The following is a 72,089-nucleotide window of genomic DNA, read 5'->3' on the forward strand; positions in this document are numbered from 1 at the left end:
ACCCGGCTTGGATACAAGCGATACCAAAAGGGCAATTCACCCGAATTAGAAGGAATTGTACAGATTTAAAAGACTACAATACACAGACAGATAAATTAATAGAAAGATTCAGAGAAAAGGGATACAAAGAGAAAGACCTGAGAATCACACAAAAGAAAATATCCGAATTGAAGAGAGAAGACCTCCTAAAGAATAAGAAGAAAAAGAAGAAAGAAAACCCAAACTTTGAACTAGCTTTTATTACGGGATTCAACACCCAATACAAAGAGGTTGAAAAATGCATAAAGAAAAATTGGCACATCCTATTAAGGGATGACACTTTAAAAACACTCCTCCCAAAGAATCCAAAATTTATTTATAAAAGAGCCCCGGGACTACGGAATATCCTATCAAAAAATGTTCCAGACCCACCAAAAAAACCACAAATGTTTTTCGCAAAAAATGGCTTCTATAGGTGCAGAAGATGTAAAGCATGCAGGACAAGCAGATTTAAGAAAAGGATTGAACACAAGTTCTTCTCCGCGGATAATCGGGAATTTGAGATTAAAAAATTCATCACCTGCGACACTAGATTTGTTACATACATGTGTACTTGCCCTTGCGGATTAAAATACATCGGACGCACGACCCGCACTTTAGCAATTAGGATAGGAGAACATGTCGATAACATAAAGAAAGGCTTCAAAAAGCACAGCCTGTCCAATCACTTCAGAATTTTCCACAACCAAGATCCCTCCCTCCTTTGGTTCTGTGGAATTGACAAAATATTCAGTCATTGGAGAGGCTCAGATATGCGAAAAATGATATCGCAGAACGAAACCGCATGGATCCATAGACTAAAAACATTAAAACCCATGGGGTTAAATGCAGACATAGACCTTAATTGCTTTTTAAATAATTTTTAGGAATTTAATTGATTATATCCCTTGCCTTTAGATAATATATCTCATATTTATATTTTATATATCCATTTTATATATATATTTTTTAATTACAAATTATGGATTTTTATATAGATAATATTATTTTAAAAAATTTATAATGTACACTGTACCTTTTTAATAAGCATATGTCCCTATAAATTAATATCTATGTCCATAAGAATGATAAAATAAAAAATAATTGTTCCTATATATGGCCACTAGATGGAGTTATAGTCCCGAATTACACTAAAAAGAATGTAGGAAAAATTAGATGACCACTAGATGGCGTCAATTAAAGATACAGTAAAACCTTGGTTTGAGAGTAACTTGGTTTAAGAGCGCTTTGCAAGACAAGCAAAATTTTCAAATAAATTTTGACTTGGTTTACAAGCGATGTCTTGATATACAAGTAGCCTCAAGTCACAGCTGAGTATAAAAGAGAAGAGAGGCGCCTCTAAGTGTAGCAATATGGTTAAATTTAATGAAGGTTCAACATTTAGCAACTCACATGGTTGATGATTGGAACAGGCACATCTAAGTATGCAGGCATCCAGGCTAAAGCTGTCCACATAGACCATTCTCCTCACCGCCATCTACGTCATCCCTTCCATGTTGCCCCTCGCTTTCAGATCCCTTTACTGCAGGGTGGTCTTCCCGGTCAGGATTACAGACTGGCAGCCGGGGGTGCAGAAGATAGTCCATGTGGACAGCTTTACCCCGGATGCCTGCATACTTAGATGTGCCTGTTTTATTCATCAACCATGTGAGTTGCTAAATGTTGTACCTTTATTAAATGGAACCATATTGCTACACTTAGAGGCGCCTTTCTTCTCTTTTATACTCTGTAGCTCCTACTGGATTTTGCTTCTAATCCCCTTGTGGAAGCGGCTATTTGTGGATGGACATTTTATGGTTATATAACCTATCACATTGCTATAATCTTTTTATATGGACTATAAACTGAAGGATTTATGAATAAATGGTTGTGGAACGAATCATCTGAGTTTCCATTATTTCTTATGGGGAAATTCGCTTTGATATAAGAGTGCTTTGGATTACAAGCATGCTTCCGGAACGAATTATGCTCGCAATCCAAGGTTTTACTGTATATATTTTTTTTATTTTATAATGTCTAATTTCAATTTTAATTTATAATGTTTTATTAATAAAGATTTAATACTAGATATAAATAGTTTTATAATTGTGGGAAATACATTATGTGTTTTTAAGAATTATTGGATGTGAATTGCTGTTTGTATAATGCGGGGAATAGGAATATACCCGGGCGATTTGCAGCAAATGTCAAATACACATAAAATAAAAGGGTCACGTAATAAATCGATACCATCCTGTTAAATATACAGATCGGCACTTAATGTCAATAAAAATAAATGAATGGCGCTACAAAAGCAAAATTAAACACCGGCCAATCATAATAGAGATAGCGATACTTAAGATGTGACTGACAGGGCCAGCATAGACTGCCTGAGGACGCTCGTTAAGCGAAATGCATTGTGGTCAATGCTAACCCGGAAGTAACACACAGAGGCATTCGGAACAGAGGCTGGGATACACATCCACCGCCGCAATACAAAGAAAGGGGGAAAGGAGATACAGGGTGCTGCAGATCCCCGGAGAATATCTTCCTAAGACCCAAAAAAACGATTTTGTACTGCCGAATTGCCCAGTGCCAGGAGGGCACAACAAATAGTAAGAGGCTAATTGTCACCTTATAGTGTATGTTTTTTGGAGAATAAAACAGTATTTCACTATTGGAGGCTATTTGTTCTTCTATATCTTTATGTGTATGGGGGGGACTACATGGTCCAACTCGAGTAATATAGGAGCCAGAGATCCAAGCAATCGAGGAGAGGTCTGATCCACCCAATAAAGGGATCACAGGCGTTGGGGGTCCTTGTGACCTGCTGCTAGCTGGTAAGAGGCCACGGTTGTCACATCCCAGCACCTGGAGCACTGTGAATGGATTAATAAGAATTCACCAAGCACAATTTTGATTGCATGCTATTGCCTGGACTTTTAAACACTACTTGGAGCACATTTATATATTTATACTTTTTTATATATTCTTATGTGATTTTTTTATATATCCTTATGTGATTTTTGTATGGAATTCTTTATATATTTATTTATTGGTTCACTGATCCACACCTTTGTGGATTAATTTACTTTGAGAAGCACAAGCACTTCTTAATTGACGGTTGTCACATCCCAGCACCTGGAGCACTGTGAAGGGATTAATAAGAATCCATCAAGCACAATTTTGATTGCATGCTATTGCCTGGACTTTTAAACACTACTTGGAGCACATTTATATATTTATATTTTTATATATTCTTATGTGATTTTTGTATGGAATTCTTTATATATCTATTTATTGGTTCACTGATCCACACCTTTGTGGATTAATTTACTTTGAGAAGCACAAACACTTCTGAATTGAAATTGCACTGGTATGCACTTTTCTTTGCTAATTGCACCAAAAGTAGATCATATATATATTTGTAGCAATTTTTAATCACATATATTACACTTTAAATCACCTATTAATTTTTATAACACGTGATATATTAAGATTACCAGCGCCTTTTTACCTATGATATATACCTATTTATTGTTTTATTACAATTAAAAGGGCAGCAGGTTCAACAATCTTTTATTTAAAGGGCCAGGCGCCTTCTCTTTTCTTTTTATTACTTGTAATAATACCTAAATGTTTAAATGTTTCACCTATATTGCCTTCCCAATTTGCATAAAAGCTCAATCACCCAAAAGTGATGTTATATTAATAGTTAAAGCATGTTAAGGCCAATCAACTGCTGCCATCTTATATGTTTTGTATACTAAATCAGCCCTTCCTGCTATAGTTATGGCAACTGTCCATCTTACAGTTTTGGGTGCCCCCCCCCCAAAAAAAAAGTGTAATATGTTGCAGCTTTCCAATCCTTAGATTTGGTGACTGTAGTTGTCTTCTTTTTTCCCAGTCTACCCCCCACCTTTTTTTTTTCCATTCAGGGTTTCTGCCAGTAACAGACTTCCTTTCTAGGGAACAACACTCACCCATCAGTATCTCTAATGCAACAGCATTGTTACCTTGCACAAGGAGAGAGAGCTCCAGTGACAGATCCTAATTACAGAAAGATTCTCACAGAGCCAAAGACTAAGATTTGTTTAAGGTTGGATAACTGCACAGATCAGGGGGACACATACATGCATACCTCATACGCACATGTGCATGTAAATGCTGATGCGCAAAAACATTGACATTTACCCAAGTTTGGCAGCGTAGCCATTCACTTCTATGGCGAGTTGTATATGCCCCCTGTGGCTTCCTGGGTGCAGAAATCCACTAGAGCATATTAACGCATTTTACCATCTGTGTGCATGAGCTTCTGGGTCTTTGAAAATGGGAATATGACTTTGGGCTGTTTTAAAGTGGAACTGAAGCGTGCAGTGCATTGTACACTCTCATTACACCGAGGGCATCAGTTAGAAGATGGGTACCAAGATAATATAACTCCTAATGCGCATGCGTGGGAGATCCATCATCACTGGCGTGGCCACCTATTAGGCAATGATGGATGAAATTGCAGTGGTAACCTGTGAGCAGTAATGGTGAGCTGCGACTTGTCAGATCTGGTGAGTCTGCCATAATGTGTAAGCACTCTGATTAAACTTGCACACTATTATGGCAAGTGCTCCTGTGGTTCCACCAGCCTCAAAGTTTCCTTTTGGTCAGAATCTGACCTTGCAGTTGTCAGGCAAATATGTATGCATATAAATGTAAATATAAATATGACCAAAAAAATACACATCCTCAGTGAATAAACTTACCTCCAAAATGTGTGATCATTCACCCTGGCACAAAAATTCTGGTGCCAACCTTGTCACAGTATTGCCCTGAGCCAATATCTGCTTTATGTGGTTAGGTGTCAGCCTACCCATGACTCTAGCTTGCAAGACCAGTGTGCATTTATTGTGTGAAGTGATGAGGATACTGGTGCTGAGTTATTTCAGAATCCCGCTTTAGGCTACATTCCCACCTGAGCGTAGCGTTTTCGCGCATTTTTTTACCGCGATTTTACTGCAATTTTACTGCGATTTTACCGCAATTTTTACCGCGATTTTTGTGCAGGCGTTTTTAGATTGAATAGAGACCAATGGAAAACGCCTGTAATCTGCCCAAAAAGAAGCTAATGTACTTTTTTGAGCGTTGGGCATTTTGCTCACAACGTCAAAATGCTCAGATGTGAACAGGGGCCATTGAAATGAATAAGATTTGTCTTGTTGGGCGTTTTGAGAGCTGATCCTAGAGCAGAAAAGCTCCCCAAAAACGCCCCAAAACGCCTACATGTGAACGGAGCCTTACCAATCAGGTACCTTAATATGTCACTTTGACTGAAAACCCTAAATTCCCAAACTCTGAAAGTATGTTAGCTGCCCATACATTCTTAGAAGTGTGCTGGAGACTAAAATAAAAGTAAAAAAAGAAAGGGTTGAGCATTTTTGACACCCATTGGCAGGTTATCAGAACATTTAGCTGTTTATCTAATCCAAAATGTGTAATATTTGATTTCCACATAGACCTTCAGTTAAGTGTAGCTTTGATCAAATATATTACACATTTTACACATATTAGACTACAGAAAAAGAAAAAAAAAGCAGATTTACTAAACAACTTTGATTTCCACATAGACCTTTAGTTAAGTGTAGCTTTGTTCAAAGTTGTTTAGTAAATCTGCTTTTTTTTTTTTTTTTTTTTGCTGTAGTTTAATTATATGTGACAGGTTATAATATGTTAAGTGAGCAAAGATTGTTGTTGCATAGTTATTTCAAATTGTTCTTTCTGCTTTGCCTCCCCAGCGTCTACTGTAATCAGCATGTTTACTTACAGTTTTCGTAGTGAAAATTAGATTTTAGCAGCGTGAGGAAGTGGTATGTATTTTATGACCATATCTCATTTGTTTGGCAACTATAGGGCACTCAAAATATAAACCCTTCTTAAGATGCATTTTACAGACTTTTAAAAATGTTATTTCTGGCACCCAGAGCTGTAAGTGGATATTTAGGTCTGATCCCCACTTGTAAGACAAAGCACAGACAGAATTCCCAAAGCCTTACATGATGAGTCTTTCAGCCACGTGACGGTAATTTTCAATTCTCATAGAGCTGAAAATAACTGTCCCTTTTTAAAAAAAAATATAAATCCTCATTTTAGTATTTTAGCTTTGTGAGTCTTGCCTGGGGTAGTCTATCTCATCCACAACCTCCCTTAATAGCTGCCGTTATATTAATAAGACATAAGAAATCAAAGACAATAAATGATGAGAAGACAGTAAGTAAAAAGATATTAAACTGTCTTACAGTACCGTACGTTATTATCTGTTTGGAATAGGACACATGGAGTAAACTTATAGTGTGCTATTGTGATACCTTGATACCACATTGTTTTATGCATTCGGGGACCTTTAGTTACCTTTACGTTTGCTCTCACTACTTTTTTAGGAAAAAGAAAAAAATGCAGCAAAACAATATAGAAAGAAAACTAGAAAACCAAGGAATCTCATCCAAACAATATATTTTGTTCTGGATAGAACATGATGCCACCACCGCCTCTCTATCTTATCCAATCAAAAAAAGCTTTGCATTCAGTGAGAAACAGCAAGCAATCTCTGAATAGCACCCGTGCCGTTCTGCCGACCTCCTGTGTTCTGAATGCAGCAGGGCAGCCTCTCAGAACCAGAATCAAAAGCTAGTGGAGATCTCTAGAGTAGTGGTGCTTACTACAGTAATTTCCAGCTTCTAGAGTGATCCCACAGATATGGTACAATATATACATAATTACACTGGTCCAAGCTGGGCTAATGAACCTGTATAAAATGCTGTACCTGGAACTCTTCTTTACATAGTGTCTAACATCCTACAAGAATAGACCTTATAAACCTAAAGAAAAATCATAAAGAAGGGTTCATGCAACAGAAGAGAGTATATATTTACCTCTCCAATGGACCAAGTCTCCTACTTTTTCTTGATTCCATTATTGCAGCCTCCACCAGTCTCTGGAGTATTCAACACTTATTGGAGTTTTGGATGCCTGTGACCCTAGCCATGTGCCATGGTCCCTTCTTTTGACCCCTATGTCACTGCTATGTTCTGTAGTGGCTACTGAAAGTGTTAAATGTTGAAGATACTTACAAAGGTAGGGACTCCAAAATGGACCTCCCTTTAGAATTTTGTATACACTGACTAGTTTGCATTATGGGTCCACATAGAAAAAATTGTATTCTCAACCTAAAGATCTAATGCATATAACACATTTTTTTTTTTTTGCTGCATATCGGCAACCGGCGTGAAAGTGATATACCCTAATGTAATTAGCAGTGCTAATGATGCTCTATGTTGGCCTAATAAGGTTAACATTTTCTTAGTACTTGTAATCTAATGTAGCATTGATAATTACTAATAAGTATTCTTTCATTGCTTTTGGCCTTGATTCTCCACCATTAAAATAGCCAATGAACAGATTAGTGTAAAATGTTCTAAAACATTCTGCTTATTGCTCAGAGATTTATTGTAATGTTTTGGTATAATTCATGTCCATTTCTCCTAATATAACTGGCTGAAATTATATGCTTGTAAATGACCAGATTTAAGTAAATTAAACCGGCCTAATGGATAATAAAATAAAAATGAAACCTTTTACCAAAGGCATGGCATGTTAAATAGATTCTATATGCATCTAGACAATCTCATTGTGAAAGCAAAATGACAGCTAAACTCATGAATGCATCTTAAAGTGACTCTGCCACCTAGCAAAAAAACAAAAACACAACCCCCCCCAAAAAAAATCAGCAACACCCTGTTATGCATTTTATACCTAACTTTCGAGAGGGTGGTGTGTCATATAACACTTCCCCGCCGGGGTTTCTTTTGCAAACCACATCTTCTCTACAGAACACAGTAGTGGGAGGAACCACAGAGCCCAGAGGGATCTGGTATCTTAACTACACCTATAAGTTGGTCATACAAGCCTCCACCTCTGTAAAGCTGATTAAGAGCCTACAGTGGTGATCGAAAGTTTGGGCACCCCAGGTAAAAATTTGTATTAATGTGCATAAAGAAGCCAAGGAAAGATGGAAAAATCTCCAAAAGGCATCAAATTACAGATTAGACATTCCTATAATATGTCAACAAAAGTTAGATTTTATTTACATCATTGACACTTACAAAATTACAGAAAACAAAAAAATGGCATCTGCAAAAGTTTGAGAAAGCTGATTGGAGTGTTCTGGCGGGGGAGTCAGAACACAATAGCTTAGCAGGGCAGATCACTACTATTCCATGCCTGAAATGACCCATTGAGATCCAAGGGTCTGTGTATATGGTGAGAGTCCGATTGCATTATTATTAATATTATTATACAGGATTTACAGTATCTCACAAAAGTGAGTACACCCCTCACATTTTTGGAAATATTTTATTATATCTTTTCATGTGACAAAGAGGGGAGGATCACCTGTGCCCACCAGCGCCACCTACATGTGCAGGTCAGTGCCACCTGCCAGTGCCCACCAGTGCCACCTATCAGTGCCACCTATCAGTGTCACCTACCGGTACCTATCATTGCCCATCAGTGCCACCTATTAGTGCCCATCTGTGTGCATGAGTGCCACCTGTCAGTGAAACCTATTAGTGCCCTTCAGTGCCATCTACCAGTGCCCTTCAGTGCCGCCCATCTGTGCCACCCATCAGTACCACCAATAAGTGCCACTTATCAGTGCCCACCAGTGCTGCCTTATCATTGCCGCCTTATCAGTGCCCATCAGTGCAGCCTATCAATGCCCATCAGTGCAGCCAATCAGTGCCCATCAGGGCAGCCTATCAGTGCCCTCAGGACCCATAAGTGCCGCCTCATCAACACACATCAATGATTGAGAAAAATTAGCTGTTTGCAAAATTTTATAACAAACTATAACCCCAGTAGTGATTAAATACCACCAAAAGAAAGCTCTATTTGTTTAAAAAAAATGATAACAATTTCCTTTGGGTACAGTGTTGCATGGCCGCGCAATTGTCATTCAAAGTGCGACAGCGCTGAAAGCTGAGAATTGGACTGGGCCAGAAGGGGTTTAAGTGCCCAGTAGGCAAGTGGTTAATGTAATAATTACTACACTATGGATTTAGCCTTTTGGTCTTTTCTTTAACATTTCCTGGAATGACCTGAGAACACAGATGAATGTTCGGTGGACCTGAGTGAAGGAGAGCAATATCTGGTGGCCGCACTTTTACTTGAATCATGCGTTATATCATAAAAAAAAGTGCAGCGCAATCATAATAAAATTCACATGATGAGCATAAAAATGACTAAATCAGAGTAACATTTTATATGCAGGTAAGTGCAAATCCACCAATATAAGAAAACAGAATTACAGTCTGTTAAGTTCAGAGACAGATATATGGAGGATTCCTCAGTGAATATATGAAACGAGGATCAGAGTGTTGATATCAGATAGGTGTGATGACTCCTTAAGTGCTCCTACATTCCCATCACCAAGGCTTTATCTGCCTCTTGCCTCCAGACTCAGACCCCACAGGGTCAAACAGCATAAAATCAGTAGGCTCCAATCCTCATAAACTAAAAGGGGGCTACTTCTAAACCTCTTGCTCATGTAGGGGGAAGGAAGCAAACATCTCCTGACTACACAGGGTCAGACAGCATAGAATCAGAGAGCTCCATTTGTCACATACTGAAAGGTGGCTACTTCTGGACCTCTTCCACATAACACACATGTAGGGGAAAGGAAGCAGACATCTAGTGCTCTCTGTAAAGTGAAGAATTTGTATTGTAAAAAATAGGTGCACTTACATAAAAACGCTGAATAACAGGCTAAAATACAAGCATGTAGCGAACTGGGTGTACGGTTGCATTTTCCTGGTGTACCAAGATGGCCGCAGGTCACATGGTTTCCCCCCCATACGCGTTACACCCTGTGTGGGCGGGACTTCATTAGCGGGGATAGGGAAACTAAAAACGGACCCGGCTTATATTGCTGTGACTCCGCCTGTACACTGAGCGGCGTCAACCGTAGGGACGCACTCCTCCTCCCGTATGGAAGGGACACTTATCAACCAGTGGTATAAGACTCGAACTGTGGCCATTAATATTGATGATTATTAACTCTGTAAGATAAACCCACAGCAGTTAATAGAACAGGGGAAGAGACCTCATGTTTATTGTTCATAATTGTATTACTCTACAGTATAAGCAAAATGTTGCAGCAAGAAAAGAAATGCAAGCTAAAAAAGCCTCATATAAATGAAGCCTAACACAAGTTTCCATCTGATATTGGAATCACAAGAAGAATGCTGTCACAAGCAAAGCAATTCCATAAACCTACAGTAATAAATATAACTGTGCAGAAGGAGAAAAATTAAATTATCACCAGTAACCACGGCCATCGTGATAAATTACCATCAGGTGGCAGCAATACACCCTATACAAATATCCAAAGGACAATCTAGATAACAAAGAGATACACAAAAGTAATAATAATTATAAGAGCAGCCTAAAATAAATAACCATCAACAAATATCATAGAAAATCTCTAAAAACACATAACTAATCATCTATCAGAGATAAAACAATTTAAATCAAAGTCCACAGTGAGTCCAAATGGAGTCAAGACCTTGGTCTCATATATCCAGAAGGACCAAGTTATATGACCCACTGATGTCTAAGGGTCTTATTATCTGGTAAGAGTCCTATTTTTGGTGTCCATTTATGAAACTGTGAATTTTTTTCACCGTTCACTTCTCGGCAGTTCTCCGGGGAAAATTATTACTCCTGGCACCCTTTTTATGAAGCGGTGAACTTCAGTTCTCACAGGGTGATCAGAGGAGAAGTTTTTCCTCTGAGAACGGCCGAGATCTGTGTACAAGTGAATGGGCCGCCTGTAATCTCGTGAGACAAAGCGAGATTACAGTACAAGAAACCGTTTAAAAAGCAGTTAAAAATGCTGAGTACATGTGCGTTCGACCCCCACTAATGTTAATAAAATAATTAGTCCCCCCTACATAAATTTACATACAGTATATACTGCATAGACACACACACACACATACATTTTATATACAGTATATATACACACATGAAATATATATATATACATGTATGTGTATATATATATATATATATATATATATATATATATATATACATACATAAATATGGCAGGGGGGACATGTTTACTGTGTTTGGGGGGGTCTGAACGAGGAAGAAGGAAGTCGATAATCTTCCTTTTTCCCCCTCAGTTCTCCCCCGATTTTGTCTTCTTTCCCCGATTCACCACCTCCAGGCTGGTGAATCTGGGAGTGTGAATTCTGACCCAGATCACCAGTGAAGTGCGGAGATCGCAGCTTCATAACCTGGCTATTTCTGTGTCTGTCAATGAGGGAGGGATGCTGGCTTCTAAAGGTAGCTGCAGGGGATCGGGTTTGCTGGGGGGGATGGATTGGATGTGGTGGGGGGGGGGGGGAATCAGTGCTGGGTGGAGAATTGAAAATAAACAGGATTGGAAAAGAGGGTGGGGGGAGTAGTTTTATGTGACAGGGAGCAGCGGGAGGTGGGAAGGCTGGGGACAGGGACGTGGCAGAATGGTCTGATGAGACTAGGATAAACTTATTTGGTTCAGATGGTGTCAAGCGTGTGTGGCGGCAACGAGGTGATCAGTACAAAGACAAGGTTGTCTTGCCTACAGTCAAGCATGGTGGTGGGAGTGTCATTGTCTGGGGCTGCTTGAGTGCTGCCGGCACTGGGGAGCTACAGTTCATTGAGGGAACCATGAATGCCAATATGTACTGTAACATACTGAAGCAGAACATGATTCCCTCCCTTCGAAGAGTGGGTCCCAGGGCAGTATTCCAACATGATAACGACCCCAAACACAACTCCAAGATGATCACTGCCTTGTTAAAGAAGCTGAGGGTAAACGTGATGGACTGGCCAAGAATGTCTCCAGACCTTAACCCTATTGAGAATCTGTGGGGCATCCTCTAATAGAAGGTTGAGGAGCGCACCAGCTCTGTGATGTCGTCATGGAGGAGTGTAAGAGGACTCCAGTGGCAACCTGTGAAGCTCTGGTGAACTCCATGCCCAAGAGGGTTAAGGCAGTGCTGGAAAATAATGGTGGCCGCACAAAATATTGACACTTTGGGCCCAATTTGGACATTGCCACTTAGAGGTGTACTCACTTTGTTGCCAGCGGTTTAGACATTAATGGCTGTGTGTTGAGTTATTTTGAGGGGACAGCAAATTTACACTGTTATACAAGCTGTCCACTGACTACTTTACATTGTAGCAAAGTGTCATTACTTCAGTGTTGTCACATGAAAAGATATAATAAAATATTTACAAAAATGTGAGGGATGTACTCACTTTTATGAGGTACTGTATGTACCCTAAATAATAAATAATTCTAGATTTTACTCAAGGTATCGATTTTACAGCATCAGGCTGTCACTGGTCACTGGTATAAATAACTACAGTATACAGGTGCATCTTAAAAATTAGAATATCATCAAAAAGTTAATTTATTTCAGTTATTCAATTAAAAAAGTGAAACTCGTATATTATATAGATTCATTACACATAGAGTTACATATTTCAAGCATTTCTTTCTTTTAATTATGATGATTATGGCTTACAGCAAGTGAAAACCCAAGATTCAGTATCTCAGAAAATTTGAATATTGTGAAAAATTTCAATATTGTAGACTCATGGTGTCACACTCTAATCAGCTAATTAACTCAAAACACCTGTAAAGGTTCCCTGAGCCTTTAACCACTTGCCTATGGACACTTAAACCCCTTTTCTGCCCAGGCCAATTCTGAGCTTTCAGCGCTGTCGCACTTTGAATGACAATTGTGCAGTCATGCAACACTGTACCCAAATAAAATTTTTATCATTTTTTTTTTTTCAAATAAATAGAACATTCTTTTGGTGGTATTTAATCACTACTGGGGTTTTTATTTTTTGCTGAACAAACAAAAATAGGCCGAAAATTTTGAAAATTTTTTTTAGTTTGTTATAAAATTTTGCAAACAGGTAGATTTTCTCCTTCACTGATGTGCACTGATAATGCGGCACTGATGGGCTCTGATAGGCACTGATAGGTTTCAGTGATGGGCACTGATAGGTTGCACTGATGGGCAGTGATAGGAAAGCTGATCGCCGGCTGCTGTTTACATCACATGATCAGCTGTAATTGGCCGACAGCTGATCACGTGGTAAGGGACCGGGACTGGCCTCTTACTCCGATCTGTGATCAGCCAAGTCTCATGGACTCACTAATCACAGAGCAAACTGCACGCGCTCTGCAGGGAGCACGCAGGCAGCTCATGCATGGGAGGACGTACATGGATGCCCTCCCGGCAATTAAGGTCCGCGCTTTCGGCTATAGCGCGGATGGAAAGAGGTTAAATGGGCTCTCAGTCTGGCTCAGTAGGTTACACAATCATGGGGAAGACTGCTGACTTGACAGTTGTCCAGAAGTCCTTTATATTCTCCACAAGGAGGGTAAGTCACAAATGGTCATTGCTAAAAAAGCTGGCTGTTCACAGAGTGCTGTATCCAATCATATTAATGGAAAGTTGAGTGGAATGAAAAAGTGTGGTAGAAAAAGGTGCACAAGCAACAGGGATAACCACAGCCTTTAGAGGATTGTGAAGCAAAGGCCATTTAAGCATTTGGGGGAGATTCCCAAGGAGTGGACTACAGCTGGTGTCAGTGCTTTAACAGCCACCACACACAAATGTATCCAGGACAGGGGCTACAACTGTCGCATTCCTTGTGTCCAGCCACTCCTGAACCAGAGACAACGTCAGAAGTGTCTTACCTGGGCTAAGGAGAAAAAGGACTGGACTGTTGCTCAGTGGTCCAAAGTTCTCTTTTATGATGAAAGTAAATTTTGCATTTCATTTGTAAATCAAGGTCCCAGAGTCTAGAGGAAGAGTGGAGAGGCACAGAATCCAAGTTGCATGAGGTCCAGTGTGTAGTTTACACAGTCAATGATAATTTGGGGAGCAATGTCATCTGCTGGTGCTGATCCACTGTGTTTTATCAAGTCCAAAATCAGTGCAGCCCTTTACCAAGAAATTCTTGGTAATGCTGATTTCATTTTCCAGTAGGACTTGGCATCTGCCCACACTGCCAAAATTACCAATACCTGTTTTAATGATCATGGTATCACTGTGCCTGATTGAGCAGCAAACTCACCTGACCTAAACCCCATAGAGAATCTGTGGGGTATTGTCAAGAGGAAGATGAGAGACACCAGAGCCAACAATGCAGACGAGCTAAAAACTGCTATCAAAGCAATCTGGGCTTCCATAACACCTCAGCAGTGCCACAGGCTGATCGACTCCATGCAATACCACATTGATGCAGTCATTCATGCAAAAGGACCCCCGACCAAGTATTGAGTGCATACTATACTGTACATGAACATACTTTTCAATAAGCCAACATTTCTGTATTAAAAAAAACTTTTTTTATTGGTCTTATGTAATAATCTAGTTTTCTGAGATACTGAATTTCGGGTTTTCACTAGCTGTAAGCCACAATCATCAAAATTTAAAGAAATGAATGCTTGAAATATATCACTCTGTGTGTAATCAATCTATATATTATATTTTCACTTTTTGAATTAATATACTGAAATAAATTAACTTTTTGATAATATTCAAATTTTTTAAGGAGATGCACTTGTATCTGCATGGTAGGGTCTGACCAAAAGTGCAAAACATACACTTTCTGAGCAAAAAACATTATAAACAGATATTAAATAAAATATTACATAAAAACGTAATTAATATTTGTTTAGAGAAGTTATGTCACTCCAGGCATCTTGTTTCAATACTGTTAAACTGAAAAGTAAAAGAATAAGGTTTTCCATGAACTGCAGCGGAGTAAATGGAATTATTTAGGACAATGGTAAACAAAAAGGAGTGTTATTCCTATTTGCTGACAGAAATCTTTTAAAAAAACAAGAAAGGTCCCTTTTTTTTCCTAACTACTGTGATGTTATTTGAGGCCCCCATAATATGATTTATAATGGGTTGGGCAGGATGCTTGGCGGTGTGAAGATTAAGTGAAATCTCTTTCTAAATAAGTAGACAGCAGTTCAAACTGGAGGATAACCTTAATCTGTTGTAATCAATAAAATCAAAAGACAGTTGGGTAATACTTCCTTACCAATTGGAAGAGGGTCAGAGGATCAGATAGAGAGGCTCAGATCCATTTACATTAAAAGTTTGACAACAGTTGACAAACAATCCTAAACCTCTTCTAAAAATGAGTCATTAAAGTGGTTGGGAAAAAAAATGGATTGAAAGGTATACCTAGGTTCTCTGCAGTCTTACGGAGCTTACAGCAGGGCTTTGCCATTAATATTCAATGGAATAAGTCTTGCAAAGCTTTATGCAGGGCTATGGGATGAGTATTCAAAAGAAATAGGAATATATGTAAAGGATGACCAGGTGGGCCATCATATTGGTCTTTCTTCAACTACTGATATACTTAAGGGAATGATGTGGAAAGAAAATGTTCATATTGCAAAAAAGTACTCCGAAACAATAAACCCGTAGCTTTCAGAATTTTTGAACCTGGTTTGTAGCTAATAGAAAAAAATATTCAGATGCATTTCTGGTAGAGGTTTGTAAAGCTCTAAAGCACTGCAAATATTTTAAATCCTAGGGAGACAGGTTCTGAACTGTTGCCCCTAATAAATGTATAATTCTTAGCAGCAATGTGGTATTGTTCTAGTTTTTATAAATGTTGCCATGCGGTTGAAACCATTCCTGGTCAGTTGGATTTACACAAAGAAAGCCTTTGTTGCAGCAAGGAATAAATGGATTATTCAACGCTGAGTTGACCATAAACATGAAAAATGGGATTGCCAGTTTCCTAGAAGTCTAAAAGGTAGTCCAAATGACATGACTAGGTAATCAAACTGCTACATTCTGGCACTAAAAGCATTCTTTCTTATGTTCCCATCAATCAACAAAATTTGTATCTATTTTCTGTGGCAATTTTATTTAACCACTTGCTGACCAAGCCTTTTCTGGCACTTTTTGTTTACAAGTTTGAATCAGTATTCTTTGCTATAAAATTACCTAAAACCCCCAAACATTATATAGCAGAGACCCTAGAGAATAAAATGGTGATTGTTGCAATAGTTTATGTCACACGGTATTTGCACAGTGGTTTTTCAAACGCAATTTTTTTTGGAAAAAGTACACTTTTTTGAATGAAAAAAAAACGAAATAACCCAATTTTTTTGTAAAATTTAAAACATGTTGTTACGCCTTCAAAATTGCACATGCTCATGAAATGGTGCCAAACTACGAAATGTAGCCACTTCCCGCCCGTAGGACATCATATGATGTCCTTTGGTTGAAGTGGTGGTATCTGAACCAGCTACAGGCAACATCCAGATATTTTTGTTTTCAATTCCTAAGGGATGTCTTTTATTGTAAGACGATCCATTGATTATTTTCAGTACAATCAGCCTGTTGGATTTTCGCATGTGTTCACTGCCAGGGGCAATAGCGACAGGCAGTGATCATTGTGTTCTGCCTTTAGGAAAGGCTCAATGCTGGGAGAGTTCAATAGTGCTGTGGGAGGGATTCCCCCAACCACACTGACTGTGCTATAGGGGGAATGGTGCGATTTGCTTTCCTTCCATGTGGGTGGAAAGAAAGGAAATCGTATTAAATCTATGGCTTGCTTTAGTCAGGCTGCACTGTTTTCCCCTCAGCCCATTTCTTACTTTCCTTGTGGCTTTCCCCTGCCTTCTTTCTTGCCCTGAGCTTCCTGCAGGTCTGGTAGGTTGGGCCTAAAGATGAATTCCAGCTATGGATCTTTTATACATAGTTACATTGGTCTATGTATATGTCGTACCTGGCCAATACCCCTGGAAGCTGGACATCACTGAGGTAGACACCACTTCTTCAGTAATCTCTACTTGTTTTCAGATTTCATTCTAAATAGCTGGCCTGCTGCAAGCTAAACACACGTGGTTGACCACACAGGTGCCATTCAGAGAATGCATGCATTTTCTAAATGAACGCAAAGCGTTCTTTGATTGGACAAGGTGGTGTCAGAATGATTTACATCATTCAAATATTTTGTTTCTTTGTAGGAGAATCTTTTGGGAAGACAACCCAAAATTACTTATTCTAAAATTACAATCTTGATGGATGGCTGATATTCCAGACCTCTTCTTGGAAAATTGGAAGGAATTGGTTATTTCTGCTAGGGATAAACTTATCCAACTAAGGTACTTGCACAGAATGTACTTATACCCTGAAATGCCTATTCCAAATGCACAAAAGAGACACCACTACGTGCCATAAATTTGAGAAGGAGCAGGGGGATATTCTATATATGGTTTGGACCAGTGACAAAGTCATGCCCTTTTGGTCTGATATTACCAAATTTATATCTACCACGTTTGATATTCCTAACATATGTAATCCTAGGTGGTGTCTGTTGGGTATGTTTGATGACATACAGTAGATCTCCCTGCTAGGACTAAGCAATTTCTCCGGTTACTACTTTATTATGCTAGAAGAATCTTAGCGATACAATGGATATGTGAGAAAGAATATACCAAGATATATTCCTCGCGCCCAGGAGTATTCTAATGCTAATGTTTTTGTATGTTGTGGAATGAGCAGCTGCTGTAGAGAAAATTGTGGATACACAATGGAAACACAATGACTTATTACATATTGGTCTGTGGAAACGACTGATTAACCAGAGCCTACCTTTATATAAATGAACATATGAGGTGGGAGGATGACAGAGGAAGTTCTCTAAACTCTGGGGACCTTGGTTAGAGACTCAAGACACTCGTGACTGCCTTCTTTCTTTATTTGATGCTTTTTTGCCATAATACAGTATACCAGTGGCGGCCGGTGTGTTGGGGGACCAGGGGCGCCGCCCCCCCCCCTATCCATGCGTCCGGCCCCCTAATCTGCATGCAGGGGCGCTGGACGCATGGAGTTCAATGGGGCTTTTTTTTTTTTGCATCACCTGATTAGAGCCAGAGGCTCTAATAGGCTGCAGCAAAGGGTGGACCCGGGGCACAGAGCAGTGCGCCCCGACTCCACCCATTGTGTGACAATAGCGAATGAAAATTCGCTATTGTGTGAAGAAAATGTAACTGAAAATTACAAAAGTGCGCTATTACTAAACAATAAAACAATAAACATTGTCCATATGTGAAAAAATCCAAAAAGCAATGAGGAGTCTATTCCATCTGAAGGGCCTTGTTCCCAGAGTGATGCATGAAAAACGGACCAACTTGATTGTTGATAGGTGAATTAACCTCTTACCAAAACAATAATCCAGTAAAACGTGACTTGGTGCAAAAACTGCAAGCTTAAAGTGACACCCAGTGATGTGAATGGACTCTTACCACAATGGACAGAGAATGAGGCATGTCCTGTGGTACCAAGGAATCCAATCAAACGGCCACACTTGATAAAATATTCAGAGGGATGGATGGATGGACGGAGCTTCCCGGTATCTTTTTTATGGGTCTGGAGGCTTCCACAGGTAGAATTGCCAGCAGGAGGGCCACAATAAAGAAGAGGAAGGGACTCCTCTGCTGTGACTTCCAGCAATGTCTCCTCTCTACCTCCTCTCACTATTGTCACACTGATCCTCCTCCTGGCCAATCAGGGAGCGGGTCTAATACCTGATTCCTGATTGGCCGCAAGGCAAACCCCATGCCATTGGCTGAGGAGGAGGCGGGAGCGGGAGGACTCGAGGAGACATGCCACCGGGACTGAGGAGAAGCTGCCGCCGGGACTGAGGAGAAGCCGCCCGCCGCCGCTGCTGCTCCAGGTAAATAAGGGGGCACGCATTCTGATCTCTGCATTGAAGGGGGCATGTACGCTGGTCACTGCATTGAAGGGGTCATGTACGCTGGTCACTGCATTGAAGGGGGCATGTACGCTGGTCACTGCATTGAGGGGGGAACGCACGCTGATCTCTGCATTAAAGGGGGCATGTATGCTGGTCACTGCATTGAAGGGGGCATGTACACTGGTCACTGCAATGAAGGGGGCACGCACGCTGATCTCAGCATTGAAGGGGGCATGTATGCTGGTCACTGCATTGAAGGGGGCATGTATGCTGGTCACTGCATTGAAGGGGCATGTACGCTGGTCACTGCATTGAAGGGGGCATGTACGCTGGTCACTGCATTGAAGGGGGGCATGTACGCTGGTCTCTGCATTGAAGCGGGAATGTACGCTTATCTCTGCATTGAAGGGGGTATGTATGCTGGTCACTGCATTGAAGGGGGCACGCACGCTGATCTCTGCATTGAAGGGGGCATGTATGCTGGTCACTGCATTGAAGGGGGTATGTACGCTGGTCACTGCATTGAAGAGGGCACGCACGCTGATCTCTGCATTGAAGGGGGCATGTATGCTGGTCACTGCATTGAAGGGGGCATGTACGCTGGTCACTGCATTGAAGGGGGTATGTACGCTGGTCTCTGCATTGAAGGGGGCATGTACGCTGGTCACTGCATTGAAGGGGGCATGTATGCTGGTCACTGCATTGAAGGGGGCATGTACGCTGGTCACTGAATTGAAGGGGGCATGTACGCTGGTTATTGCATTAAAGGGGGCACGCACGCTGGTCACTGCATTGAAAGGGGGCACGCTGGTCACTGTGCATTGAAAGGGGGCACGCTGGTCTCTCTGCTTTGAAAGGGGGCACGCTGATCTCTCTGCATTGAATGGGGGCACGCTGGCATCTCTTCATTGAAAGGGGGCACGCTGGTCTCTGTGCATTGAAAGGGGGCACGCTGGTCACTCTGCATTGAAAGGGGGCACGCTGGTCACTCTGCATTGAAAGGGGGCACGCTGGTCACTCTGCATTGAAAGGGGGCACGCTGGTCTCTCTGCATTGAAAGGGGGCACACTATACCTTAATTACTGAAGGCCCCTTTCACACTTTTGCGACCTCAAAGTCACGCAATTTTTACAGCGTTTTTTGCCGCAAAGCAATGCCTATTATTTTTTTTCTGTTTGCGCCCCCCCAAAAATTTTGAGCACCAGCCGCCACTGCAGTATACCCCTACGTTACGGCATAATAGTTTTGTACCCTACATGATGTTGGCGATATTGGATTGATATCATAATTAACGTGTACAGTAGCTGTACCTCTGTAGTTGATGTGAATTTATTTCGTCCTAAGCTGAAATATCTCAGTAATTCTCTAGATTTAAGAATGTAGTGGCACATGCACTTTGGTTCTTCATTGGTTTTTGTTTCATTTACATTCATAGTCATGCTTATATACACATTTACCTGTTTACTGTATATGTGATATTTGGTATCCTGATGACTTCCAGATTTTGCAGTTGATGCAGAATTTGTACACCCTGTAATTTCCATATTTGGCACATACTATTGTGAAAGTATGTTTCTTTTTTGTCTACAAATTTTTCAATAAAACAAGTTTAAAAAAATTACGTATTCTAAAATATTATCAATAAATATTTAACCCTAATATACTTTCAATCTTTGCGGCCAATACACAGAGAAATCATGCACAACATTTGCTTTCCTGTGCCCATGGACCCTCTTCACAACTTACATACTGATTATCTTATACTGAGATAGGCTATTTTACATTTTATAAATATAAGCATAAGCCACATGGCAGATGAAAGATCTTCTTATGTTATAGGAGAGCACAGTCTTAAGATTTATTCAATTTTATAACATAAAAATTAGAAGCACAAGATCTTAAAAAGAAAATGTTTGGTTTGTATTAAATGCAATTATAATTTTGTTTTATTTCTTTAATAACAATGATTCTACAGTTAAAGGCTGTTTCAAATGACTGCATAATTCACTGGATAATGAAAAACAGGTATGGGAGTTTGACTTACTATCTCAATTTGAATATGGTAATATTTTCGATGATATTTTGATACATTCTCAATGATATTTTAATCTCTTGTGAAAAATTTCTCAATTTGCATAGCTGTACATTTGTGGCAAAACAGCAGTTCCCTGATAAGGTTCCAAAAGAATTTCACTGCTTCTTTCTATTTTTTACAAATTACAAGAATTGTTACCCCTAAGTGCGAACATTATTACTCTCTGCAGAGAATGTTTTTTCAACATTAGTCTGTTAACGAATAAGATTATTATGTACCATATGATTACATAAACATGTTTTTGGTGGAGGCAAATGGGCGTTAGCCCCTTTAAAGCAGTATTAAACCCAAAAGCAAACATTTAATAGATTGCAGTTTACCAGATTTAAGATGTGATGTCTGTATTAGCTTTCTTTTAAGCCTTTGTTTCTGCTATTTTTACCAGGTGATTTGGCTAGTAAGTTTGTTATTTATTTATTTTTTAACAGAACAAGCTCTTTATTAGAATGTATCAGTTACAGGGATGAGACAAACCATTTACCACTGACAGGCGTGCTTGCAGTGATAAGGTTTTATTTATTTATGTAAAACCTTTATCGAAAAAAAGAAAAAAAAACATTTGCTGTAACTGCTTATAAAGTGTGAGCTGGCATTTGGCTTCAATTTGTAAGTGTATTTAAATCTGCTAGTACATCTAACATTCTCCTTCCCCTGGACTAACAATGCTGCTGTCCAAAGATGCCCCCTGTGCTTATTCATCCAGAGTGGGGGCACTCTAATACATGAGATGTGTTACTGGCCAAATTGCCAGGGAAAAACAGAGGGGAAAAGCCTTCAAAAAAATACAAATAATGCAGCCATCACATCTAATAATTGGTAAGCTGCAATATATTACATTTTTGGTTTTGGGTTTAATACTGGTTTAGGTAACTATAAATATATCAAACACAGAACCCTGTAGTTTACATGCTTTTAACTACAGGCTGTTATAAATACTGTTAAAATAAGACCCTGTCATCAGACTATACATTTCACCGCAATCTTCCCAAAGGATGTGTACATTTATTGTATTTTTTTTTTAAGCCTTCCTTGTATAGACATCCAATATCCCTGAGATTGCAGCTTGGAGCCACCATCATGGATATGATCTCAGCAACCCTAGCAGACTCAGAGTTGTCACTCAAGTGACACTCTATACCAGTGATGGCTAACCTTGGCACCCCAGATGTTTTGGAACTACATTTCCCATGATGCTCATGCACTCTGCAGTGTAGTTGAGCATCATGGGAAATGTAGTTCCAAAACATCTGGGGTGCCAAGGTTCGCCATCACTGCTCTATACTATGCCCCTTCTCTCCTTCCCTGTCAGCTACATGAAAGGTTATGAAGAGAGGTGAGGAGCTGGGTCAGCACATAGGACTTAGACACTCCCAGAAGAGGAGAGGGCAATGGCATATAAGGAGGGAAGAGACTGTAGTAGGGAACTGACTCCTCCTGAGGAAGGCAAATTTGCTAGCAAGTTCAAAGGCACTTTGAAATTAATACAAATTGTTTATGGGAAGAAAAACGCTGCATGTAAGCAATAAAAACAGCTTATTTTTCTTCAGTTTTTTTTTTTTATTGATAATAAAGGCTTTCTTCTTTTTTTTTTTTTTTTTTTTTTAATAATGAGCATGTGATAGTCACCTGCTCTGTGCAGTGGTTTTGCATAGAACAGTCCTGATCCTCTTCTCAGGTCCCTCACCGATGCTCTTAGATCCTCCCTCATTCTCCTACCGAGTGCCAAGCTTGCAAAGGGGGCATCCAAGCTGGCTTGTTCCTGATCCCCAGCTCTGCATGTTCATTCACACACAAAGCTGTGACACCCCTGCTCTTTCCTCATTGGCTCACTGGCTGTGATTAACAAAAAGGATAGAAAGTGCCTGGAGAGGTGAGGCTCTCATGCACATCTCTGGATTGGGATGAGGGTCAGATAAGTATTGGGGGGGCTTAGGTGTGGGGGGGGGTGTTGCACAGTGGAGCTTTTTTACCTTGATGCATAAAGGTGAAACATCTTGAGCCTTTTAGAACCACTTTAACTCTCAAGAGATTTTGTAACATCATCAGCATGAAATCAGGCAGTTTGAAGAACAAAAACTGGCAATTTCTCACCTCTAATTCCCTAGAACGCTCCACAGACAGGGTACGTTTCGGTAATGCATAGGTTTAATATAAACCTTTGTTCTAGGTAAGTAGTCTTTTTTATTTTAATGTACGATTAAATGTTAGGATTCCTGTCTAAACCAAATCCTGACCAATTCTCCTCAAATCTGTTAGCATTAAATAACTGACTCCCGGACATGTGCGATGTGTGACTTTGAATAAACTCAGTTACGTTTTAAAGCACATAACGCTCTGGTTAAGTTCCTATTGACATAGCTTTCAATTTTACTGTATATATAGCTTGTGCTTTGCTTCAGTGCTGGCAATTTCCTTTCAGATATTAGTGGATGCACAGATGGAAAGTGTTTAATAAATAAAAGAACTATCTCACATTTGCAGTAAATCCCTGGAGATAATTTCAAGAGTATTATAGGTTATTCAGGAGAAACAAGAACTACCTCGATCTGCACAGTACATTTGAGAGGGTAAAAAGAATATCCAATTAAAATGTAAATTTAGATAATTCCAGAGACTAGGTTTTGTGTCCTCTCGAACTATAAGCCTTGAGGTATTACTTGGTGAACATCATTTGCATACAATTAAAACTTAATGCGCTCCTTACTTTTTAGAGGAAAACAACACTTTAAAATCACACCCTTGAAATGATGGGCATGTAACAGTAGCTATACATCTGTAGACAGAATTGGAGGATTTATAAAGGTCATAGCAGCACAAAAGTAAAAATGTAGGAAATGCCTTTTTGTTGGCTAACTGAAAACACTGATGCTGATGGGGGAATCCTGCCCGCAGAGCTGTTGTTTTCTCCTGGCCGGGGGGGGGGGGGGCACAGGGGGCTGTCCCTGTTGGGAGAACACAGTGATTATTGATAGCAACTATAACCACTGGCAATAATCTCATCCTAATTGTCCGACATGCTGGTTGTACCCAGAGATGTATGGTAACTAAGTAGAACTACTTCACTACTGTACTTAAGTACCGAGAGGCGGTATCTGTACTTTCCTAGAGTAGAATTTTTTTCTCCTACTTCCACTTTTACTTCACTACATTTTTTCGATGATTTCAATACTTCTACTCCGATATTTTTCTTTTGTGCTGCATAGTTACTCGTTACTATTATAAAAATTACCACTGCCAGAACAGTAGATGGCAGGTTTCATGAAGCTCAAAACGTGTATTATCAGCGCATACGAAAATAAATGCTACTGTATGTATAAATAAAAGCTGCATTTGAAATAATAAAAAACAATATGATGTTCAAACTTTTGACTTCTTTCTTTAATAACTACATAACACAGTACTTGTACTTTTACTTTCAGTACTTGAGTAGCAATTTTTTTTTCAAAACTACTGGTACTTTTACTTTCAGTACTTGAGTAGCAACATTTTTAAAAAAACTACTTGCAATACTTAAGTACAAAAAATGTTGAATACTTTAGTACTTCTACTCAAGTCACTTTTTGATCGAGCACTTCCACTTCAACTCAAGTCACTTTTTGATCGAGCACTTGTACTTTTACTCAAGTATGGGTTTTGAGTACTTTATACAACTCTGGTTGTACCCAAAGTGATCAATGGATTGCCTTAGGTACAATCAGCCTGCCCTTACATGGTTCAAATTGAATTGAATCTTCTATGGCTGGCTTAGGCGCCTCCAAAGAATGTGACATTCACCAAACATTCACAGGTAATTAATTCCCTGTTATTTAAAACACGTGCACCAACAAGATTACCTGTAGTGAATATTTGTAAATGTCACATTCACTGTTTTACAAATATACTCTTAAAGTATACTAAACAGAGAAGTGTTAATTGCCATAAATAATTCACATAAATCATATATATCATGCCACTGTATTTTTTTTTTCTTTTCGTTTTAAATCCTCTAAGTACCATATTTGCCAGCGTATAAGAGGACTGGACGTATAAGACGACCCCCTAACTTTCAAGTTAAAACAGGTTTTGGGCTATACTTGCCGTATAAGACTACCCCCCTTCGGAGGCAACCAAAAAATGATGTATGTACCGTAGCGGAGTATAACATGAGGACTACTTTACATGGCCCAAAACTAACATCCCTAATATGGTGCTGTAGGCCTGAACTTTAATGTAACAACATACCCCTTTTTTTTTTTTTTTAATTTTAATAAAAAAGACTTGACTACAGACTTGCTGGATTGATTGGCCGCGGCCATTTATTAAATTTTAAATACAACATACTTAAAATGGTTCAGCTCAGGAGCTCGAACCAACCAAACTCCACACACAAATGTAATGCAGCTTAGCCAAAGAGCTCAAACTGCATACCACCAATAACTTAACAAATAAAAAACCATTCCAACTTAGGAATTTGCAGAACGCAAATTGACCACGACAAATGAGGGCGGGAGGGAGGCAAAACCTTCTTCCTCTGCTCCCATTGACTGAACCAGGGCTCACTTACTCTTCTTCTTTTATAGGCAACTGATTAACATTAAGGTATCCAAATTTGACCAATTACCGTTAAGTGACCAGTATTTTTACCAATCTACTTCAATCCCTTAACTGACCAATTGTATCTCTATGTTTATAGACCAATAACATTACTTACTTTAAAAACTGACAAATTTTTCTTTACCTATTGTCAAGCCACAGTCCCATATATGCTGATTGGGTACTTTTGGACCCCATCTGCATATTCAATCTCTCAACCCACTGGATGTGCGGTAATAATGTATGTACCGTAGCGGAGTAAAAAATGTGAGGACTACCGTACTTTACATGGCCCAAAACGAACGTCCCTAATAATCTCTAAACACGCTGGATGTTCGGTAATACTGTATGTACTGTAGCTTCGGCTACATCACACCCTCTCTCTTCCTGTGGAGACACCGATGTCTGATATGCCTATTGATACACAGTATCTTGTGGGTACATAATTGATGAATAAATTGCTCCATTACAAATGCTACAGAGAGCATTAGATCCTGTCTGTTTTATTTCCCTCTCCACCTGGCTTCTATAACATGGACTTGTGAGCTGCTGGATCCTGGATATTCTCTTGTATACCAACCTGCTGGCTATTTACTATCCCCACAGGGGACTGCTGTATCCGACCCTGGGTGACTCCTGGGTCAGATAGTAAGGTGAGAGGCTTGTACTTCTGGTGGCGGATTTGAACACATTCACGGTGGTGTTTGAATTCGTGTGATTACAGCCCCATTTATTTACACTGACTTTTTGTATGATTTGTCTACGGGAGCATTTATATCACTATTGTCACAATATTGATCACATGGACTTTTTTTGTTTCTTTTTTTGTTTCTCATAATATTTAGATTTATGAGATCTTCTTGAATCACATTTATATTTATTTATGATCTAGCGCAACACATTTTTGATTTGTGTAATGGGATTACAATTAGTGTTTGCAGCTGATCACTGTTTATTCACCATTTGTTTTATTATTGCGCTGATAGTTTTTCACATTTTGTTTACATACAGTATACCGTGCTGAGCCAATCACGGTGAGCGATGTATTCTATTATTGAATACAAATCATGCTCGGATTGGAGTCAGAGAGGCGGGCTGATGATGTTACTCTCTCTGACTTTGACTGCCAATCCGAGCTGGCTTTGCAATTATTAATAGAATACATCGCTCACCGTGATTGGCTCAGCACGGTATACTGTATGTAGCTGAAGCTACGGTACATACAGTATCACCGCAAAAACCAGTGCGTTGAGAGATAATAGGGACATTCGTTTTGGGCCATGTAAAGTACAGTAGTCCTCACATTTTTTACTCCGCTACAGTACATACATTATTACTGCACATCCAGCAGGTTGAGAGATTATTATGGACATTCCTTTCGGGCCATGTAAAGTAGTCCTCACATTTTATACTCCGCATATAAGATGATCCCCCTAATTTTGAGGGATGTTTTAAAGGTTAAAAAGTCATCTTATACGCTGGCATATATGGTACCTTATTCCTGCAGCACAGTTGTGTGGCCCAATGATCTTCCCTGTTCTTTTGCATCTGCTGGAAAAGATCTTGGGGGGGGGGGGGGGTTACTCTGCTGATGTATGCTCACTACAGTATAAGTCTGTATCTGGCCAGCCCTGATTGGTGCTGTGCCAGTCACATGATTTAAAAAAAAAAAAAAAACAGTTTCAGAAGAGCAATTCAGATTAGGTTATCAATATCAAATAACAGCTCACAGTTTTACAGCTCAAAATAAATCTTTATTGAACATCAAATGTGTACTTTTGCATTAATATGGTGTATGAGGAATCAGACATTAGCTTTCATTTTGCTCAGCCAGCATCTGCATCCAAGGCTCTTTTTTACTTTACAGGTATTAGAAATTCCATCAGAAATATTTAATACTGATTGATGTTAAAACTAAGTGTTTTTGTAATTGTAATCAATCAGCATACTATATCCCACCCTCAGTGTAGCAAAACATGGAGTGTGTATACGCCCACATGTGTGATTCTTTTGTCACACGGGCTGCAAAGATAAGAAAAAGAAGGAAATGAGGAGCTTAGAAGGGAACTGAAATATGAACATGCTCAGTAGAGGACACCAGCTGGTCTACACAATCTCAGTCTGCAATGGGGACACAGAGAAGATGGGAGGGACAGCTGAAGGCAGAATCAACCAGGTATATTTCACTCTACACAAAATGAATGCTTTAGTGGTTTGTGAGTATGAACATTGTATAGCATATAATGAGGTTTTTTCATAGTCTGGGTATAATGGCACTTTACGTTTTTTTTTTGTCTTGCCTGATTTCATCTGGCCAAAAATAGAAATTTGCTTTGGAAAATATATTGTTGTTGTTGCAGCCACAGGAGCTGCCTATCTATTTGCAAACATCAAGTACTAAAATCTGAATTTTAAAGAAATAATATAGTGTGAAGAGACTTTCAATGAACATATATCACAAGGTCTAAAGCTGGCTATACATGATTAGATTTTGATTTGAACATTTTTACAGAAAAAGCATTCATCAACATTCTCTCTTGACAAAGAGTCAACTAATTTTGTTTGAAAGCCCTTAATATTTCATCCAGACCTGCTATTTGTCAGAATCCCAGACATATTGAACAGAATACATTACAATATATATGATTTTCCCCAAGCGAAAACAACAAATATTTTACATCCAGATGCTTCGAGTTTTCCCATCACTACAGTGGAAAGAGAACCTTAAATTTATCTCAATAACCATTTGATTATGAGGGAAAGTTCCAAAAATCAAAAAATTCAAATAAAATTCCACTGATGTATGACAAGATTTAGGTCCAGGAGCTCACAATTTATTTTCAATTCTGTATTCTAAAAGTTAAACTTTATGTAAAAAATTGATACCTATTTTGAAAGATTTTTTTTTTTTTTTTTACTGTGCTACTCGACAATTTAAGACACAGTTTACTGATCTAATTACTATTATTTTTTAACTCATATACTTTAAGTGCCGATTTTGAGGGAAAAGTAGAGGTCCATTTATTTTCTTTATTTCTCTTATTTAAAAAAAAAAAAAGACTTTCAGTATAAATAGGCCAAAAGCTAAAATCGTATTTAAAAACTCAGTATATCAAAAGTTGCTTTAAAAAACAATAGAGAACTGTTCTGTTTCAAATTATCTTACAGTATAGTCCCAAGAGCTATCTATCTATCTATCTATCTATCTATCTATCTATCTATCTATCTATCTATCTATCTATCTATCTATCTATCTATCTATCTATCTATCTATCTATCTATCTATCTATCTATCTATCTATCTATCTATCTATCTATCTATCTATCTATCTATCTATCTATCTATCTATCGCAGAATTTTGTTGTGCAAACACATGTAGCACCCTCCTAGGTAGGTGCTAGGTAAAAGCATCTTATGCTCCTTCTGCTTATCAGGGGAGCCTGGTCTATTAGGTTGCCTGTTGCATGTCTCCAATTGGGATTCACTGGGTCTGAGGGAGTGTCCCCACTGTATCCCATAAGGGAGCTTGTTGGACAGTGGAGGAAACCCAGTCAGTGAAACATTGGCTTTTGCGGGAGTCTCAGTGGGTGGGCATGTGACAGGGTGTCTTTGGTAGGAAGCAGAGTCCCAGGAGGAGGCTGGCAACTTGTCTCTCCTCCTGTAGCATGAGGAAAGTGGTCTTATAGGCAGTCGGCCTAGTGAACCAGGTGTGGAGCTTGTGGAGCTGAGCTGCAGAGGATCCAGTGGAGCTGCTGGCAGAGTCTTCCGGGAAAAACAGTGTCTGTGAGTACCAGGGGACTTGCCAAAGGGTCCGCCCAGGAAGGGGGACCACTCCAGTGAAGTCAGAGGATCAAGGGGCCAGCTCACACAGAGTGTCAGAGTAAAGGGGGTGCCTTATAGAACCCTGAAGAGTAGGGACAAAGGGAGTGCCGAGTAGGACCCTGAAGAGCGCTTCACATTACAGTACAGTTCATCTAATTCTTCTTCACTTAGTGGCAAGGTGAAGCAGCGGCCTTGCCGCACTTAGCTTTATTCAGAAGTCCCAGCAATTGTGCATAGTTTATTCAGTTGGAGTATCCCTTCTCCCATCCCAGTTCTCCAATAAAACAACAAAAACCCAAACCCCTGGACTGTTTTCTGACTAAGCCAAGCACTTAGAATATGCTATATTGTCAAGTTGTTGCTATGGGTAACCCAGGGGAATCCGAATCCAGCAGCTCCCATGGGAGTAGTGCTACACACAGATACCTGTTTTGATAAAATACATTTCATCTCATGTCTTGATGTTAACAAATGTTTAAAATGCCAATAGGTCTTTAGTAGATTTTCAGAGTCACAGGGTGCTTTTTTCCAGCAAAACTAGTTTTTGGTTGTAAAGTCCAAAAGTTGCAAGCTGTCCAAACTTTTCATTATTATTTACTCATCTGATGAATGCAGATTAAAAGAGCTCTAAAATATAGTGTGCAAAAAAAGTTGTTTCAAAGATTTTACTGAAATAAACAATTACAATAAAACGCAATAACTCTCCGCAGTCCTAATGCAGGGGGCTAGAAATAATTTTACAGAGCAATATAGCAGTTGAATATAAAAGCAATAAGGAGCAAAACATGTTTCAACAAGAGGATTAGACATCTTCGCACTTTGCTTATCACAAATTCAATTATTGATAGAGATAAAAGATGACAGTGGTGGTTGAAGCATGGGCAACTGTGAATCACCTTAGTATCTTATCAACGATAACCTTAGAATTGCAGATCTGTGGCTGACAGTCCAATATCTTCATAATAGTTTAGCCAGTGTTGCCAATTTTTTAGGAAGGTTTCTTTGGAAACAGTGTGTATTTAAGAATTGTCTCAGTCTCAGAAACTATTACAGAGTTAAAGTGATTGTAAAGTCTTGTTTTTTTTTTTGGTTAAAAATAACAAACATGTTATACTTACCTGCTCTGTGCTGTTTATTTAGCACAGAGAAGCCCAGATCCTCCTTTTCTCGGGTCCCTCTTCTGCTCTCTTGGCCCCTCCCTCCTGTTGAGAGCCCCTGATTTTGATATATAGTGATCTAACATGAATATTCACTATTAGCGCAACTTATATATATTATTATTATTATTATAGAATGCATTAGGATAAAAAACTTCTGTCTTTACAACCACTTTACCTTTCCAAATAACTAAGTTAAACAATATAGCTGCTTGTATGGTATCACATCCTAATGTCATAAATCAAAGCTCCAAAGAAAATAAAGAAAAAACTGACTTTACTGGTATCAAGAATGACACAACTGCTTACAAAAGTTACAAAAACTTTATTACATGATTAAAAGTATGCACACAATAAAATACTACGGTATAGCAAATCCCTAGTACAATATCACATCTCTAATGATTGCAGCATAAAATTAAATATTACAAAAAATGATACATAACTTCCATATTTTGAAAATCCAGAAAGGTCAACGCATTTCACATGAGTGCTTCCTCAGGATATTTTTCTGATGAACAGGACTAACATATCACTTTAAAGCAACAATTGTGCGCAGGTTGGCAGTGGCCAACAAGCAAATTATGAATTTATATTGGAGGCCGTACCTAATGATCCATCCAAACCATCTGCATAAGTAACCCCTGAGCTTACATAGAGACTCACATGTTTGAAGGGGGAGGTTTGGTGCCTCAGATCAAGGATTGTGGGACTTTCAAGGGCTAATACACAAGAAGGTATCTTAAATATAAATATAGTATTTATTTCAAAATAACATAAAAGGTAGTTATCATACGTTTCTGGTTTACAGAAAATATGTTACATGTGGTGTATTGGCTAAAGACCCATAGGTGAGAGTGGAGAAGAGTAGTATGAAAAAAGTGACATGGTGGTAAAGTGACATTAGTCTCTCTCTTGTGGTCCGAACGTCTTGAGTTGGATCTTTGTATGAGAGAGTGTTTTAATTCCTACGCGTTTCGGCGGGGGGCCTTTGTCAAGGAAAAATGTCAACCATCTCTGCAAGATATATGAAATGGTAGTGAGGGTATTTAATTTTTTGACCATCCTGAGACATTTGTTTCACGGTTGGTCATGTAATACATACTTAGGTAATAATATGCCTGGGCCTGCTTGTGGTCCTCGGGTCCTCATATGAATCAACAGGATATAGCTACTGGGATATATAAGGTGAGGGTATTAATATACGTTTGTGTGTTTAGTACATGTACCAGTTGTATTGGTTATGTACTTACTGGGTAGATATATTCTCTGGGCCAGTTGAGGGAAGAAGATATTAGATCAACCCGTGTTTGGTCAAGTCTGTATATAGAAGGGAGTGTTTTATTTAAATTTTAAGAACAATATTTACTTTTATATGTTCCATATTATTTTAGCACTTACTTTGCGACATATGATTATATAATCATTATTGCTTCCAGTATTGTCCACTAGGTGGCGTATTGTCCCAACTGGTCCTGTAGTACTACACAGTTCCAGTGGTCTCCACTGTGGGGTGCTGGTCCGACTGTTCCTGTTCTAAGTATGGTGAACAGGAGAAGTCTTGTTAGAAATATATCCCAATAGGAAGATACCATCAATGCATGTTTTGCATTGTGGTATACTTACAGTTTTTTGTCCTTCAGTTTAGGGAGAAGAGAGGTAAAAGGTCCGAGTAGCGTGGTCCGAGCGTCCTCACCGTCCCTCAGCTCGAGGGAAGTGACGCCCTGTTTGAGATTCCCGGCCTTTTATATCGTTCGCGCATGCGCAGTGGGTGCATGTTTATGTAACTGAAGATCCTTTCCGGATGACGCGTCGCGGGTGCGCGCGCATCCTGTCTTCGTTGTGAACGATATATTTGATGCGGCCGCCGACACAGGAGGCGGAGTTTGGGTCCCAGTTCAGGGTCCTATTGGCAGAAGATGACAAGAGGTCTGCTTAACTCCTTGTTCCCCGGTCTTATCCACCGGGGTTACCTGTGCCGGATGAGGGTTATTTGGGGAAAAGACAAGCAGGCTTTTAAACTTTCTTCCAGGCAAAAAGATATATATGTATATATAGCAATGAGTAAATTAATTCATCTTTAAATAACGTGCCATTTGGAAGCCGGTTTTGGGCTTTTTTTATCATCCAAGGGGGGCGTCATTTAGGTTATATATGATATGAATATAGGATATAAAATTATTATATTTTAAGCAGCAATTGGTATAAATCTGTTCATGTGTGAAACTAAATGCAGCCCACCCACCGGGCTTGTATCTGGGAAAACCGATTGAGGTACAGTAACAAAAGACCCCAACGTCAGACATTTATTCTCAAAAACCCCCCCCCATATATGGAGGACAATCTACCTTGAAAAATACTATCCCCCTCCGGAATTCTCCGATACCACATCTAAAATACCCTGCTGGGATCGAACATCTCCTGACCAAAAATCAAGAACTTCATGTCTCACCCATATCACACATGAACAGATTTATACCAATTGCTGCTTAAAATATAATAATTTTATATCCTATATTCATATCATATATAACCTAAATGACGCCCCCCTTGGATGATAAAAAAATCCCAAAACCGGCTTCCAAATGGCACGTTATTTAAAGATGAATTAATTTACTCATTGCTATATATACATATATATCTTTTTGCCTGGAAGGAAGTTTAAAAGCCTGCTTGTCTTTTCCCCAAATAACCCTCATCCGGCACAGGTAACCCCGGTGGATAAGACCGGGGAACAAGGAGTTAAGCAGACCTCTTGTCATCTTCTGCCAATAGGACCCTGAACTGGGACCCAAACTCCGCCTCCTGTGTCGGCGGCCGCATCAAATATATCGTTCACAACGAAGACAGGATGCGCGCGCACCCGCGACGCGTCATCCGGAAAGGATCTTCAGTTACATAAACATGCACCCACTGCGCATGCGCGAACGATATAAAAGGCCGGGAATCTCAAACAGGGCATCACTTCCCTCGAGCTGAGGGACGGTGAGGACGCTCGGACCACGCTACTCGGACCTTTTACCTCTCTTCTCCCTAAACTGAAGGACAAAAAACTGTAAGTATACCACAATGCAAAACATGCATTGATGGTATCTTCCTATTGCGATATATTTCTAACAAGACTTCTCCTGTTCACCATACTTAGAACAGGAACAGTCGGACCAGCACCCCACAGTGGAGACCACTGGAACTGTGTAGTACTACAGGACCAGTTGGGACAATACGCCACCTAGTGGACAATACTGGAAGCAATAATGATTATATAATCATATGTCTCAAAGTAAGTGCTAAAATAATATGGAACATATAAAAGTAAATATTGTTCTTAATATTTAAATAAAACACTCCCTTCTATATATAGACTTGACCAAACACGGGTTGATCTATTATCTTCTTCCCTCAACTGGCCCAGAGAATATATCTACCCAGTAAGTACATAACCAATACAACTGGCACATGTACTAAACACACAAACGTATATTAATACCCTCACCTTATATATCCCAGTAGCTATATCCTGTTGATTCATATGAGGACCCGAGGACCACAAGCAGGCCCAGGCATATTATTACCTAAGTATGTATTACATGACCAACCGTGAAACAAATGTCTCAGGATGGTCAAAAAATTAAATACCCTCACTACCATTTCATATATCTTGCAGAGATGGTTGACATTTTTCCTTGACAAAGGCCCCCCGCCGAAACGCGTAGGAATTAAAACACTCTCTCATACAAAGATCCAACGCCAACTCAAGACGTTCGGACCACAAGAGAGAGACTAATGTCACTTTACCACCATGTCACTTTTTTCATACTACTCTTCTCCACTCTTACCTATGGGTCTTTAGCCCATACACCACATGTAACATATTTTCTGTAAACCAGAAACGTATGATAACTACCTTTTATGTTATTTTGAAATAAATACTATATTTATATTTAAGATACCTTCTTGTGTATTAGCCCTTGAAAGTCCCACAAACCTTGATCTGAGGCACCAAACCTCCCCCTTCAAAGATATTTTAGGGATTATGGCTAAAACACCGAACTAAAAACTTCTTAGGGAATCACATACCCAGAGACTCACAGGTTCCATAGAAAAAAGGAGGCCATCCCACAGAACTGTAAGAAGATGTCAATGGCAATATTATGGGGAATTCCTATGAGATTCAGAAATAATGGTTCCTCAACTTGTCAAGCCTGATGAGAAACCCTCCTGTATAAAATAAAGCTGCTGCCACTTCAGAAAATATTACATACATTGCAAATTGTTGCTTTGAAGTGATATGTTACTCTCTCCTGACCGTGTTGACCTTTCTGGATTGTCAAATTATAGAAGTTATGCATCATTATTTGTAACATTTAATTATTTGCTGCAATCAATCATGTGAGATGTGACCTTGTACTAGGGATTTGCTATCCTGTGCTATTTTATTGTGTCTGTATAAATTTTGTGTCATCCCCGGTACCGGTAAAGTCATTTTTTTCTTTGGAGTTCTGATATATTTTCAAATAACTGTTTTTTTTTATGTTTTTTTATTTTTAAATAAGGTGTTTGTTTTCTATTTAGATGCTTTAGGCTACATTCACACCTGAGCGTAGCGTTTTTCGCGCGTTTTTTACCGCGATTTTACCGCGATTTTTGCGGCGTTTTTTACCGCGATTTTTACCGCGATTTTTGTGCAGGCGTTTTTAGATTGAATAGAGATCAATGGAAAACGCCTGTAATCTGCCCAAAAAGAAGCTCATGTACATTTTTGAGCGTTGGGCGTTTTGTATACAGCGTCAAAACGCTCAGATGTGAACAGGGGCCATTGAAATGAATAGGATTTGTCTTGTTGGGCGTTTTGAGAGCTGATCCTAGAGCAGAAAAACGCCCCAAAAACGCCCCAAAACGCCTAGATGTGAACGGAGCCATATGGAACTGGATAACCTTTGTTGCAAGTCTTGTCCCTGGGGGTGTGTTACTTAGCAATAGGACTGTGGGATCTCTTGGGAAGGTTTTAGAGAAAATTGTGATGAGAACTCTAGTTATCTTTGTCCAGAAAGAAGAAATCACTCTATAAGACAAACTTATATGGGATGGACTATCAAATTCCTAGTGAACCCTGAAATACATTGGAGGGAGGCTACTGTTGATTCAGTAAACCCAAGGATGAACTATGAAAACCCCATAACCAAAAATGAGGAAGGCTATTTAGCCATTCTCATGAATAAAAGGACTTTTAAGGGTGTGGCATTGTCATTTGTGGTGAGCAAACAGTCCCATACTTTGTAAAATCATTAGACATTGCAATAGTGAAAAATCAATTAAAAACATGTAGATAACTACAATATACAATGCAAACTAGCAAATTAGCAGCTCAACAAGTTGTACAGAAATGTGACAAGCTAATGCATAAATTGCACGTTCTGACACGTTTCGCAGAACAAAGGATCATTTACACTCTGCTTCTTCAGGGACCCTCAACATTAATTTTGATGGTCACACAATAATTCTACCAAATAGAGCAAAATAAAGTCCATATACAGCCATCTGGGTGCCAGAAGTATGTGCACATGTGTTCTGGTATACCCCCCCCCCCCCCAACAGCAATTGGTGGGGGTATGTCTGGAGGATACTGGACTGTACCTTGGAAGCCTATCTCTTTGTGGCAAGGTCAGCAGATACTGCTTAATATCTACAGCATTAACGTAATAAAGGATGGTGCATCAGGAGAGCCGCTTCCAACTATGTAAGCCCTGTGTGGGATTTTAAGAATATTTGTGGTAAGGTTAGGCAGCTTGCTATCATTAAAATCTTGTATCAAGGTTGCCATTTAGAGCAGGCATGTCCAACCTGCGGCCTGGGGGCCACATGCGGCCCAGAACCACAGGCAATGCAGCCCACTGCCCCCTGACAATTTTATTTTTTTTGCTGGGGAGGAAGGAAGGCGGGTCGGGGGCACGGCCACAGCGGCTTCCAGCTAACTGTAGGCAGAGGCTGCCTCGGAAGGAATCATCCTCTAGTTGTGTTAAATTAGTGCTGGGGGGGGGGGGGGGGGGGCGCGGCGGCGTTTTATTACTTATATACCTTAACTATAATATATATTTTATATGCGGCCCGAGAAAATTTCTCTACACTCAATGTGGCCCAGAGAGGCCAAAAGGTTGGACACCCATGATTTAGAGGGTGACATGATAATGGTGAAGAGATGTTGTCATCACAGTACACATTGGGGTGTATCTGCTAAAGGCAAATAAACTGTGCAGTTTGCAAGTGCAGGTGCACTCTTTTTGCGCAGAGCTTACTAAATGTGGTCAAACTTTATTTTGTAAGGAATAACACAAACGTGTAAAGGAAAAACAAAGGATGTTTTGCTTGCACAAGATTGAATGATTCAAAGCTTCACCACATTTACTAAGCTCTGGGGAAATTGAGTCCAACTGCATTTGCAAAGTACACAGTCGATTTGCCTTCACTCTAGTGTAGTCTGAATATGTGTTTCAGGTAGTGCAGCGATAGGAACATCAAAATAAATTGTGCTTAAAAATTAACAGTGCGCCTCACGGCATCCGTAGCAACGTAGACCCCCTATGTGCCCTGCCTGTTCATGCCATTTGCTGATCAATGGTCACTTTGCCTCTGTTGGACTCCCGTATACTGCTCTGCCCCCCCCAGTTACCGCAGCCTAGTGGTTATGGACCTTGCAGGCTTCCCGAATGTTGCGGTGCTATGTATGGAATGGAATACTTTTGAACTGGGTGGGGGTTGGGGAGGGGTGGGTTTTGGGGTTTTTGGGTTTTTGGTTTTTGGTTTTCGGTTTTTGGTTTTCATCGGGCATGCCAGGTGTACCCTACACAGGAGGTCCACAGGTTAAGGTAGCGCTGATGACAACAGCAATGATGCCCACTTCAATGTTTATCGTAATGTGTTGATATTACCTTGGATGATGCTAACCTGGGGGGTCGGGTGGGCTTGCCGGGGTCGTGCAGGGGGGGATTCGCCTGTTCTGGGCGGGTCCCTTCCGCCCCCGGGGAGCCGACCGGACCCCTCTTGTGTGATATGTGCTTGGAGGTTGGACTTGGAGGTTGGACTTCATAATACGTTTCTATGTTTTATTGCTCCTGTAATGCTATAGTTATAAGCATGATGTCCATCAGGGGTGGTGGTCCTACCCTGCCCCAACCGGGGTTTCCGTATTTTGGTTATGTTTTGCTAGCTCACTCCTGGCCTTGTGGCGGGTGACACCGGTAACCCCGGGGGCACGAGAGTGACCGGCTGCTTTTCAGAGTATGTGTTACACACCACAATGGTTCTCTAGTATGCCCCGTGCCATGTTTATACTGATGCACTGATTTCACGGGACTCCTTCCCCTATCCCTGTGGGCATTTGCATTTTGTCCATCTTTAATGTCTCTCCCCTTTTTGCATCCCCTTTTTCTTGTCCGTCGGCGGGACACACTGTCGGTTGGTTCCTGTTTCTACCCCTTTTTTCTCCTCTTTTCTTTTTTCCCACCCGGGTGTGGAAACAGGATCCCACGTGTGCCCTCCAGGTTAGGTTTTATCCAACCCCCCTAGTGTGTTACAGTTGACTGTGTTTGTCAGATTAACGGCACTCATTAGCACTTCTACACTACCTTACCCATTGTTGTTTCCATGCTTGACAGGTAGACGGGACCTCCTGCCACCGGATTGTTCCCTCACCCTTTTCTTCCCCTTGCCCCCCTCATCCCCGTCTTAACCCTCCCTCTCCTTATCAGCCCCATCTCTCTCCTTTCCTTCTTTTCCTCTTCCTCTTCTCTGCCCTTTCCCCCTCTCCCCTCCCTATTTCTCTCTCCTTTATGCCGACCACCATGCCTGCATGCTCTAGGCGGCATGGGGCGCACTCCCCCGGAGTGACCGCTCCAGAACCACTCCTGAAAATCCTTTCCCTTAACGTCAGGGGCCTGAACGTTCCCGAGCGTAGATCTCAGCTTTTGCTTTCTGCCCGACAGGCGAAGGCGGATGTGGTGTTTCTGCAAGAAACCCATTTCCGCTCGGATAAAACTCCCCGCCTACCGTTTCTTCCCGACGGTTTATCACTCAACGTCCAGCATTTCTAAGTCTAAGGGAGTTTCTATCCTTGTCTCCAAAAACTGTCCGTGGACTCTACAAGACTCCGTCTCAGACCAGGAGGGACGCTTTCTTTTCATTAAGGGCACCATACGTGGTCAAATCTTTACGTTCGCGAACATTTACGCCCCTAACAAACGCCCCGTACCCTTTTTCCGGGCAACGCTTCTTTGCCTGACCGAATTTCAGGCGGGCACCTTAGTAGTGGGTGGGGATTTCAACGTAGCCCTCTCCCCCCTCCTAGATGTCTCCTCGGGCTCCTCCTCCCTACCATACTCCGCCTTGCAAGCGATTAAGACTCTCCTTAGAGATCTTCTGCTCCATGACGCTTGGAGGATATGGCACCCGGATACCAAAGACTTCACGTATTTCTCGCACCCACATAATAAATACTCCAGGATTGATTATCTTTTTGTCTCACAAGCTGCCCTCTCTTCTTTACGATCTGCATCCATTGATCCTATGTTTCTGTCTGACCACCACCCTGTCGCCGTTTCCCTTTCCCTAAAGCCCGACCCTGGTCGCTCCCGCTCCTGGCGCCTGGACAACTCCCTATTGTCCGACCCGGTCTATGCCGCGGAATTGAACTCTGCTCTACGAGAGTATTTTGCCTGTAACGCTACGCCTGATGTGACCCCTGCTACGTTGTGGGCGGCCTATAAGTGCACCATTAGGGGCGTTTTTATTGCCATGGCCGCGAAACGCAATAAGGAACGACGGGCTCGTATTGCTACCCTCACCAAACGCGTCCACTCCCTGGAACGTGCGCACAAGCTCACCCTGGCCGCACACACTCTGACTGAACTGACTCAGACCCGACAAGACCTCCTCACAGAATTGGGCTTTATAACGAAACGTAAATTCGCTTTACAGCAGCGACTGTTTTATGACTATGGCAACAAATCGGGCAAATTTTTGGCCAGAGCTCTTCAAGCACGACGGGCGGCGAGGACGATCCACTCGATCATGGACCCGCGTAGCGGGAAGGTCACCTCCACCAGTGATATCGCTCAACAATTCCTTACGTATTACCGTGCGTTGTACAATCTAGGTACCCTGGACCCTGAAGTCCCCCCCGCAGACAGAGCCACACATATTAAGGCATTCCTGCAGAAATATTCCCCCCCTCCCCTTTCACCGGAAGCCTTGGCGGAATTTGATGAGCCCATCTCCTCCCCCGAACTGCATTTTGCACTCAAACAACTTAAACCGGGGAAGTGTCCGGGCCCGGATGGCTTGACGGTGGTATACTACAGGACCTTCGGGGATATCCTGTCCTCCCCAATGCTTGCGGCTTTCAACTCCTTCTCAGATTCCCCGACTTTGCACCCAGATTATTTGGAAGCCCACATTACCGTCATTCCTAAACCCGGTAAGGACCCTTCCCTGGTCTTCAACTACAGGCCTATTTCCCTCCTCAATGTTGACATCAATCTGTATGCCAAGTTACTGGCTAACCGCCTGCTACCCCGCATTCCCGATGTCATCTCGCTCGACCAGGTGGGTTTTGTCCCCGGCCGCGAGGCCCGGGATAACACTCTCAAGGCACTCAACATCCACCATTGGCTGACTTCCTCCGGCACGCCGGGGTTCTTCCTCTCGCTCGACGCGGAGAAGGCGTTCGACAGGGTTGCCTGGGACTACATGACTGCAGCATTGGAGTCTCTGGGCATCGCTGGTCGCATGTTGAACTTTATACGAGCCCTTTACTCGTCGCCCTCGGCTAGGGTACGGGTCAACGGGGGCCTGTCGGACGCCTTCTCCGTGTCGAATGGGACCCGACAGGGTTGCCCCCTTTCCCCCTTGATATACATCATTACCCTTGAGCCCCTCCTCCACCGCATTAACTCTAATCCCGATATAAACGGAATAACCATAGCCCATAAAACCTATAAGCTGGCGGCCTTTGCCGACGAAGTGTTGTTGTTTTTGACGAACCCTGCAATCTCTTTACCTAACCTTCTCCGGGACCTTGACGCCTTCCGCCTTTTATCCAATCTTAAAATTAATTACGCAAAATCAGAGGCCCTGAATATATCCCTCCCGCCATGCAGGGTGCAATTCTGCAAAGACAACTTCCCTTTTCGCTGGGAACCCTCCGCCATCACATACCTAGGCATCCAAATCCCTTCAGTTCTTGCCGACCTTTACTCACGCAACTATCTGCCACTATTGCAGTCTATAAAAGCAGACCTCTCTAAATGGGAATCTGGCTCCTTCTCCTGGTTCAGCAGGATTGCGGTGGTCAAAATGAATATCCTTCCCAGACTTCTCTACACTATGCAAGCCGTCCCCTTAAAGCTCCCTCCGGCGTTTTTTAGTTCGTATCGCTCCGCATGCACGTCCTTCATCTGGCGTTCGAGACGCCCCAGGCTGTCTTGGGACGTCTTGACTGCCTCGAAGGAGATGGGTGGCCTGGGATTGCCGCACCTTCAGAGATACTACTGGTCCTGCCACCTGGCGAGGGTGGTGGACTGGCATAAACATCGTCATGTGAAAGCCTGGGTCACGTTGGAGGACTCTTTCTCCCCTTTCCCCGTACAACACCTGCCCTGGATCTCAATACCTTCCTTTCCGACGTCGTGCTACAAGCACCCGACCATCAACCCCACGATCGTGATCTTTCCCAAGTTGTGCAAGACCTTACACCTGGCATCCTCGCCTGGCCCTATGGTACCCCATTTCAAAATCCGGACTTCTCTCCGGGCCTCTCCTACATCCCCCCACAGGGATCTGCTTCCGACGCTCCATGCAGGGCCGAACACTGCTTTCAAGCGGGCACACTGCTCTCTCTCCATGATTGGGCGCAGAAATATCCGGACTTTAAGCTTCGCTTCTTCAATCACTTGCAGCTCAGAGACTTTCTCCTACGTACCCCTGCTGTCTCCTGCTGGTCTAGGGACCTCACCCCCTTTGAGACCCTTTGCAGATCGTCAGACCCGCAGCGGCATCTTATTTCCCTACTATACTCCCTCCTCTCTTCGCCATTACCTCCTCGCCTCGTCCGTTTACGGGCTCAGTGGGAGGAGATCGCGGCCAAAACCTTGTCGGATGATGATTGGGAGCGAATCTTCTTTCACATTCACAAGGGTTCCAGGAACGTCCTCACACAGGAGACTGACTATAAAATCTTCGCACACTGGTACAGGACACCTGAACTTTTACATAAAATGTCGGCGGACCTCCCCTCCCTTTGCTGGCGCTGTCATCTTCATACAGGATCTCTCCTACATATCTGGTGGGACTGTCCGCGGATCCAACCCTTCTGGAGGACGATACACGCCCTCATAACCCGTATCACTACCTATACACCGGATTTCAGCCCGGCGCAATTCCTCCTCCATCATTCCTCCCTCCCCCAGCGGACGTACAGGAGATCTTTGGTTTTTCATTTGATCTCTGCCGCCAACATGTGCGTTCCGTGCCTATGGCTGTCTCCTTCCCCACCCACTGTAGCTGATTGGCTGCGGAGGGTTGGAAGGATCGCCCGTATGGAAGATCTCACTTTTCAAGCTCTTGACACTCCCTCCAAATTTTATGACATTTGGGCCCCGTGGATCGATTTTGCTGCATCGGATGAACACCGTCGCCTGATGACTACTTAGTCTGACATAAGCTTGCCACACCCCACCTGCTCCTCGGTTGTCTTCCGGGGGAGTGCGCCCGCACTCCTCTTCTCCTCCCTTCCCCATTTCCTATCTCTCTTCTACTCCCCCTACCTAGTATGCTCTCTCTATCCCTCTATCCCCTCTTTGCATGCTATTGCTTTCTTTCCACACTGTCTCATGACGCTCTCAGCGTCCTCCACCCCCACCTGCTTTCCCTGAGACTCCCCTCTCTCCTACCTCATGTTGCCTACCGTACCCATGTGCAGCGATGGGCGGTCTATATGCATGTATGGGTGGTGCGCCCCCGGCCCTGGACACAGCGTGTTCCCCTTGGGGGTGTCCGTTTCGGGGGTGCCCCTTCCAAGACATTCATTTTCCTGCCTCCTGGCCGCCCCCATCCTCACTTCTCCAGTCTGAGGGGTCGGAATTCTCTCCTTCCCTCATTACTCCCCTACCCCGTAATTCCCAATACCCCATAAGTTTGCACTGAACCCCATAACACATTGGTTTCGGCCCATGCGGCTGGGACATGAACCTGAGCTGCAGCGGCCCTCCGTACTTGCAATACTATACTGAATTATTGGCCACGTATTTAAGGAGGCCGGGTCACTTTTGCTTATCTCAGTATCTTCCGCAGATGGCATCTCTCTGCTCCTTGATACAGTCTATGGTTATTTTGGATGTATACTGTTATTTGTACTTGTGTCTGCTGACTGTACTATATTGCCATCACTTGTTAATGTTAATGTGCATTTTTATTTTTCTCAATAAAACTTTTATTAAAAAAAAAAAAAAAAAAAAAAAAATTAACAGTGCAATATAATAAAAAGTGTGCATAAAATCATGAGTCCATTGCATCAAAAAAAAACATTCAACAGGTAAAGGTGGTAGAAAGTCCAATTAAGAATGAAAATCCCAAGATGCGAAGAGCAGATATGGAAAGACACCCGTGCGTCTAGACAAGGTGGCAGCTTACCGCAAAACACGTGGGCCTCCAAATTAATGGATGGGCCACTTAAAGCATGAGATGTTAACCCTTGTGGGATGGACTTTGTCCTCTGCTCCGACAAACCAGGGTTGATTCCAAATGCATCTACACCTCGCTCAGTCAAAAATCCAGATATGACTCCAGTATGAATATGTGTAGTACACATAGACATGTGTGTTTTTTTCTTTTTTTTTAAGCAATTCCCATTGCATTATACAAGTCCCAGCATGATAGGATTTTGTCTTGCATTGTGTACAGCATTGTGCAGGACTGAGATGTCATACTATTAGTTCAGTCCTACGAATTGCATTGGGTGACCACAGTTTTCCCTGTGTAACCAGCAGTCTTCCACTTTACTGTCAGTGTGACATCTACCTGCTTTGTATCAGAAACTCTGTGCGCTCCCGATAATAAGAGCACAGCACCCAGCTGTGAAAGAGCTCCAATGATTACACTGTATAATCTGCATGACTAAATTATGAGTTTATCAGCTCAGGTCTTGCTTTGCATTTATTTATGAATGAAAGCTACAATTAAAGTTTTCATTCATCATAAATTGTAAGTGTGAATACCATTTTAGCCCTATGATTAAATGTTATTAATTACTTTATCTCTTCTTCCCTTATTACTAGTTTTTGCTGCAGATTTTTTTTTCTACCTTTATTGTTTGTATGTAAACTTTTAAATCTGTGTTTACTCATATTTGTAGCGCAAAATAAAAACAAATAAAATAATGCTTTGTACCTGAAACATGATTGGAGACAAATCACAAAATAAAATCTGTAGTTAGTTAACCCTAATTATTTTTTAATGCCAAAATGTGTAGTTGGAATTTTTTAGTTAACCCTTATTATATGTACTGCTTCTTTTCCTTCCTTTAGTTTTATTTATGGTTTTAAGTAAGTGTTAGGGGGCATTTACTGAAAGTGGTGCACTTAGAATCTAGTCCAGCTGTACATGGTAGCCAATCAGCGGCTGCCCTATTTGCGTGGGGCAGTCGGAAAGTGGTTAAGCTTTGGCAATAAAACCTGAAAGTTTTTTTTTTCCAAAATAAAACCTGAAAGTTGATTAGATTCTATGCAGAGTTGCTCCAGATTTTGCACTTTCCAGTTTTAGTAAATAACCCCCTTTGTTTTACGGTACTCCGTTAGGGAGCTCAGTGTGGGGGTATACTTTGGCATCCTCACCTTGGGTGCGAAAAGACCTTATCCTGGCATAGTTTCTGATTTTTTTACTGCCAGTCTACCATAAAGGATCTGGCAGATTGGCAACAACAAACTCTGCAGTCACTATTGATGTGAAAACACCTGTTGGTAGCCAGAAACCCAGTGATGTTCCCTAGGCTTACATTACCATTTTTTAAATTAATTCCTAAAAAGAATGTATTTATTATTCAAAATAATAGATTGTTTCAGCAAAAATGACATGTGCCCTAAAGGTTTACATTTACATACATTCATATATATGGAAATTTTCAGCAGGCAGAGGTTATTGATAGGGCTCATATGTACTTTATTTAGGGTGTCTCTGGAATCACATTTTCTTGCTGTAATTTAAAATTGGCCATTTTAAAATAGCATAGAGGAGGATCATTCGTTATAAAAAAAAAAAATCTCCTTTAAAGCTACAAAGGTAAATATGGAGTAACCTTGATAAATACAGATACTAGGTTATCATTACATTGCTTACCCTAAAGGAAAACAGTTTAAAATAATTTTGGGTGTTTTTTTCTTATCTCCAAAGGAGTTGCTGGATGATTTTTTCTTTGCATCTCTTCTGCCCTTTGCAAATGTTTGATGATTTGCAAATGTTTGATGATTGTTGCAAATAAGAATGATTAATATTTAATATAATACTTAGTATTGCTGTGGAAACAGGAGTGCATTGACAGATTTAGAAAGCAAGCTCCATCAATCCAAATGAAAATTTCGCGCAGCAACTTGATTCTTTCCAGAAAGTAGCCTTTATTGGATCCCAGAACAGATAACAAAGTTCAGCAGAGCAAAATATTACAATGATCAGAATCCTCCCCAGTTCTCCTGACACAGCAAGCATATGGATACTCCACCCATCCAGCATATACAGTATCCCACAAAAGGGAGTACTACCCTCACATTTTTGTAAATATTTTATTATATATTTTCATGTGACAACACTGAAGAAATGACACTTTGATTCACTGTAAAGTAGTGAGTGTACAACTTGTATAACAGTGTAAATTTGCTGTACCCTCAAAATAACTCAACACACAGCCATTAATGTCTAAACCGCTGGCAACAAAAGTAAGTACACCCCGAAGTAAAAATGTCCAAACTGGGCCCAAAGTGTCAATATTTTGTGTGGCCACCATTATTTTCTAGCACTGCCTTAACGTTCTTAGCGGTATTCTTGAGCGTGGCTCGGGGTTAAATTTCAGAGCCAAAAGCGGTAACCCCGAGCCACACTCGGGGTACCGCCAGAAGCATCGCTGGATCCTGTAAGCAGGGTTATTTACCTTGTCACCGGGATCCAGCGATGTGTCCCGGCGGTGTCTCGCGGCGGATCTTCCTCCCGATCCTCTCCGTGCTCCGGCTCCCGTCTCCTCCGACGTGACGTTCGCAGGGGGGTGGAACCAGCGGCAAATTCAAATGTAAAAACACACCAAACACACTGATACAATGCAAAATAAAAAAAAATCATATCAGTTTGCCCCCCAGTGCCCTTTCCTGCAGTTTTACTGTACTTTTTATGTACATATATATATATATATATATATATATATGTGTGTGTGTGTATGTTTATATATATATATATATAATGTATACAGTTGGTTTGGGCTGCTCATTCACAAGAATTACATGCAAAATAATGGTACTGCTTTCAGCACCTAAAATCCAAAAGAATCATACCGCCAGGGAGGTTAACCCTCTTGGGCATGGGGTTCACCAGAGCTTCACAGGTTGCCACTGGAGTCCTCTTCCACTCCTACATGACGACATCACGGAGCTGGTAGATATTAGAGACCTTATGCTCCTCCACTTTTCCTTTGAGGATTCCCACCGATGCGCAATAGGATTTAGGTCTGGAGACATGCTTGGACAGTCCATCACTTTTACCCTCAGCTTCTTTAGCAAGGCAGTGGTCGTCTTGGAGGTGTGTTTGGGGTCCTTATCATGTTGCAATATTGCCCTGCGGCCTAGTCTCTGAAGGGAGGGGATCATGCTCTGCTTCAGTATGTCACAGTACATGTTGGCATTCATGGTTCCCTCAATGAACTGTAGCTCCCCAGTGCCGGCAGCACTCATGCAGCCCCAGACCATAACACTCCCTCCACCATGCTTGACTAGGCAAGACACACTTGTCTTTGTACTCCTCACCTGGTTGCCATCACACATGCTTGACACCTTCTGAACCAAATAAGTTTATTTTGGTCTCATCAGGACATGGTTCCAGTAATCTATGTCCTTAGTCTGCTTGTCTTCAGCAAACTGTTTGCGGGCTTTCTTTTGCAACATCTTTAGAAGAGGCTTCCTTCTGTGTAAGGCAGATGTAAGGCAGCTGATTGGTTGATCACTTTCGATCCTAACATGAAAAAACGCTACCTGATATTGCTTAAAATAACAATGAAGGACCACTATACTGTTTACAACCTTTGTTATTTACAACAGTAAACAATTGCCCATTTGGCCAATTAACATACTGTATCTCTCATCACAGTTACACAGTTACAGTTGCCTTTTACCTAGAATTAGCACAGGAATAGTCTGCCAATTCTATCAATCTTGGTGACTTCCCTTCTTTTAATGTGTAAATAGATGTCACTAGTCTATGCGTGTACGTTCAGGAACACACACACCCCATTCTGTACCTGCAGGTCCTGACAACACAACAGGACCTTGCCCCCTCCCCCCCCCCCCCCACTTTCTCCAGGCATCCAACCTTACCTGCAAGTCCAGGATTTCTTCCTTAGTACTCCACATGGGTCTCTGCTTTTCTCCTGGGTGGTGGGTGGGACTAAAAGCCACCAACCAAGCAAAATCTATCTTAACCCACTTCCGGACCATCCACCTCGTATTTACATTGCTAAATTCATAGCTGCCATAACCCCAGTATTTTTTACAAAGCAGGCGGTCTGCTTTAACATAAAAGGGGTCCCAGCGGGGGATTCACCATGGGATCACTTTTATGGGCAGTGAGAGAGGTGCCCACACCCCTCCCGCTGCTTCCAGGTAATTTTTCCTGCTTACTGGAGCCATTGGTAGCAGAACAACGTGGATGGGCAGGAAGGGACTCTATCTTGGAGGATCGGAGCGATGCCAAACGTCACTTCCGCCCAACAGCCTTAAAGGGCCAATTTATTTTTTACATTTTTTTTATTGCTTTTAAGTGTAAATGTGAGATCTGAGGTCTTTTTGACCCCAGATCTCACATTAAAGAGGACCTGTCCTGCTTATTTCTATTACAAGGGATGTTTGCATGCCTTGCAATATGAATAAAAGTTATCAAAAATGTTTTTTTAAAGGGACAGTTTAAAAAAATAAAATAAAAAGTAAAATAAATAAGAAAAAAAAAATTGAAAGCGCCTGTCCCTCCGAGCTCGTGTGCAGAAGCGAACGCATAAGCATGTCACGCCCACATATGTAAACGGTGTTCAAACAACACATGTGAGGTATCGCTGCGATCGTTAGAGTGAGAGCAACAATTATAGCACTAGTAACTCTGTAACTCTAAACTAGTAACCTGTAGAAATTTTAAAGTGTTGTCTATGGAGATTTTGAAATAGCAAGGTGTGTCACCATTCCATGAGCGTGCACAATTTTAAAGCATGACATGTTAGGTATCAATTTACTCGGCGTAACATTATCTTTTCCATTATAGAAAACATTGGGCTAACTTTACTTTTTTCTAATTATTTTATTAAAAAAAGTGTATTTTTTCCAAAAAATTGCGTTTGTAGGACCGCTGCGCAAATACGGTGTGACAAAGTATTGCAATGATCTCCATTTTATTCTTTAGGGACTCTGCTAAAAAAATATATAACGTTTGGGGGCTCTAAATAATTTTCTAGCAAAAAATACTGATTTTAACTTGTAAACAACAAGTGTCAGAAATAGGCCTGGTCCTTAAGTGGTTAACCCAGGATGCTAATCACAGTCCTCTTCTGCTCCTATTACTAGGCTAATTGTGACTGCTGCCAACACTTGTCAGAGTGTGTCCACATATGACTCTTAGACAAAAATTTGTATAACATAACCAGTGTAGCGCAACCAATATAAAATACAATCAATATTATAATCAAAATAACAAGTCCCAATTTTTTGTAAGAATTCCACCATTGTGCAACTAAATCAAAATGATACATCAAAAAGTTAAGGTAATCCAGTGACTTCAGTGACCACCACCTCTAGCTGGAATGCCTGCTCACCTCCAAATAATGACCCTGCTACAGAGTCCCCATCGCCTGTCTGTATGCCTCTCAGGATGCAGGGAGGATACTTCTCCACAAGACATCACTGGACCAGGTAATCCTCCCCTCGATCACACATAGGTTTGCCCCTGGACGATGTCACCGTATGACGAAATGCGTAGGCAAGAGCGAAGCGCTGACAGCACCGATACCCTTGAATCCCTGAAGGATGGGTTTTTGTGTGTGTGCCGGCCTACACATGCAATTTTAGGCACTTTGTTTACATCTACACTGTAAGTTCAACCTATTTTTATCAGTACAATAACATTTAGGAATTTACATTATGTAGAGCTTTTTATATTTTGGGTAACATCTATGACGCTGTGCTGAGGAGAGTGGTGAGTCAAGTTGGACGACCTTTTTTGATGTTCTAAAGGCTCTGGCTGGGTATGGAGCCACCAGCATTTATGACCCTTTGTAATGAGAGGTCCATATAATTCAGTAAGGGAATTTTTTAGCAATTTGGTGGCAGTGTTCACACGCAGGATCACTCTTCAAGGTGGTGGATGTTAGTGATACTCACCTGCAGAATCACACTACACTTGTGGACTTTTTATGTTTATAAATTCAGCGCAACTTAAAAAATATCTCACAGATAAGTTGCTGCTTGCACCTTTTGTTTGTTCATTACATATAGCGCGGCTTTTCTTTTTTATTTGTATTTTATATTGGGTGTGCTACATTGGTTATGTTATACTAACACCTACGTATACTGCCTAACCTGTATAGAAAAACATATGTACACTTACCTGTTTTCAGCCATCTCACAATCCCCTGTCTCAGTGAGGGCTGGTGCAGCGGGAGCGCCAGACAACAGTTGGGAATTCCGGGAGTGGTGATGTCTCTCATAGGTTCCCATGTCCCAGGCAATGTTGGCACTCCCTCTACTCCATTGCAAACATTACTGACTGACACAGGAGAGTGTTAGGCACTTGTTTTTTGTACAAGTCTAAATGAATGCAAATCCCACTTGAAGCAGGACAAATACAGGGCAGAAGGAGATCAACTGCAAATACACCTGTCAACAATTTTCTTTGATTTTAGAAGTGTCTCAAACTGATACAATCAACAAGCCCAAGGCCCATCAACACAGCCCCTAGTGCAGTCAGACAGTCCCCCTAAGCATTGTTCTAATCAACAGCGGTCCGACTCTCCAAGGTATCTGACCCCTACTGCAGCATGTAACAAACAAAACTAAAAAGAGCAAAATATTTATTACTGTATATACAGCCTGACCACATAGTAATATATACAGAGGGTTCACTTAGACTTTAAGGTTATCCATTAGGATTAGGTTTAGAACTTAGAGATATGATTTAGTGACAGATCAAAACCAAAATCCAACCAAAACATTTTGGTCTGTGCCCCCACTGAAGATTTTCTCTTAAATCCTGTCTGGGTGACAACATTGTCACCAGCAACAAGACAGCAGTAACAACCTGAGAAAGGGTTATAACCTTTTTTTCTAGTTTATCTAAGAAAACGGTTTTGCTGGACTTACACTTTAAGTTAAACACTTTAGGAATAACTCCAAAAATTCACTTTCTGCAAATACACTCTGCTAACCCTTCAGAACACTCAATTGTGCAATCTTGTGGCAGAAGCTACTAGCAAAGATTAGACATCTGCCCCAACCTCCGCAAAATTATTTAATACCCGCTTGCAGTAAAGCCTCTTTATTTTCAGGGAGAATAAAAAAAAAAAATAAAGAAAGACGTCAGCCAAGCTGGAATACTATTATCCCAGCAGAGTTTAATAAGCTTAGAATAGAAAGTGTTCATATTTGTCAGGGAATTGAAGTAATTAAATACTTGATTGATTTCCTGTTGAAATCCACATTGCTTTGTGCTAGCTGGCAGCGAGGAAGGCTTGCACTATACTAATACAGAGGGATTTCGTATGATAAGGCAGGTGTTCTAAAATAGAAACATGGATACCAATTATGTTATTTTTTAAATGTTAAATTATTATCACTGGATGTCTTGAATTCGATATTTCATTGTATCTTAAATGGCTGACAAAGCATTATTGGTAATAACACTCCCCCTTAGAGTTATGTATTTGTCTAGTCAGCAATATCAGGACTCTGATGTGAACATGCTTATAAATGTTATTTGAATTAGATTCACTAATAACTGATAGAAGCTGCTTCTGCTTCTTTACTTTTCTTCATTTTAACCACTAAAATACTATATTTTTACCTACTTACTACTTACACACATACACTTAAAGCGGATCTTCACTGCATCTGAGCACTAGAAACCATAAACGCTGTTTAATTAATTTTTTTTATTCAAAGCAAACGCCCCCATCCATCCATGTCTCTGTGCTTTATTTTGCTGAGAAATTGCTTTGAAAATCACCCCCTAGCATTTCTGGCCGTGGCCATCTTGAGTAAGGGCACAGGATTCATGTAGAAGTTACTTCCTGCCCTTGGCTCAAGTATGCATACAAGAGAGTGTGCTTAGCTGAGAAAACTCCTCTTCCTCCCCTCCCCTCCTGAAGACTCCTGGGATGCATGACATATTTTGCATGAGCAAAAAAACAGGAAGTAACTGAAATGTGAAAAAAAAGTTTTAAACAAGTAAATAAAATTTACTTTACTAACTATTTACTAATGCTAGAAGCATGAGGATTAAAAATAATCAATGTTGATTATTCAATATTAAAGTTCCACTTTAATCTCTTTAGTACTCAATCTGTTGCCACCTTCATTGTCCAAGTGCAGCTTTGTCAATGAAAGCTAAAATCTGATTGGCAGGTTTACTCTGCACTCCAATTTTTGTAAATTGGATCATCTGTCTTGTTAATCATCTGAGCATAAAGGACATACTCAGATGCTGCCAGGCATTCACAGTTTTTAGGAGAAGACATACCAGTCTGATTAAAACCAAGAGGGAATGTCAGATATATATATACAGTATATTTATTTTATTATTGTCTGGATGAAAAAACGACAGTTTTAAAACGGAAAGATATACGAAAGGTTACATATGAAAATGTATTTCTTACGCAGCCATCAGAGTTCTCTGGTCCTTTTCACACGACTATCTCCTTATCACTTGCCTAAAAAACCCTGCTGTTTACAGAGCTAAATAGCTAAAATGAAAATTTACACACACCAGTGAATGATTCAGATCAGGGACTAATTCCCAGCATCACTGTAGCCTTATGATAGTGTTATTATAGGTCCTAGCAATTCCTTTTTACATAAAGATGCCTAGAACCTGAAGAATGAATGTAAATTATTTTATAGTATCGGCTGAACCTGTCTCTATGATTGGTAAGAGTGACTTTGGATTTTTTTTTCTGCAGTGTGAAAAACCAGGAGGCACAAATGGCCTTGTATAAAAATACTGGCATGAAGGAGGTTACTCAAGTAAACTGCTCAGGCCATATATTGAATTGTGGAATGCCTCATGGTGTGCATCAATTTTGGCTTTTCCATTTTCACCTTGCTTTAAAAGTACCCTTACTGATCAGCATCTGGAGGTGCCTAGTTTTCAGGCAAGGTCATTTTGTAGGTTTTTCTTACAGAGGTTCTTTAGAGGAAACCTGTCTTGAGAGAAATGAGGGGGGTTGATGTTGCTGACCTTCTTCACATAAAGCTAGCTGGTTGACTTTCTCCAGCAAGTGAAGTCAGAACTCTTAATCTGCATACTTGTTTTGGGCCAGTGACTTAGAAAAACTAAAAAAGAGGAGCAGCAGCAAGAGAAGCAGGGGTCTAACATTTTCAGAAGGCCAAAATTAGCATTTTTTATATTTCTATCACTTTAACTTTCCTTTGAAATGTAGCTGTAAGCTGATCTAAAGGGGGAAAAACTGGGGGTAAACTTTTATTGGGAGTACCCAGGAATAAGTGCCACTAAGCTATAAAGATCCAAGCATTGTCATTTATTCTGGGAAATGTTTAGAACAAGAGATACTGCGGATTGTATATTTCTCTACAAAGTGATGACCTTTGCATGACGTTAGTATTAAAGTGATATTAATGTTTTTTCTTTAAAAACAAAAAACAAACATGTCATACTTACCTGCTCTGTGCAGTAGTTTTGGATCATCCTCTTTTTGGGTCCCTCGCTGGCGCTCCTGGCCCCTCTTTCCTGCTGAGTGCCCCCAAAGCAAACACCTTGCTGTTGGGGCACCTGAGCAGAGCCTCTGCTCTTCGTGTCCATTCAGACACAGAGCCCCAGCTCGGCCCTGCCCCCTCTCTCTTCTCATTGGCTCACTGGCTGTAAAAAACAGCCTCAGCTAATGAGAAGGGAGAGACCCCAGGGAGCCAAGGCTTTTGTGCACATCGCTGGATCGCGATGGGGCTCAGGTAGTATTAGGGGGGCTGCTGCACAGAGAAGGTTTTTTACCTTTATGCATTCTATACACTTTAAAGTGCCCACAAACATTTGCATGTGTGTGTGTGTTATGTGTGTAGGCCCAATAAATGCCTGCAACAAAAACGCCCAGGTGTGTTGTTGCAGGCGTTTATTGGGCATTTTTTGGGCGTCTTTGGAGGCAGGCATAACATCTGAACTTCTGTATAGGGGTATATATACACACATACATATATGTATATATACACATACACACATATAGGTGTGATAGGAGCGGAACCCCATCCCTGCAAATAATTTCATTAGCGCAGGGGGGGGGTTCCGCTACTTTCACACCTATATGTGTGTATATATATATATATATATATATATATATATATATATATGTGTGTGTGTGTGTATATATACCCCTATGCAGAAGTTCAGATGTCATGCCTGCCTCCAAAGACGCCAAAAAAATGCCCAATAAACGCCTGAAACAAAAACGCCCAAGTGTGAAAGTAGTGGAACCCCGCTAATAAAAATTCTAAGAAAAATTATCTTTTTTCTGGTTCTGGACATGCTACAGAGCTGAAACTTCACAGGTACACCTTTTAGACCCCCCAGACACTAAATCCAAAGAAATCTCTTTTTTTTTTTTCAATAATTTTTTCAATAATTGGCTCTCTATCAAAAACGACAATTTTTAAGAACTTTTTTGTGTGAATAATAGTCCCTGGGGCATGACCCAGAACCCTATGCACTTTTTAGGGGCATTTGTTGGGTTTTAGGGCTTCAAAGTTGTGTTTTTTGATTACCGAAGTTCGGGTCCCATTGATTTCAACGGGGTTCTGGAATCCGGACACAAACTTTCAGGAAGTTTGGGTGTTCTGGTCGAACCAAACTTTTCAAAAGTTCGATCAACCCTTGTTATGACCAGAGTTATTTGGCACCTTAAAAATCCCTAGCTCTCTTAGCTTTGGAGGCTTCTTTACCTCTCTTGCTTATATGATAGACTTTGCAGATCATTCTTACTAAGGCTCCTTTCACATGAAAGATCCGATCAGATCCGCCTGTCAGTTTTTCAGGCAGACCTGATCGGATGCTCCATCCATCCCTATGGATGCATTGAGACATGTCCGCTGACACCCGCTGCTATCGGATTCGATACTGTCCGTGAAATCCGGAGGGATGGAAACCCTATTTTCCATCCGTCCAGCGAATCAGATGGGATCGGATGAGAACGGACAGGCTATCCGTTCTCATCCGATTCCCCCGTAGAGGACAGCGGGGACCTGACAGCTGCGTCTCCACACACAGAGTGGAGAGGGAGCTGTCATCCGCCTGCTCAGCAGGGATCGGTGGATTGATCCCCCCACTAAGCAGAACGGACTCCTCCGACGGAGCGGACAGTGTGAAAGGACCCTTATAGTATAATAATAAAGAGGAAAATATTAGACCTGTACAATTTGGAAGGCAAGCAAGCAGATTGCAACAGCTGGGGAGTAAAGCTGTAGAAAGGATGAAAACAAAGCGTGTAAAAGATGGACTGATTTTCCTGTTTTCTTGCTGTTATAGTACAGAAAATATAGGCTTTGCCTAAAGTATGTTAATTGAAACAAATGATGAATGACAAAATGATAGAGGAGAGGAGGTGTGGGAGAAGGTGACAAGAAAGGCCTACTGTGAATTAACTTATCAATAGTAGTAATTTGTACTATAATATGGCACTTTAAAGCGGAGAAATAAATCTTGCATAACAAAACTGCTAAAGTAAGCTTTTTAAAAGTTGTGAAGTATACGAAAAGTATGTGTATGTTCTTATAAATAGCATATACTATAAGAACATGACAGCTTTAGAATGAAACTGCACTGCAAGTACATTGGGATTGCAAATATAAATGGGATCAATGGCTGAAGTTTGAGAATAAAACATGAACATTAGGTGCAGCACAGGCATACGATTCGTAATGGGTTATTCATTGTAAAAGGTTTGCCTGACCTTAGACAATTATATTGGTAGCAGTACTTATATTAGCTGTAGCTTTTGTCTCATGACCAGTTTCAATATGTTTCAAGATAAGTATGTAACACCCTACAAGGTAGGTGCTAGGTAAAGTATAGTGGGCCTTGTCTGCTTAACAGCAGGGCCATGATTTTGTCATGTCTCCCAGGTGTGGCTGTTGGGACTGGGGAGTCTCCCCACTGTACTCAATGAGAGGGTTCTCATTGGGCGGTGGAGGAAACCCAGCCAATGGTTCACTCAGGCCTATATCTACCCATGCAAGGCAGATTCTGCCGCACAGCATTCTGGGAGTGGATATAAGTTTGAGGGGAGCACATGACGCAGCATCTTTGGTGGGAAGCAGAGTCCCAGGAGGGAGGGTACGGCTGTCTCTCTTCCTGTCAGAGGAATCTGGTTTCCCAGGCGGCTTGTCAGAGGGGACAAAGGGCTGAGCTGAGCTGCAGAGACAATCTAGTGTGCAGAGGACCAGCGGAGCTGAGAGGGGTCGAGTTTCAGGAAAGCATTCCCAGTTCATTAGTACTGCAAACTGCCCCTGGGGGTCTGCCAATTTAGAGGGGACCACTCCGGAGAAGGTCAGAGGGATCCGGGAGCTAGCTACACAGTGCAGGAAGCAAGTGTACCAGTGGGGGGCCAGTGTTGACCCTGAAGTATAACGAGGTGCCAGAGTGTGGACCCTGAAGTGTACAAGTGGGTGCCAGTGTGTGGACCCTGAAGAGTAAAGGGGGTGCCAGTGTGTGGACCCTGAAGTGTAGAGGGGGTGCCAGCAGTTGGGCCCTGAAGTGTTCAGTGTACAGCCTGCAGTGTACAGTGTTGAGAGTTGCAGCAGCAGAAGCAGTTTACAGAAGCTACCTCAGTCAGGACAGACTGGAGGGAGCAATGCTCAGGACTTTTGAGCTAACCAGAGTGTCAGAAGTCAGTTCTCAGTACAGTCCAGGACTTTTAAGCTAACCAGAGTGTTGGAAGTCCAGTTTCAAGTACAGTACAGCAAGTCAGTGTTTTTAAAGCACCAGCAAGCATTGGTCGGCCCCCAGCCTGCGTCAAGACAGCGCTGAAAGTATTTTTCTTTAAGTGTCCCATTTTGTACCTAGTTGAGCCAGAGGAGTATCCCACTCATTCCTTTCTCCCATTCCTAATATAAAATAAACAAAACAAACCAAAGATGCTGGACTGGTCTTTGACTCAAATCTCACACTTGGGTATTCAGCTTAAATGGGCTGAAGGTGTTACCAGTGACCATGGCAGACCCACATTAGGCCCAATGCCTGGAAAATCTGCTACAAGTATATACAGTGTCACAATGTTGCATGAACTGAAAGACCCAAAGGAAATCTATAGTGGTCTGATGCATTTTGATTCTAACTGGTTTTTTTTTTCTTATGTTCAAGGCAAAAAAAAAACTGATTTCTTTTTGAGTCAAACATTAGGTTCCTTTTTACATGGTTGTAGCTATGAACGCTCTGTTAAAAAAAGCCTCGTTACAGAGATCAGTAGCTTAAGATATACTGAAGGCACAGAACCAAAGTCATCAGTCAAAGCCAATCTGCCCCCATGCACACCCCCCATCCTACAAACAGACAAATATTTACCAGAACACTTAGCCTGCAAAAAAAAAAAAAAAAAAACGAATTGACCTTGTCTAACAATTTATTTAAAAACAGGAGGTTTTAGTTTTACATATTTGCAAATATATGTGGAAGCAACAGTACCTACTTCAAGGCTCCTCTGTATACTGCAGTCCTAACTTTATATTTTTGAGAGTCTTCAAGATGGAGCAGTTGATAAATTAAGGGCAGGTTTACTTGGAGGGATCCCACACATCCTTAAAGGCACCGGGACACATTGGACACCCAGCAAGAGCACAATGTTGGCAGGAGCATTGGCATCCAATATGTTCCCATACCTAATCCAGCAAACAAGTTATTCAAAAAGATGGCAACCACACAATCTATAATTAATCTTTGCAGTAAAACATTTCCCAACACGCTTACCATCTAGCCTGAAAAAAAAACAAAAACATTTTTGCCCTGTCTAACAATTCACAGTTTTAGTTGTACACATTTGTAAATATATATGGAAGCCGAGGTGCCTACATTAAGTAGGGCACCCCAGCCTACTGCATTATCACAAGTAACATTTATTAACAATAATCCTCATAAGATACAGTATACTCACAAACAGTGTAAAAGTGACAGCATACCAAGCTACTTATTCATACTGCATTGGTTCATTATACTCAGCATATACCCAAGCCCAGGAAACCTCCGACTGGGATCCTAGCTGGCTGATGCGTTTTGAGGGCCAAACTTTATTCTTCAGAGGGGTAGGTCTCCTGAGTTTAGGAATATGCTGAGTCTGGTGAACCACCTCGCTACAGATTAGCAGCTTGATATGCTGTCAGTTTAACACTGTTTGTGAGTATATCTTATGAGGATTAATATTAACACATGTTAATACTGCTACAGTCATGGTGGTGCATGAATTATACCCTCGCCACCTGTGCCCCCTGCCCAGATTAAGAAAAGAGTTAGAATGATAGGAGTCCTCTTTAAACACTGAAGCCACTAGCATGGAGAAACAAATGAACTGGCTGCCCCCCCTCCTAAAAAATAAACATGTGTATCCCCCCAAAAAAAGAAAGCAAATAAAGAAAATAACTCTACAAAAGAGCTTTGGCAGGAGTGTCAAAATCAAAAAAGTAAAAGTGCACCATGTAAAAATCATGTATGGCAAATAATGGATGGGCTAACAGATCAAAAAAACCACTGTGTACATGCTCCCTGATGTTACCGTGCATGCAGTATCATGACGTCATCATGCCACGACATATGCGCATGTGAGGTGCATTTCACTGCCATCTAGTGGTCACACCACATATAAGTAAACAGATGCTCTGTGAACCAATTCACAGACATGTCATATGATGACATTCATCATATATTTTTGGAGTACAAGAAATCAATATATTAAATAGGTCTGTATTATACACAGACCTAATAATGCCTCACTTTGTCACCTCTGTATGCTAATATTGATGCTGCCCAAACCCAGATAGAAGAATACAATCCTTTTTCAGATTGAAGCGGAGTTCCAGCCTGTCTAAAAAAAAAAAAATAAAAGTCATCAGCTACAAATACTGTAGCTGCTGACTTTAAATATGAGGACACTTACATGTCCAGGTATCCCGCGACGTCGGACAGGACAGCCTTGAATTCACTGTTACAGCCTGGAGTCACCGCTGCCACTGGGGATCTTTGTTAATATTCTGATAATATCTGGCTCCTGTCTCCCTTCTTCTCTAGGCGCATTAACCCGTTCTTACCCATTCTGGGCTGTAGGTCAATCTGTCAACAATTGCCTTTCAGGTCATTTGAAGTTCATTGACATTGAGAAGCATTCAATGCCCAATGTATTATATACCTGATAAAATATTAGTATTAAAATAACAGTTATCTAAAGTAAATAATATTAGATATCTCCCTTAAGGCAAAAGTAATCATCGAATGCTTCTCTGTAGTATATTTTTATGTATGATTGTATGTACTTTTATATCTGTGTGCATATGTATCTATGATATGTAGAAAACATGTTGTGTATTTTTTTATATGTCCATGAAAAGGACATTGGAGTATACTGTATATTGTTTTAGTATATTGATACTGGCATTCCCCGGAGGGTTATTCTGGGTAATTTTGAGAGGAACATATATAGAGGCCATATGAAACACTGGCAATGACCTGAAAGGCAATTGTTGACAGATTGACCTACAGCCCAGAATGGGTGAGAATGGGTTAATGTGCCTAGAGAAGAAGGGAGACAGGAGCCAGATATTATCAGCATATTGACAAAGATCCCCAGTGGCAGCAGTGACTGTTCAGATACTCCACAGATCATCCGTTTTCAGCTGACAGGGAGTGCGTACTGCCCAGTGGGGAGGGAGATAAAAGGTGGTGGCCGTGCCATTTGCCCACGCCCTTGTAGAAGTCCTTTGATGACGAAACGCGTCAGTGTGTGAGCACGCGGTCACCCCGGTAACCAACGTCTGATGTCACACCCGGAACTCTGCTGGCTAGGTACCGAGCGGCGAGGGAATACAAGCAGTGTTTAGCTGCAGGATTGTAAGGTTACCATATACTTATGCAACGCTCTATTTTTTTTGGTGAATGTGAGTGCATTGTAAAAGGGAAAGGGGACTTTTTAATAATAAACGGTGTTTTACATGTTACGCTAGGAGTCCTTCTTATGATTGCATGTCACCCCTATGAACCTGGAGCTTTTTGCTTGAAGAGTCATACTGCGATTAGCATGTGGATTGGGGACAAGTTGATTATCTTCTTCCTGATGTTGTGAGGCGCTGGGCAAGGATTTCCTCGGAGACACAACACTATTGAATCCCACGGGGCTTTCTTTGAAAGGCACAATTTAAAGATATCAGCTGGTGAGTGAGCACTGCCTAAGGGGTGTCACTGAGGTGCGGTGGAGGTGCACGTTGTGAAAATTAAGCACTGGAGTAGAAGATTGATCTACCTACCCTGCCCATTGACTATATCACTATTTGCCAGCATTCAAGCAGACTTGTTCTAATACCAGTAGGACCTAATAGACTAAGTTTTAGCACTGCTAGTGTGATCTTTCTTTCAGGGGACACAAGTGCTTTCTGAGTTATTTTACACACCTGCTGTATAATCATTGTTTATTTAATAGCAGCTGCTGTACCTTTACAAGGTGATTAATTTAGGTTTTTATTGTTTTTTATGATATGCAGTAATTCATAGCGCTGGGTGAGTGGGGTATAGTAGTTTACGTACAACTTGACCTTACTCCTTCTGAGACATCAAAAAGAGTTGATGCTGTTTTAAAGGCACAGGATGTTCACACCAAATATTGATTTGATTTGGATTTCTATTCTGTTCATTTCCTTTTTTAATGCATTTTGTTAACTGATAGCAATAAACTATTAACACTTCTATTTCTGAAACTGTCTTAATTTAAAGTATTTTTCACACCTGTCTATAACTTTTGCACTGTACTATTATAGTTTTTTTCTGGACTGCACTGTGAAATACATATTTATTGTACTCTATGTTTGTTTGTTTTTTTATTAAACTAATAAAAAATCAAATTAAAAAAAAAAGCCTCCACCAAAAATTTTGAGCCTGCCTTGTGCACACATATATAGAAATGTAAACACACCTGTCAGGGGCACCTACATACGAAAATGTTGCTTGAGTTACATATTACATAACACTGTGCTTGCTGGAGTGAAAGCAATAATTCTACAGCTATTCCTCACGATTAGCTCTAAACTGATTACCTGCATGGGCTTTTAAAGTTTTGCTTATGGAAAATATTTGATATAGAATTTGCCAACTTTTTATTCCCATCTTTTTTAAAGCTTAAAATGTTGGGTATCTATAACTTAGCACAACATTGTCTTTTATAATTTTGAAAAAAATGGGTAATATATTGCATTTGTTTGTTCTAGAATGAACTATAGTGCATTTTTACTGAAGTATTGCACTTCATAAACTGTTGCCCACATTTCTTTTACATATAAAAACTACCACTATTTTATTCTTCAGGGTGTCTGCTTTCAGAAAATATAAAATGTTTGTGGGTTTAACCTCCTTATCCGTATTTCTGAGTGTGGCTCGGGGTTAACTTTCAGTACCAAAAGCGGTAACCCCTAGCCAAACTCGGGATTACCCTGCAATGTTACTCACCTTCCCCGTCCTCCCCGCCATCCTAACACTCTCTCCCCGCTCTGTGCATGGCCGATTGCCGGCACTTGCCTTCCAGTTCCCTTCCCTGCGAGTGTTGTAAGGCAGGGGGGTGGAACCGGCGGCAAATTCATAAGTGTAATTACACAAATTAAATTCTACAAAGCTGTGATCCTAACAGATCACACTGTATCATGCCATTTCACCACAGGATTGCACCTGGTGACTTTTCCAGTGCCCTGCCTGTGCTTTTCCAGTGCTTTGTGCCTGGAAAATTTTGAACGACCATGGTGTCCAAAAAGCGTTCGTTTTGTGCAAAAGTGCTTTTAGACGAACTGTGAAAACAGCAACAGCGAAATGGAGTTACTTGAAGAACTGAGTGATAGCGATTTGTGGGAAAATTCGTCATCAGGTACGGAAAGTGATGACAGCGACGATTCTGATGTCTCTTTCTGGCACATAGCTTGTGGAATTTGGGAAGTATATTAAATGATTCTTCAGAATTTCCAACGGAGCTATGTGCCAGAAAGAGACATCAGAATCCTCGCTGTCGTCACTTTTGCGGAAGGGAACCCGTAAGACAGGTGCCGGCATCTGCCGAGCACACAGCGGGAGGACGGCTGGGGAGGACAGCGGGGGATCGCAGGGGAAGGTGAGTTTTAAAATATAAAACAACAGATTTCCATGCAAAAGAATGTACCGCTTTTAGCACAGAAATCTGGACATAATCAGACCGCCAGGGAGGTTAAGTAAACTTCCGGGCTAAAACGATCATTTACACAAGTGTGCAAAAAATGTAAAAACATCTCTGACAGCAAAAGGTCTAAGGCTCCTTTCACACTAGCTTACTCCAAAGTTACACGATTTTCAGTGTACCTTTGGAGTCCGACATTGATGAGACTTTGAAGTGACTTTGATGAGACTTTTACATTCTCTGGCATTGAAGTCATGTCAAAGTCAGATCAGAGTTGTGGAGGATCTTTTTCTGAAGTCACAGCAACTTCAGTAGTGTCAATTGGAACATCTCTCATAGCGATACATGGCATTTCACATGTCCTGCAACTTTGGGTCTCAGAAGTCGGATCCTAAGTGGCACAAGTGTGAAAGGAGCTTAAGGCACATATAGTGTTTTTAGTCCTGAAAATAATAAACAAAACTGCCATTAATATATAAAAAACGATTTTAAGTTTATTGCCCTATTGTATCTTTTTAATTTATTTTAGAAGTTGGAAATGCACCAGTAGTCAAACATGCTAATTAACAAATAAACAGTGTTGTTGGTGACTGACAGAAAATTACAGTATTTTTTTTTTTTTTGTACTAAACTGTAAAAGTCTACTTCTATCAAATTGAATTAAAGTATTCTTTTTTAGAGGTTGTGTCATTGAACTCATTGTGCGCTAGAGGACAAAAGGTAAAAGCAAACGTACAGATTTCACTGTATAATTTAGAAAAGGTCGCTCCTGTGATATTTTTAGGCTACTAATGGGCTTTGTGATTGAACGAGTTCTTAGGTTACACATCGCAAAGTGCCATATTGTGAATACAAAAAATTCTTCTACAGAAAATGACAACCAAGAACAGAACATTTCTTACTCACCCAATGAGTCTAGTTTTATGGTATTAAAGAGGTTTTTTTTTTTGCAGAAATAAATAACCCTTAGTGTGAGAAGAGAGTCTTATAAATAGATTGTAATATATATATATATATATATATATATATATATATATATATATATATATCTTGCTATAATGTAGAAAATCGTTTGTTTGAAGACACCACATTTAGAACCACTTCAAAGCCTAACTCCAGGAATTGCTGCCCCCTGCTGCTCAGCAGGGGCACTGAACGCGTTTTTTCTTATGTTTAGCGTGGATTTTAATGTGACAACGATTCTTTTAAGCTACTACACTATGAAGACTTTAACTGGCTCTTGGCGAGCTTTATTTACCCAAGTTAAATCCTAATGAGGAGTGTCGCTGGACAACTGGATGTCGGATATTCACTCAATGTGTGTTTGCTGCTGTAAAGCATTTCACAGAGGTGCGGTTAAGGTCTTGGAGCTCTTCATTGGACCACTTTACTTCACCTTTAGTATGCTGCTGCACAGCATTATACTGGTCTTCTTCTATATTAAGCTTTTTCACTGTTTTATCTTGTTTTGCGACTTTATGTATGAATTTATGTATGCATTTGTTTCTCTTATAACATTGAGAGGATTTAACTATATCTAATATTGTACACAATATTCCTTTACTGGATTGTTTGTTATTTCTTGGCGCTACACAACTTCTTTTGACAATTGATTGTATGTTAATTATTTGTGCCAGTGGCCACTTCACTACAGTGCAGAGATATATTTTTGTATTTTATAGCAGCCAACAACCGCAGAGTGGTGGCCCATAGGCCTCTCACCACACGCATATCCTATTATCTTGTATCAATAAAAGGACCTTTTAAAACCTTTGGACTCTTTACTGGGTTAATAAAAAATACCTAAATAACAAACTGTTCATATCAACAAGCCTTTTATTAATTCTTAATGTCATTGCCACTACATTGTCCCCAGAGTGTTCTAAAGATAGTCAGGTAATGGATTCCACATCTGTGGCCACTCACTTTAATTTATCAGAAGTTCTAAGGTCTGTAAGCTTTTATTTTTCACTTGAATGCACTGAATAATGTGGACAGGAATAATAATTTTCAGTTAGTTTAGACGCAATCAAAGATCCTAGATCAAAGTCATTCTCTGTTGGAGAGAACTAGTCCATTCTAGCTACTTTATTAACAATGTTCTATTTGACTAGTGAATATGTGGTCCGTTTGATTGTAAGCATAATTCATTTTAGAATTATACTTATGCTGGTAGGTTAATTGGCTAATGTCTAAATTGGCCCTAGTATGTGTATGAATGTGAGTTAGGGACCTTAGATTGTAAGCTCCTTGAGGGCATGGACTGATGTGAATGTTCAATATATATGTATATCGCTGCGTAAATTTACAAGACTATATAAATACCTGAAATTTATAAAACAAATAAATAAATAAATAAATAAATAAATAAATAATATTCCCAGTATGGGGGGAAGGTCGATGACAAATGCCTTTTCCTACGTTTGGGTATTGGGTAGCCCTGCCCTCGCTCCTATCCAATAGAACCCCATTCCCATAAATTTTAAGGCTGAGCCAGAGGCCGCGTTCCTTTTTGTCCTCCTCATTCATAGGACCATTTCATATGAAGTGTCATACTTTTTGGATTATGTGGCTACCGGGTCTCATGTGGGATATTTGAAGCATCCTGTGATGTCCAGAATTTTCTGGGATGGTTCCTGTGACGGTGCTAACCGTCACTATGTGTGACGGATCACCCTGTCCCTGGATTGTAAACCCCTTTGTGTCATTTTCCTATGAGTTTGGGACATTGCACTTTTATTGCATTTTATTTCCTCTTTATTCATCCTCTGAACAAAGGAAGATGGCAGGACTCATGCCATTGAGTTAATGTAATGTAATGTTACAGCCCATCCCCCCCCCCCCTCCTCCTGTTCCTGTGTCTAAGTGTGTGGATTCATGATACAGACAATAGCCTGAGCTGGGCTGGAGACATCTCTCCGCAGGGGGTGTGTATTAAGACTTGCAGTTTCAAATGTACAAATGTTCAGTTCTCATTGGTTGTTGGTTGGTCCTTGTCCTATCCCCCCCCCTCCTGCAAGGCTAAGGGGAGTGCCCCTTAGCTGTGTGTAACTGTCTGTCTTGGAATGTAATAAACAGTTCCTGTTTTTACCCTCAACTCGGAGCTTTGTCTAGTTTTTGGAGGGGGATTCATTATACAGAAAGCCGTTCGATTGTTTGGGGCTCTCTTTGGATGATTATTCGTATGCTGGCGTGCTACAGGGGTAATTCGTACATGCTGCAAAGGTGGTACATCCTCTAAACGGCGGTTTCATTCCTTTTTACGCTGAGGTTCGTAACAATTGGTGGCAAGCGGCGTGATCGTTCCCTCAGCCAGAAGGACAGCTACAGGAGACACCATTCCGTGGATTTACAAGTTGGGGGCAACGCATGTCCCAGTACAGCCACCCTGACAGCACCAGCATGGAACCAGCAGTGGAGTACAGATATTCTCTGAAAGAATATGACCGTATGATGTGGTTACGGATGAGCTTCTTCGGACCCAATCCACTGGAGAGATCCAAACGGTTCGCGAAGAACTTAGTGTTCGGGACTCTGCTAGACAGGGCAGAGAGAGAGGGCCAGCTGGCACGTTGGGAGGAACTCCAGCGGCAGGTACAGTTAAGGGAAGAGGAGAACCCAGTCTCCATTCCCCAGCGGCAGCCTGATTTATTGGGAATTGGGAGCCCAGTCTCCATTCTCCAGCGGCAGGCTGAGTTACAGGGGGCAGAGACAGTCAGTCCGGTCGCCCAGCAGCAGATTGATTTGTTGGGAATCGGGAGCTCAGTCTCCATCCCACAGCAGCAGAGTGTCCTGCAGGAAACAGAGAGCCCAGTCTCCTTTCCTCAGCAACAGGACACTGTATTGGGAGCAGAGACAGTCGGTCTCCCTCCCCAGGGGCTGGAAGTATATTTGGGAGAGGAGCTTGTTACCCCCTCTCCCCATTGGCAGAGTGATATCCAGGGAATTGGGAGCGCAGTCTCCATCCCTCAGCGGCCGATTGACTTACAGGGGACAGACACGGTTGGTCCTGTCCCCCAGCGGCAGATGGAGCTATTGGGAATTGGGAGCCCAGTCTCCATCCCACAGCAGCAGCTTAACATACCAGGGGGAGACAGTAAGCCCCCCAACAGTGCAGATGGGACCGTGGTCTCTGCACTCACAGCACAGGGGGTAGGGACAGTCGGTCCTGACCCCCAGCAACAGGGCTGTTTAGCCAAAGGGAAGACAGTCGGTCTTCCGCCACAGCAGCATGGTGGTGTATCTAAAGGGGAGACAGTCGGTCTCCCCCTCCAACAACCCGTCTCCAACCAGGCTAATTCTGTGGTAGCGCTGGCACCAGGGCAGAGTACCGCTGGTCTCTGCCCACTCAGCAACCCACCAAGGCAGTCTGCCAGTCTCCCACACAGCCAAGGTGAGGCACCTGGACATGGACAAATTTCTCCTCTACCCAGGTGTAGTGACCATTTATTGTGGGTGGGCTGTACTGTGTTTTCTGCTTTGTGGGTGGGCTGCTGGACTAACGAGGGCACTGACCGGCAGGAGGTCAGGTACCCTGTTAGTCTTTTTGGAAAGGGGGAGAGATGTGAAGAGACCAATCTTGCCCCATTGCATTGGAGGAGCCTGGTTGCCCGCCTGCTGCCTTTGGACTATGGACCAGGCTTTAAAAGACTTTGTTCCCCTATGTTTTAGCTGCTACGCTCCAAATTCCTTTAAAGAGGTTGTCACTATGTCTGCAAATTCAATGGGTATTAGCTGCAGATTGAGGGGGGGATTGCTTCCAGCAGCCCCCTCCTAAAGAATGTCTACTGATTAACTCAGTGCTTTTGTCTAAAATAGGACAGTATGTTAATAGAGTCTGAGACTATTGATAAGCATGTTAATGAGCTCACCTGGCTATAATTACACAGTCATTGTTCATGTGGTATTCTCAAAGTATATATAAGTGTGTGTTTCTTGCAATAAAAGAAAAGAGAGTTACTCTCGATCAAACCTCACTACAGAGCCTTGTCTCGTACTTGGGGGGGAATTATTGATGTGCTTCATGTATGGCGGATTGGAGTGGTCGATAGCTGTCCGGGTGTTTGGGAGTGGATTATCCTAGACGACTGTAACCCCTTTCATACTTTGGGGTGTCGTAACAGTTCCAGAAGCCACTGAGTCCCCAGCTTACAGCGGCGTGGTAAACGGCACACATGCGCAGAAGATTGACACCTGTAATAACAGAAGCTCTGCCAATGGTCAGCAGTTGTGCCAGGTCGGAAGCCCTGCTAACAGCGGGTGACCTCTAAAGTGTGCCCAGCTTGATAGTATGCTCTGCTGTTCCTACCTCTGGGATCTGGCTCCCCCTGTGGACTGTGAAAGAGGTACAGTATACATGAGTTTGTTTTGCTTGAGGTCAGCAGAAGGTACCAGACGCCATGCGGGCCGCTAGGGAATAACTCCACGAAAAAAAAAATATAATAAATTATAACCCAAATGAAAACATATGGAGATGTCTATGCTCTGATGTGCATTGCCAGAATTTTATCAAAGTTGGTGCAGTTGCCTTCTGTTCTGAACAGATGTCTGTTTCTTTAAGCAAGGTTTTTCTTTCTGTATTGGAGGCTCTGCTTAATGAATCACCTGTGTAGTGATGATGTGAGAGTAATCCTTTAGCAATAGTTAACCCCTTAGAGGTTTTTTCTCACCTAGCAAACAAACAACTGTTTTATCATCTCTCTCGACAGCATGGGAAACTTCAGCAGCTGCAGTCTGAATTGGGTAGGTTAATTAATAAATTACTGCCTGGCTTGTGTGGAAATTGTACATGTTATATTATTTATTTTTTCTTAACAATGTGGAGTTCTCCCTTAGACTTTCAGGGATTTTTTTTATGTCTGCAACACATCTTTGTGCTGCTGTAGCCTAATTCCGCTATGCTGCAACTGCTCTATGTTTATAGCTGGAGGGGGGGAAGTGTCTTCCTTACTGATACTGTTCCTGGATTGTCAGCCCTTTTGCGGGCTTCTTAAAGCTGGTTCATGGAAATCTGACTAATGGACACTTGCTATTAAGAATCTCCAGATCTGCATGTATTATGCACACCATAAACTGGGTCATTGCTGCGCATGCCTTTGCTGGTAAAACCCTGTATGAATTTCCTGCTTTGTTCAGACTACCAGGGAGCAAGATGACAGTGACCAATGGGTTGCCACTCTCCCCATGCAAGGATTCTCTACTCTGACAATGTCAAGCCTTTTCCCTACAGGACCAGTCAACTGGCCAATTTAACCAACTTCAAACAATTCTTATCAGGAAGATGTGGATGAGGAAGATCTTTAGTCAGTTTTTTGTACCTCCCTTTTGTAAGGCTGTTAGGATGCCTAAAATGGCAGAGGTACCTGCAATGCAAGTATTTTAGCACTTCCAAAAGAGTGCATTGCCTTTTTTTCCTATGATGTTTAAGTTAGAAGCTCATTGTTGAATAGGGGTGCAATTGGACAGGACAAAGCAGCAGAATGTCTTAGTGGTCAGCACCTTGCAGTACTGGGTCGCTCAGTTCAAAACCCAACCAGAACACTTCTACCTGCACTGCAGGATATCAGATTAAGGCACTTATGAGGAAGAGTTTTTTTCAGCATAATGAGTCTTCTGGTAGATGTGGCCTTCATGAGCTTTTCCGTATACATTGAGTTGTCATTGAAGGATGCTGCGTCCTTCAGGGGTATATTCAATCATGATGATTGGGTGGGTCCCTGGGGGAGTGTAGAGTCTTCTTGTGATAACTTAGCATTGGACTTGTCCCTAAGGGGTATATTTGTCTGCAGTTGTAGCTTGGGAGCCTATCTTAACCTTTGCCTCTCTTCAATGCAATGGAATTTGCATTGAAGTTGGGATGAAGAATATTGATTATATCCTAAAGAATAATTCAGACAAGTGGGACAATCTGGTCTGCACTGTGAGAGTTTAAACTGTCCCCTTCAAGGGCTAGTTTTTTCTGATATCAAATAACTGGGAATAAATCTACAAATGGGACAATCTTTCTGCATTGCGAGAGTCTAAACAGTCCCCTTCAAGGGTTAGCTTAATTTGATAGCAAATAGCTGTGTTAGTCTGGCCTCCTGCCTCAGAGTACATGTCTGTTAAATGAAACAAGACTGCAGTTCAAGAGTCAGTGTCTAACTTGAAAAAGGTTTGCTCCTGCAATTCCGGCTTGGAGTCCAGAAAGAATTGAAGAGAGAAAGAGTCCTCAACCAAGTAGTCAGCAAAGAGCTCGACTTCTGGTGGGGAGGATGCTTAATGGCTTTTTCCATATTGCGCCACCCATACATATCTTATGGGTACCTGGTTGCTCCTCTTCTGATTGGAAGATACAGCTTTGGTCTCAGATGGTTGGACCCTCAGGTTAAGCAATTCAGGCCATGTTGGTCTATCAGTCACCTTCAAGCCTCTGACTGTGCCAGGAGGAATCCTTTGCTCCAGCAACAGTAGTCAGGTTCTGCTAGCCAAAGTGGTTCTTGCAGTCCCTAGAGACAGCAATTCCAATTCCAGCAGATGTAATTCGAAGAGGAGTACTATTGTTGCTCAGAGGAATGCCTATTTTCAACTCCCAGAGCTGTCTTCTGACATACCTCTGGTTCTACATGGGACAAGACGTTATGCAGCATCCATTTCTGCTGGTTGGGTTCTCAATCCACTCCTCCTCTAGACAGGGATTCCTGTCAAGAATACAGAGGAAGTTCTCAGAACCCTACAAGAGATTGGCTAGCTAGTCTTTCAGAAAGAATAATGTGACTCAAATGCAAATACTTGTGTATCTGGGAGCTTAATCCATCACGGTTCAGGATACATAGTTTTTACACTAGAGCATACTGGTGTTAGGATGCTGGGTAACCCTGGCTTTCCTTTCTTCACTTGTTAGCATCCTAATACCTGATGATCAGGACCATGGTCTCTCCCACTCCTATACTGAGCTGTGCGCAATGGAAATGGCCTCCTGTCCTGAAAGGGTTTTTTTTTCTCCGATACTGGTCATGCACCCAGCGATTCATGTCTTGCAAAGAAGCAGAGGAAGCCTTTGGTTCTGGCACAGTAATACATCTTCTGTGCTGCTGAGTAATTATCAGTGGACCTCTCCTGTCAGGAAGTTGTTTTGTCAGTAGAACTGATTGGGAAGTTGTTTTGAACATTCTGGTTTTCTTGCCAGCTCTTTTATGCTCCCTTTGCCTTTGTCACCCGACAGCAGGCTTTTTAGTCTACAGCAACAACATCACAGTAGTGTCCTACATCAGGGGGCAGGTCAGACCTGCAGGGTCAGTCCACTGAAGAGAGGTAGAGATGATTGTGATCTGGGTGGAGAAGAATTTCTCTATCATCTCATTTGAGTCTACATTTACAACTTCTGGGAAGAATCCATATTCTGTGGCTTAATTGGGCAATAGGTTTTCCTACATCCAGGTTCCTCCAAGTGGATTTCATCTCTGGTCAAGCTTTCAGTTCTAGATATGCTATCATCTCCTTACTGTTACAAGTTGGAAAACTTTTTCCTAGGGGCCTGGGCCAAACCCAGGGTATGAATGTTGTGTCAGATCAGGAAAGGTCTCACAAGCCATATGCTTTCCAGTTTGATCCAATTTTTTGGGGGGTTGATTGCTAAAGATCGTGCCAATTGTTGCAGTAACTCCTTATTGGCCAAACAGGCCTTGGTTCCTGCCTTTGATACCAGGGTATTGGATTAAAGTCCTTTCTCTTGGATGAGGTCTTCTTTCGAACAGAGCAAATTTCCACCCTTGTTCATCTCTTCCAGTTTCTTATCCTGGCACCAAGAGACTGATCTACTTGGCTGTTGTTTCTCTAAGCCGATATCTATAAATCCTGCAAAAGGATTTGAAAAAAGCTTGTTGAGGTTGGACTGCTTTGTTTTCTTTTGATTCAGTCCTCTCATCAGGTGCATTCCGGACTTCAACTGATCCTAAAGCTCTCTTAGAGGGCAGATCTCTGCACTCCCTGTCATATCCAATGTCTCATGGGTAGACTATCCCTTACTCATCCAATGCTTTGATAGGGGGCTGCATCTGGGTTTTGAAGGAGAGCGAAGACCCTCTTGGTGGGATTAACTACTTGCTCTGGACTTCCTTGCAAGATCCAGATGAGATCTCCTTTCAGTCCAGCTTGGGTAAATACTGATCTATGAGAACATGTACTCTAAGGGATATCTCTTCAACTGGAAAGTTTTTCAAGATCAAAGCTTTAGGCTAGGAAGGATTCTTTGGTGACTTACAGCTCTAGGTGAGATCACCTCCAGTCCAGTTACAGTAAGGATTAAGCCATGCTGTCATTTTCTCTAAGTGGTACATCCTCAGCCGAAAGTTTGCCAGAATCAGGTCCTTTAGGACCCTTTGGAAGTTTGCTGCTCCAGATGGGATCTCTTTCAGTCCAGGCTTGAGTAAAGGTTCGATCATAAAGGCAGTCTCTATAAGGGTTTCCTTTTTTTTTTTTTTCCTTAGTCAGGAGGTTTGCTGGGATCTGGGCCTTTTTTGCTGCAAGGGATCCTTGTTGCCATTCTGCCTAGTATGGGTAGTTTTTATATCCATATTGGGTTGCCATCTGAGGCAGCTTCAGCATCCTATGAGAACAAAGGTTGAGAACAAAAGTCCAAATGCATGACCACCCAGGAATACTGGTTCCATGCCATGGATATTGGGATACTTTGAGCATGCTCTCAAGCTATAACTTTGCCTAAAGTTCTTAGGGCATACCTCTCTCTAACAGAACCAGCGGAACAGAGCTATCGTTCAGAATCATCACTGGATGGTTCATTCCAGCTAGCCAATAGGCTTTTTAGAGCCCAGGGCTTGATTCCTATAAAATCAGTGACAACACACTCAACCAGGAGTTTGTAGGCTTTGTAGGCTCCCTGTGAAAGGATGCCAGGAATATTTGTAGAGGAATAACATGTCTTCTATTAAGGTTGTTCTGGCTCATTGTGGTATAGCTAGCTTCCTTACACTGTTAGTATCTATCCATAAGGTTTCTGTTGGATAAGTGCTTTGTTGGAAACCTTACTTTTTTCGACATCCCACCCTTGTTTTTTGGGTTATTTCGTTCCCAAACATGTGCTGCCATGGAGTCTTTCAGGAAAACTGAAAATTTCCTTTCAAATAAAAATAATTACTGTAATTTTCTATTCCTGGTGAGCTCCATGGCAGCAGGAGTTCCCTCCCAGTGTCATGAGTAGGCTAGATACGGAACGTGGCTTCTGGCTCAGCCTGAAAATTTATGAGGTGGGGTCCTATGTGGTAGGAGCAAAGGGGGGCTACTCAAACATATGCTGCCATGGAGCCTATCAGGAAAGAAAAATTTCGGTAAGTATTTGATAGGAAATTTTCAGTTTTTCCCTATTTTGAGTCTCTTAAGCAACCGTGTGGTCATTTGCACTTAATATACCATAAGGAGTATTGTAGTTCGATTGAGCTAACTCGCTGCATGTGTTTGAAGGAAGCTGAATAAAAAAATAAAAAAATATGAAAGTAAAAGATGAGCACTCCATATGTTTGCTGATATAGTTGATAAAAGAACCTAATATTTCAGCATCAAGCTAGATCTACAATTAGCAGAGCAATATACATCTGATTTTTTTTGTTGCTGTGATGCAGAAATTGCATGAGGATGACTGAAGAAACATTCAAATTTAGACTAAAATAGAACATTTTAATAATAACATAT

This window comes from Pelophylax lessonae, assembly GCF_965119305.1.
Source record: "Pelophylax lessonae genome assembly, chromosome: 9".
Taxonomy (NCBI): domain Eukaryota; kingdom Metazoa; phylum Chordata; class Amphibia; order Anura; family Ranidae; genus Pelophylax; species Pelophylax lessonae.